General features: G+C 44.0%; 5 protein-coding genes and 1 pseudogene across 6 annotated transcripts; 2 read left to right on the top strand and 4 right to left on the bottom strand.

The window, feature by feature from the left end:
* Positions 1-2,651: 2,651 nt before the first annotated feature.
* On the bottom strand, positions 2,652-4,923 carry LOC136540872 (dof zinc finger protein DOF3.6-like). 2 transcript variants are annotated; one of them, XM_066532905.1, is made up of 2 exons: positions 4,614-4,923; positions 2,652-4,022 (listed from the first exon to the last, which is right to left on the bottom strand). In XM_066532905.1, exons 1-2 carry the CDS (start codon positions 4,677-4,679, stop codon positions 2,919-2,921), a joined length of 1,170 nt encoding a protein of 389 aa, XP_066389002.1. In that variant the 5' UTR covers positions 4,680-4,923; the 3' UTR covers positions 2,652-2,918. The 2 variants fall into 2 exon arrangements, with proteins under 2 accessions (XP_066389002.1, XP_066389003.1); XM_066532906.1 differs by having other exon boundaries at positions 2,652-4,019.
* A 17,874-nt stretch (positions 4,924-22,797) lies between these two features.
* Positions 22,798-25,310, bottom strand: LOC136537535 (protein FAR1-RELATED SEQUENCE 5-like). The gene is made up of 8 exons (XM_066529470.1): positions 25,246-25,310; positions 25,136-25,145; positions 24,948-25,033; positions 24,453-24,856; positions 24,169-24,370; positions 23,918-24,011; positions 23,547-23,834; positions 22,798-23,229 (listed from the first exon to the last, which is right to left on the bottom strand). Exons 1-8 carry the CDS (start codon positions 25,308-25,310, stop codon positions 22,798-22,800), a joined length of 1,581 nt encoding a protein of 526 aa, XP_066385567.1.
* Positions 25,311-31,902: 6,592 nt separating this feature from the next.
* LOC136535928 (U1 small nuclear ribonucleoprotein 70 kDa-like) lies at positions 31,903-37,546 on the top strand. Its single transcript, XM_066528373.1, has 10 exons — positions 31,903-32,079; positions 32,174-32,288; positions 32,377-32,456; positions 33,410-33,485; positions 33,575-33,639; positions 33,751-33,813; positions 35,770-35,851; positions 35,949-36,111; positions 36,400-36,465; positions 36,561-37,546. Exons 1-10 carry the CDS (start codon positions 31,981-31,983, stop codon positions 37,210-37,212), a joined length of 1,461 nt encoding a protein of 486 aa, XP_066384470.1. The 5' UTR covers positions 31,903-31,980; the 3' UTR covers positions 37,213-37,546.
* Positions 37,547-37,698: 152 nt separating this feature from the next.
* Positions 37,699-39,355, bottom strand: LOC136535929 (transcription factor VOZ1-like; annotated as a pseudogene).
* A 154-nt stretch (positions 39,356-39,509) lies between these two features.
* LOC136535927 (heat shock cognate 70 kDa protein 2-like) lies at positions 39,510-41,858 on the top strand. The gene is made up of 2 exons (XM_066528372.1): positions 39,510-39,839; positions 39,960-41,858. The coding sequence occupies exons 1-2, from the start codon at positions 39,626-39,628 to the stop codon at positions 41,693-41,695; spliced, it is 1,950 nt and encodes a 649-aa protein (XP_066384469.1). The 5' UTR covers positions 39,510-39,625; the 3' UTR covers positions 41,696-41,858.
* Positions 41,859-42,251: 393 nt separating this feature from the next.
* LOC136540871 (uncharacterized) lies at positions 42,252-44,656 on the bottom strand. Its single transcript, XM_066532903.1, has 9 exons — positions 44,365-44,656; positions 44,209-44,270; positions 43,985-44,075; positions 43,783-43,869; positions 43,628-43,681; positions 43,344-43,528; positions 43,166-43,248; positions 42,851-42,951; positions 42,252-42,700 (listed from the first exon to the last, which is right to left on the bottom strand). The coding sequence occupies exons 1-9, from the start codon at positions 44,416-44,418 to the stop codon at positions 42,482-42,484; spliced, it is 936 nt and encodes a 311-aa protein (XP_066389000.1). The 5' UTR covers positions 44,419-44,656; the 3' UTR covers positions 42,252-42,481.
* Positions 44,657-70,607: the final 25,951 nt, after the last annotated feature.

The following is a 70,607-nucleotide window of genomic DNA, read 5'->3' as shown; positions in this document are numbered from 1 at the left end:
TCCGCACGTTCTAGCGTTGTGGTTGTGGCCGCCTTTTGCTCCAACAGGAGGCATTAGTTTGCTCGTGTTCTGCCTGAAGTAGATATAGCGGATTCTTATGCTAAAGCAATAATTTTGTTCATTTGGGTGAACTATGTTCATGCGACAAGTGATGGATTAACCCCATTCGATTGCTTGGAAACTTTCACAGACCGAAGAGAGCGAATAAGCACAAATCATTTAGTAGAGAACACTTACCACACACTTAATTGGTTTGCTTAAGCGTGCCTCGCTATGTATCTGTAGTTTAGTTTTCACATAGGTTCAATAAGGAAAACGAATGATACCCAATCATAACGCAATCATGCTACGGCGCTAGATAGTGACCGCCTGACCGGACCAGGGGTTGTTATCATGTTGTACACTGACAATAATACTGCCAAACCGGCTTTACGTACATGTTTCAGTGAACTGATTTGATAGCGGAATATTTGTAGAATACACGTTAGATTCATTAGACAAGGACATGATGACCCCGGAGTAGACTTACCATGTTTGGATGATATGATGATCTCTCTAGGGAATTTTAGGATTTACTAAATTCCAGGATTTGATAAAAATAACAATATGAAAACAATTTTTCTCCTATTTATGTAAAGCTCTTGTTCTTTTTTAAATGTACGTATGTCAAACAGCAACCCGTCTTTTTTTTTACTAAAATATGAAAACACCGCTCATTTGAAATGGTTGATTAGTCTACCTGTGTTCCCTCAAATACAATTTGTGCTCATATAATTGATCAACCAATGCAACAAAACACGCATATATATAGCATATAGGGGTATGAAGAGATGGCGCTTTTAGAAAATTCTGGAGACCACACCTAAAGTGAATGGTCAAAAGTATTGCAAAAGAAATTTCTCAGACAAGAGTTCTTTCTAGTAGAAAAAAGGTTCTTAACTATTTTTTCCATGTCTATTTTTCCACATCCTCCAGTGGTTCTCTAAAGTCAATTAGATGCCACTTTACCGTCGAGGTCAGTTTCATGTGTATCTGATCTATTAAAAAATGTTTAATTATGAAAGATTTGTTTACGGCAAGTTTGGTTAGTTGTGTTATTTTCTTTTTTTTCTCGAATACGCAAAAGATTTGCGTATCATTCTAATTAAGAAGAAAAGGGGTTTAACCATACACACGACACGCTTCTAATAAGTGTCCTAGGAGGTCTTACAGTTTAACTGGACCTTCCTAGTAGACTGTTTCAAACTTGGATATTACATAAAAGTAAACAACCGAACTACGAGCCGCGCAGTAACCAACGGAGCTGTGCGTCTCCGCTAATGGTCGCGCGACTCTGCTCCGTCATCCGAGAAGAGCCTTGTACCAATCGTAGCAGTGGCCGACGGGAACAGCTCGTCTAGTTGTGTTATTTTCATATATCAAACTACATACATATCTTACAAATCAGCTTTCATTAGAATATAATACGGTTTAGGGTCCACGTATCATTGCAGGGTGCGCAATTGTTATTCTTTTATTACTAGAGGAAGTAGTTATGTGCAGGTAACTAGTGAGGAGAGTGTTCTTTTAGCCAAAAAGTATACAAACATATAATCGCCTTTGCACCAATGATTCAGAGAGAGAGCTAGTAAGTGTTATAGCACCCTAATTATTTATCTAGATCATACTAGCATTTGTGTTCTCAAAAACGTCAGCTAGCTGGCATAGAAATTAATACGGTTAAAATGTTTTATTACCCACATGGCATGTTATCAATCATATTGGGAATAAGATCAAGCAATTAAAATGCCATGTACATCATTATTCTACTTCAAACACTCTTTATTTATTGGGTTAAAGGTTAGCTCAAAACTATGTAGTTGCGGTGTTATCACTGTTTGACCAAAAAAAATCACGAAACTAGTATTTATATGAATATCACAGCACCTGCACCACAACCATACAACTTACAAATCAAAATGTAGCATGCGTGCCATGTAAATGCCGCAATAACTTGTAATGTATGACGAATACGCCTTGAGGGATACTCCCATTGCAATAATATCATATATGCATAAGATTTCGTCATACAAAATAGTAGTGGAGTAGTCCAAGACTAGGATAATTTATCGATGAAGTATTGCACTCCCTTCATTCCAAGTCGTAAGTTATATTTTAGATTTTCTAGATACATACTAAAATTGTTTACCATATTGTATCTAGCTAGGCACAATGTATGTCTAGGTGCATATATAGCAAAATCTATAACTAGAAAAGCTTTGGAATGGAGAGAGAGTACTATCAGGAGGGAGTACTCTCTTCTGATCAATACCAAGTGCATGTGATCAAGATCTTACAGCTCCTATATTTCATAAGTACGTGCTTGCAACCTTCCACTTTAACTGTACGCTGTCTTTAATCAAATGCCCTGAATACAGGATAGAATTTATCGAAGCAAAAACATATATATGGAAGTAACTTGGCAACAAACCATACATACATTCATTTCATACAAACTCCACACAAGTAGGAGTAGTGATGAAACAACTAATCAGTATCTCCATGTCAAATATACCTTATCAGATAGTATACCCCGTGCACCAATTTTGATTAATTAATCCCTGTGAACAATAGTGTGAAAAGTAGAAAAGTGGCGCTATGGACACAATGCAGGACGAACGCCTTTAAGTTTAAAACCAAATGGCAGAAAAAGGGTTAACCAAAGAGCAACTTTACTTTAAACTCCTACCTGTGACCATCATGAGCTAGCAGTGCTTCTACAGTTGCTGATGAAGAATAGCAGTTGATGAACAGACCGCCGGATTGACCATCTCCTGTTCCTCCATCGTCCTAGCTATAGCTAGCATTTGCTCAAACCCAAACATGCATCTCGAAAATATCTTCTTGATAGGACATTGGCCCAGCCGGAGTATTACCATCTACAACGAGCCACCGCCGCCATTGCCACCACTGGTGGACGAAGAATGGAATCCACGAATAATGTTCATCGGCCAACTTGAACCGCCGCCACTGCCAGTGCCACCACCGTCGCTCCCGCTGCCACCAGCATTCCCATCCCAGACACCGTGTGCTCCTGATCCCTGGCGTAGAGCCGCCATGTACTGCCTCTGTAAGCTCATGTCTTGTCCTTTACTGTCCTCCATATTCTTTGACGACCCTTCCTGCCTTGCCGTGGTAGCACTGGTCGTCGTGGGCTGCCCTAAAGTGAACACTGCCGCAGCTGAGCCGCTGCCTCCTCGGTTAGTTTCCAAACCCAGTTGGTACGTCGGCGGTTGTGGAAGGTCCAGTATTCCCCCAGTCATGAACGGGAACTGCCGCTGCTGCTGCTGCACTCTCCACTGCTCCAGAGATGCACCGATGGTGGTGCCTCCACCGCTTGCCACCGGAAACTGATCCACCGTGTCCAGGTTCTGCATGCCGAGCAGCGGCAGTCCGGTGGAGAAGGCAAGCCCTAGGTTGGGCCCCGGCGGGTGCATCGAGCCCAAGAACGGCAAGTGGTGAGAGAAAGAGCTGAGACCCGGAGTGATGATCGCACCGGTAGCGCCCGGAGTAGTGGACGGCGTAGCTGATGGACCACCGAGCAGAGTACCCGAGGATGACGTCTTCGAAGAGGAGGAAGACCCGGCGGCGGCGGAGGAGGACTTGGACGAACGCTTGTTGCGACGGCAGCCTCCGCCGACGGGGACGTTGCGGAGGGATCCGCCGCGCGTCCAGTAGCGGCGGCAGGTCTTGCAGAAGTGGCGGGGCTGGGAGAGGGAGTAGTTGTTGTAGTAGCAGAACTTGGTGTTGGTGGACTCGCAGCGCGGGCACTTGAGCGCCGGCTCCGACTGCGGCATCCGCGCCAGCCGCGCGCGCTCCGCCATCGAGTTGGGCCTCGAGTCCGCAGCCACGGCGGCACTGGCCGCCGATGAGCTTCTCGGCAAGCCACTGGGCTCCGGAGCCGCGGCTGTGGCAGCCGCCGGACCCACGGGCAGCAGCGGTGCATCGGCTCCCCCGCTCGCCCTTGGCTGCTGACCTTGCTGCTACAAATACGAACAAGTCATAATTTTTTCTATAGTTAGACATAAAAAATAGAATAACAGGTCCTCTAAACATGATTGAAACAGTGCGCGTTCAAAGAGGGATGGGAGGCCGTAGCACCCGTGTAGCGCAGCATGCCATGTCGCACGGTACGGTCACATGCAGCAGCCAGCAGCATGCCAGCATCCCCCCTCCCCCCCCCCCCCCCCCCCCCCCCCCTCTCTCTCCGGTCACATGCACAGCACAGCAGCATCCCACGTCCCCCTCTCTCTCTGTCAAGCAGCAGCAACAGGTGCTCGCTGTGATCGGACAGCAGGACGGCAGATGAACAGCAGAGAGACACCCCGCGCGTCAGATCGTGCGGCTCATAAATCGCGCGTCCACAGCAGCTCAAACAACCGAGCGTTGTTTAGCTTTAGGAAAAGGAAGCCAGAATTGCCTATGGATATTCATTGAGGTGAGAATATCTTTGTGCCAAAGTCCTTTAATTTGCCATGAAGAAGAACAAGCGTATGGACGGATCAAGATTCAAGGCTAGCTAGATGTTATTAAATAGATAGATCGGGAGATGAAGAGAGAAGCTCATGCAGTACCTGGTTATTCCAATTTGGTGGATGTGGATCTAGGTAGACCGGCTCTGAAGGTGAAGGGAACACCATGGAGGCCCTGCTGAGATATACTTCTCTCTCTCTTTCCACTCTTCTAGGCTAGCTAGTCAGCTTTCCGGCTGCTTTGAATTATGATCTTTTCTTTATAATCTGCACTTTCTTTGCTGCGGATTTGTGTTTGGAAAGAAAAGGAAGTATGCGAGGAAGAAAGAGGTGGAGAGACCTCTGGCAAGCTCGGAGGTGGTGGAGAATCACATCCCACCAAGTCGATGGAGAGTAGGCAGCAATGAGAGAGAGTGAGAGGATGAAGGAGGACTGGAGGAGAGAGAAAGGAGAAAGCTGGGAAAGAGAAAGGAAGGACAAAATCATGAATTTATCTGCTTTTTTATGAGTATATGTTGTCTTTTGTATTTCTAGTATTTACTTTCTTGTGTGGGGTCTACTTCAGAATGAATGGAGAAAGAGAGATCTGTGGGAGAGAGCTTAAAAGTTCCTTAGTTGCTAAGGCTGGCCTGATTTAGCAGGATGCTAAGCAGAAGAACCAGAAGCAATGCCAAACGATATTTTATAGAGAATCACTTTACAACGTTAGGAGGAGTTGATGTGCATTAATTATGTAGCTATGAAGCGATTCAAATATGAGAAAAAATAATAGGGCTGAAATAAATACATAATGTTCTTTTTACTCTCATGTACATCATTGTTGGATACACATAGATGATAGAGCATTACTATAAAATAAGCATGCTATCCTGATCTAGTTCCCGCATAGAATCACTTCATGCATTTAAAAAAAAACACTTTTAGCCACATAACCACTTCTTCAGAGAATTAAAAGAAGGCCCGGAGGAGCTCTAATCCAAATAGTTCTAACTTGACACATATGAGTCCCTCTATTTGAAACTACACAACTTATTGTGTTTCTTTGGGACAAGTCTTTGGCTAACAATTACTTTGTTAATATATAAGTATTTTGACACAAGATTAATGTTAGTAGATTCGTAATTAAAAAAATATTACTTGCTTAATGCTTATAGCTGTATGTTGTATTACATAAATAAAATACTAACTGAGTAATTATCAGTTAAAGCCGTGTCGATTTTTTTTACCTCCAATTAACTAGTAATCAATGTCTAATACACAGTAGATTAGAGTTGTAGCGTACGGGATACAGTACCATGTCTAGTGTGCGAGGGAAGTTTTATTGCTTATGTCTTATATGCTCGGGTCAGTTTGTAAGTAGGGGGATGCAACTATTGACTATTGGATGATATTGCTACAGATCTACCGATCAAGGGCTCCCTGCTCCTCATATCTATATCTCGGGTCAGTTGCAAGTAGGGGCTAGAGGAGGAAGAAAGAGATGAATAAGAAGACTACATGGGTATTTTTTTGTCTATACAAAACTATGTAGCGTAGATCTGTGGTCATGGGAAACATATAAAGTGGCAGATTTTAGGCATAAGTACGTAGAATTATAATGGCATATACTTCATAGTAAGAAAATTGTAGTGACGTTTCTCATACCCGCAAAAAAAATATAATGGCAACATTCTAATTAACCGATTAAAAAAAGAATGGTAGACTGCATAGTACCAGAGACCAATGCGAGTAATGGTGAAATGTCTAGCTAATCATACCTGTACCCATAAGAATCCTACTTTTTTCCATATAGGCCGGAATGACGGCATGTCATTTTCTTTCATTTTATGATAATAAAGCACGGAATATTATTCAGTTTCAGTCGTGGTCAATACTTACAGGACGAAGAGAAAGCCTAGCTATATAGCGATGTCTTCTGCGCAAAGTGGGTTTTCAGAATTATCTGAAGATTCGCATATCAATCAAAAGGAAACAACATCCACACCACTCGCCAATTTGGCTGTTTCCACCACAAATCACAAGCAAGCAGAGCTTCATAACAACGGCCGGTCACACTGGTAGTATAGAGGATAAAAAGGCGTTTGCCCCTAGCCGTTTGTCCCTAGTTATAACCAGACTAATCGAGCCAATCATCGTCATCAAACGCATTATGTCAAAACCAATGCTAAGGTGACTAGTAGCTCATCCACCTTGTACTTGTACGTCGTGGTGTTTCATCTGGATAGATGGATCACAAGCCCAGCCTAGAGTTCAGCTCTCCTCAGCTGTTGGCGCACCGGCCAGCCACGTGACCCCTGATAGATGATCGGCCGGCCACCTGGACGGGACGGCGGTCACACGGGCGGAGGCGCGGAGCTCGATGGAACCTGACCGGCCGGACTTACTGAGGCGACGTTGCTGTGGCGCCTAGCGCTGCGGCCGGGCCGGGGATGGTGCCGTGCTGTCTTGCCCAGCCTCGTGTGGTCACCGTGGCCGCAGTGAAATTTTTGCATTTTTGTCCTTTTTGAAAATATTTTTTACAAAAAGACCTATGCCAAAACATTTGCTGAAAATAGATCATTTTTTAGGCGTCTTATAACATGACGCCAAGGTATGAGGGTCGGCGTCGACTGACACGACGCCGAGGTCTTGCCACGTCACGGACGACCCCGGTCGACAGCGACACGATGGCGCATGGGGTCCGACACGTCGGCGTTGTGTCAGCCAACGCCACAGGCCCAACCTCGGCGCGGTGGGACTACACGCCAAGATATTGGCACCATCCGGCGCGCGGCCCAGGCGGTCCAACAACGCTTCGTGGCCCAATAGCTCGGCGCGGGGTCACTTAACGCTGAGCCACCAGACTCGGCGCGGCCCGACTCAACGCCGAGGTCTGGACTCTTGAAGCCGCGCCGCAGCCCCCTTCTTCTTCCTCCCTCCATTCTGAAAGCGCCGTCTCTCTGTTCGTCTCCCCCCACGGCCCCCACGAAACCCTAACCCCCAAATGCGACCCTAGGTGCCCGGATCTCGTCTCCCGAAGCTTCCTCGAGGTAATGGTCCCTCCCCTCCTCCAATCTATCCGCGTTGATGTGCTTGCATTGTCTCTAATCATGTGGAATCATGGGTGTATGGTGTTTTGGTATATGTGTATTTGTATTTGTAAAATGTATGGCTTAGGTTGATTGAGTGCATTGTTGTTTAACTGTTTTATGTGTTGAACATGTTAGGTTAGTTTGGTTTCTAGTTATTTTGGTCATTAGGGTTCTTTGTTTATTGTAGGTGTCATTAGGGTTAGTTATTTGTTGGTCATTAGGGTTAGTATGTATTTTAGTTATTTGTTGGTCATTAGATTTTAATTTTTTATGACTAGAAATGATTATGTTGTTGGGGCTGAAAATGATGAAATGATATATTTTAGTTTCTACTTATTGGATTGAAACTCACATGATATATTGATATGTGACACTACTTGTTGTGTGATGGCTGTAGATGGATAAATTAGTGAGGTTGCATCATGGAGGCCGTATTGTTAGGACAAGAGATGATAGTTTGAAATTTCTGGACATGTGTGAGGAATTGTTGATTTTTTCTGAAACACCATCTTTGACCCAGTTAGTGGAGCAAGTGAAGGTTAAGTTAGGCTGGAATGAAGGAGACGTGCATGTTCAGTTTGAAGGTGTCATAGATGTTGGGTCGTCGAAGGGTCCTCGGATCAAGCGGTTGCTCAAAATTACAAGCGAGTCTGAATGGAATGATTACAAGGCAGTTGTATTGGCCTCAGAAGTGCGATATTTGGATTTAGTAGTAAGTAAGGAGTCTGGCTTAGGAAATGATAACTTTGAAGCATGCCCATCTTCCCCCGCTCACATAGGTTATGGTCCTTTGTCTGAAGAAGAAATACTTGTCACACAACTAGGCTACGGTGGTGGTGAAGTGTTTGGATCGCTCGAGCGTGATGGAGGTTGGTTTGAGGGCGGTGGAGATGAGGAGGAGAATGCGGTTGCCAATGGTGAGGGCAATCATGATAGTGATGAAGAGGATGATGATTATGTAATTGGTGATGCAGAAGAAGGTTTGGACGACGCTAGCGGAGACTTTTCTATTGAGGATGAGCTTAGCGACGAAGATGATCTTAGTGGTGAAGAAGACTTTAGTGATGCTAGGGCTACGAACCATTTTGACATGGAGATAGCTGGAGATGATGAATCCTTCGTAGAGGAGATAGCCGAAGACTCTGATGACGATCGCCCTGTTGGTCATCTCAATTTTAGGGAAATAGAGATATTGTCTAGGGTCTTACCTTGGAGAGATCCACTAGTTGGTGATTTCGAGGACCTTAGCCATGGTCATAGGGCAGTAGCTGATGGTGGGCCAAGTGATACAATAGTGCCTGATGTTAGCGGTTGCCTCATCATACAGAAGGGCATATTGTTTGCTACCATAGATGAGTTGAAAACATGGTTGCAAGAGTACTCCATTGTACACAACCGACCTTTTAGGGTCATCAATTCATTCAAGGAGAAGAGGTACACTATTGCTTGTGAAGAACAACAGTGTGGTTGGAGAGTATGTGCTAGGAAGACAAAGGCAGACAAATGGAAGATTACCTTAATGAAGCAACCACATATTTGTGTCACTGCTGAGGCAGAAGATAACCATCTGCAGCTCAATTCTAGGTTCATTGCAAGGCAGTTATGCTCCGTGGTGAAGCATATGCCAACCATTACGGTGTCCGCATTGGTTGAGATCATCTTCCAATGGTACAATTACTATGTCAAGTATGGAAAAGCATGGAGGGCAAAGCAGCGTGCACTGAAAATAATATTTGGAAATTGGGAAGAAGCTTATGAGCGCCTCCCTGTAATGTTGAACGCAATGAGGGCTGTAAATCTTGGGATGCACTTCAAGTATTTACCTAAGGAGGGTGAAACAAGGAATGGTAGCCAGGTATTTGGAAGGGCCTTTTGGGCATTCGGGCAGAGCATCGAAGCATTCAAGCATTGCAGGCCCGTCGTCTCAATTAACAGGACCTTTCTTACAAGGAAATTTGAAGGCACAATGCTTGTTTGTATTGGGACAGATGCAGAAGACCAGCTTTTGCCATTAGCCTTTGCGATTGTTTGGAAGGAGGACACAGATAGTTGGTGTTGGTTTCTCAGGCTAGTAAGACAAGTGGTAATTGGTCTGGGACGTGATGTTTGTGTGATATCCGATAGGCATGCTGGCATTCTGAATGCCGTAGAACAAGAGATTCCTGGTTACGGCCAAATACATCACCGGTGGTGCACCAGACACCTTGCTCAGAATCTTATAAGGCGTGATCACACAAAGGACAACTTCAAATTATTTGAGGAGGTTTGCAGGCAGCAAGAGGTTCAATTATTCAAAGATAAGCTAGATGCCCTGAAGTTAGCCACAAATGTTGATGGCAGGCAATTCTTGAGCGAGTTGATGGCGTCGAAGGATAAGTGGTCACTTGCATATGACACCGGAGGTTGGAGATGGGGCTTCATGACTAGTAACATGGCAGAGATGTTCAATAGCCTTCTAAGAGGTTGTCGTGGTCTACCTATGACTGTTATTGCCTCATTCACCTTCTACAAGTTGAATGCTTGGTTCGTTTTGAGGAAGAAGCATGCGAGGTCTCTATGGACAGCAGGCAAAGCTTGGCCACTTTTAGCATCTCAGGAACTAGCTTTCTCAAAGAAAAAGTCTAAATGACAGAAGGGTTCATGTTTCGATCCGATCAACCATGGATATGAGATTCTAGAGGGTGGTGGAACTAACATTGGTGGTGAAGATTGGGGTGCTCGAAAACATAAAGTAGTGATCAATGAGAACAAGTGTACGTGTGGAAAACCGACCATATACCATAGGCCTTGCTCCCACATGATTATAGCCTATCGCCTTAGACGTGTTGACGCTGAGGTCCCTCCCCGTATGGCCATGGAGTTCTCTTTGAGAAACCTAATGAGCACCTAGAATCCTCAGTTCGAGCCATTTCTTGACGAGAGTCAATGGCCTACTTATGATGGCCCCAAGTATGTGGCTGATCTTGGTTTACTCTGGAAGAGTAGAGGACCTAGGCGGGACCACGAGTAAGGTTGGGACACATTTTGTAGAGGACACCTAAAAGAGCCATTGCTCTGGTTGCCATAAGATGGGCCACAATAAGAGAAAATGTCCTGAACTACTTAGACAACAGGTATCCACCAAGCTAGCTACTTGAATTGCTTTGTGTAATAGTGCATTGGTTTACTTTTGTTTTTTTATTATTATGTTACTTCGTACCACATATACATGCTTTAACTTATACTGATGCTTTGGCATTCCTTATGTTGTAGGATGGATCGGTTCCCCCTTCTTGATCCAAGGTTCGATGAGCACCACCGGGCTCGGAGGATCAAGAACGGAGAGGTATATTCAATAATTTGTATGAAACAGTGCATTGTTCATCTTTTGCTCTATAGTCCATGCTCTTTATAAAGTGACATGAACTAATACTTTTTCGTGCCTGTCTTTTTTTTGCAAGTTTTGAATGTGCTGAGGCCAATGACACATGAGGCCTCTACGACCATGGTCTACGACGAGAGGTACATGCCCCTCTTGAAGTTAGCGAACCTTGCTACCGTTGCTCGTGTTTGTTGTCGAGGCACGCCACCTTTCAACCTAGCAGCGCTGACGGCGTTGATAGATCAGTGGCGTCCAGAGACACACAGCTTTCGCCTACCATGCGGGGAGATGATAGTCACTCTCGAGGACGTTGCCATGATCCTTGGAGTCAAAATCCGAGGATTCCCAGTGACAGGAGACAAGGAGTTTGAAGGATGGTAGCAGTAGGTTGAGCACTTCTTGGGACGTCCCCTAGCTGCAGTTGAGGCTAGCAAGAAACAGCGCAGCAGTGGGGTGTCCCTAAGGTGGCTTCGTCAGCAGTTTCGGGAGTGCCCACCCAACGTAGACACCCAGACCGTGACATACTACTGTCGAGCCTACGTCCTGCACATGTTTGGTACGGTTCTCTTCCCTGATGGCACTAGAGACACGGCGTCCTAGATATACATCCTGTGCCTTTGGAACTAGGAGGATGCCGGTAATAGGAGTTGAGGCTCGGCTATACTTGCCTTCCTGTACCGTCAGCTTTGCGAGGCTTGCCGCCATCCTGGAGGCGCGCACGCTACAATGTCAGGGTGCATCACACTATTGCAGGTAATAAAGCAAAGTTGTACAAGTTTCCAGTACAATTCAATGTTTTTTCTTAACAAAAGTGATTAACATGCAAGTTTCCACTCTTTTTTATAGATTTGGATGTGGGAGAGGCTTCCAGTTGGGAGACCGCATCAGCTTGATCCCCCACAACCTTGGTTTCCTCAAGGAGACGTAGTTGTCACCCCTACCATGGCACACCTCTATGAGCGAGCCCACAGAACTTACCACGTGTCACGCCACGCGTACATCAGCTTCACCAATGAGCTAGACACCCTTTTGCCACAGCATGTAAGTTTCCCACCCTTTTGGCCTAATCGAGGATATGTGCACAAATTGAGCGTCGACTAGTTGATGACGACGTTGTGTACAGGTTGAATGGCGCCCATATCGGTGGAGGCAAGTCACGGATCTCAACTTGAGCTCCTTGTGCACGGCAGATAAGGACGTCTAGAAGATGAGGACCCCCTTATTTGTTTCTATGTAGTGGAGTACCATCTCCCTCACCGTGTAGCACGGCAGTTTGGTAGGCTGTAGCCTTCTTCACCCAAGGATTTCTCCACCGGTTGGTAGCTCCACAAGTACATAACATGCAATATTTTGTTCATTTCACATGAATGAATCATTGAGTAGGCCTTCATATTGCCGCTATGGTGTAAAATTTGCAGGTTCAGCAGACAAAAAAAGAAGAAGATCACCAACTGGCAGCTGGAGCACCAGCGCAACATTGATGAGTGGATGTTGATGGAGCAGAACAACATGGGCATCCATGCCGTCCATCGTGACAAGGCATTCGATGATTACCTTGTTTGGCTTGGTCAACAAACAAGGCTTCAATTGAGGCCCGCTTGGATGGAGCAAGACATTGCTAACATTACGAGCGAGGATGAGGGCAACAACCCATATGACCAAGCTATCCGAGAAGGCAGGAAAGTTGAGATCGCCCCTGAGTTAGCCAGAGCTATAAGTGATACAACTATTTCCATCTCCAAGGTCTTTACTGTGATGGAGACTTAAATTCTTGTTTTTGTTGCATAGAGCACGGAGATAATGAGGACAGTGGCCGAGCAAGGAAGGGCATTGATAATTCCTGTGGGCGATCCTAATGAGGCCTCCATGTTACGACAGCACATTCAGGTAGTCTCCTGTCATTCAGTTGATGTTACATCTTTATATAGTTTTGCGACCAACCCCTCTTACTAATAGTGCTTTCAAAATGCAGCATGCCATGCATCGCCTCCGAAAGGTAGTTGCACACCTTGGATGTAGACGTGCCCCGGATGTGGCAGTCCCACAATAGCTTGGTGCTGGACCTTCTACTGCACATATTGGAGGAACTTCATCTTCACATGGTGCACATGTTGGCGGGACTTCTTCACATGGTGCAGCAACTAGTGCAGAGGGTGGTCAAGGACATGGTCCTTATGATGATGAAGGAGAACACTAGGGAGAAGATGATGAAGGATGAGGAGAGTACTATGAGCATGAGTATGATGAGATTGGCATGTCCTAGCTTGAAGATGCACCCCAAGGAACTCAAGGCCCCTTCGGTTCTGGACGTCCACAGAGGACGCTCAGACCAGTGGATAGGTACACTCCAGGTACCTATCCATTTGGGAGGGGAAAGCGTTACGCTCGCCGTCCACGTTAAGGTACATCTTTTGATATGGTAATCATGATACTTGGCTCAGATTTTAGCAAACACCAAATAGCTATGTGAAGGTAGTCTCATTAATGGTTTCTAACTTAGCTCAATATCCGCTAAAAGTTGTGAAAATGGACTACTGTAGGAAAAAAGAGAGACAAGAAGAAAATGATGGAGCATTAGACAAGGAGCGAGCTAAAAGATCCAAAGACTTCATATGCTTCTTTTGTGCATGGACTATGTATGCATTGGACCTTATGTAATGCACTATGTATGGACCTTGTACTATGTTTGGACTATGTTGGATGATTGATGAAGCATATGTATGGACTATGTATGGATGTTGAATGTGTTGGACTATGTTGGATGTTGAATGTGTTGGACCTTATGTATGTATGGATGTTGAATGAATATGTATGTTGGTGTGGTCATTTGTTATGTGAAATTCTGTATGCTCATGTATTCTATCATGTATTCTGTGTATTATGTGTTATGTGTATGCTCAGTTCATTGTTTTTTGGTGAACCCAGGAGCTCGACGTCAATTGAACACACGCCGAGGGTGGGCACCTCGGTGTTTAGTCAATTGACGCCGACCCCTGGTGCATACTGGAATCCTTTGCCTCGAAGCGACGAGGTGCCTAAGCTCGGTGTTCCATAAATTGACGCCGAGCCGTTAATCTCGGCGTGAAAATATTAAACGTCGAGGTAGGCATGTGGGCTGACCCGACGACGCCCGTGGCCCAAATGTCAGTGTGGCTCGACTCGGCGCCTAGCTGTCCGATCTTGGCGTGGGCTGACTCAGCGCCGAGGTTTGGCCCAAACCTGGCATGGGCCGTGGTGATCAAAACCCTAGGGTTGGCGTGGACCGACTCGATGCCGAGCCTCAGCCCAACACTTCATGTAAACGGCCGAGCCAAACCCTAGGGTTGGCGTGGGCCGAATCAACGCCATGGTCATCTACCTCGGCGTCGTACGACTTGATGCCGAGCCTATAAATCATAAAAAAGAAAGAATAAAGTATTAAAGACAGAGGTCTTCTAAACCTTTGGTATAGGTTGAAATCCTATTTGCATGATTCAAATGAAAAATCTTTCTCAACGATTCCTCTTCTACTAACACGAGTTATACTAATAAGAATAGACATGCTATATTTATGTTTGTTCCTACAGGAAAAATCGAAGGTTGGTTCGATTTCAATCCCCTATTTTTAGAGAGAGTCAAATCTTTTTTTTAGTTTGGGAATCAACCATAGTACATGAAACTTAGAGATAGGTAAACTGCAATTTATGAAATAGCAAATGCACAACGATTACACTCACATCAAAACTAACAATGGCATGTCGCAAACTAAACCTAGCATGCCTTAGGGGATTGAAAGAAACAAGTGATACAGACGTTGCAAAGGTACTACGATTATGCACTCACATGAAAACTAACAATGGCATGTTGCAAACTAAACCTAGCATGCCTTAGGAGATTGAAAAGAACAACTCATACAAGCATTCCACATTCAGATTGACTAATAAAGGTTGGTCCTAATAATGCTCCCACATATTGAACTGAGTTGCGCCTTCCCCATAGTATCCTCCAGTTGACGGCGGCGGTGGCGGTGGCGGTGGCAGTGGAGAAGGAGGCCCGTGCTTCTTATGGTACGGGCATTGGCAGTACGGATTATTGCATAGTGCCTCCTCTGCATCATTGTTGTTGTCGTCATCCGACTTGTCCCTGTTATCACTTCCAGGGCCATACTCTAGGTCAAAGATGCATCCCTGTAGATATGTGATGTACTGTTGATGGGGATAGATAAGAGGAGGATCGACCCATCTAGTGAAGCCATAGTTATCTGGACAGTTTGAATCCTAAAAACCCATCTACCAATAAGTACTACTACAAACCAAATGCAAATCTAAAAAAGAATAGAGTTCAAAGGAAATACAAATCCTCGCGGGCATCTGAAGAAACGATGGCCTCCACCGTCATAGTCGTTGTACATCTGCACAACGCAATCCAAACCGTGGCAGCATTTTGGCCAATCTTCAATGCGCTTGTCGTATGATCTAAGAGGTCTCTCACGGGTGAAGTCACTCTTCCTCTCCAAAGGAAATTCCTCTATTGGTTCTTCAAAAGAATTAGGACCCAGAGAACCCTCCCACACAATCAGAGGTCCCTTCCTCACCCCCTTTCCTCTCCCTCCGCCGAAACCCTTTCCACTCAAGGAACCTCCGCTCGACATTTGCTAAAACTAAACCAGAAAACAAGTTGTGTGGATGTGGAGCAAGACATGGAGCACTATATATAGAGATGAAGGTAGGTTCACCATGAATGCTACTTGACAAAAAACTGTGCGTACTCATTTATTGAATCTACACAGGCTAGATGTTTCATCTGAAAAGCCTACAACCATGATTGGTCATTTCATCTGAAAAGGCTACACCTGTGTTTTATCACTTCATCTAAATACAGTACATCACTCTGATATTAATTTATTGCATATATGGATACAACAGTAAATGAATCTAGGCTTTTCAGTGAGTTTTCAAATAGACTTTTCATTGACTGCAACAGTACTTGTAGCCCTTTCAGTGACTGCAACAGCACAAGTAACCTTTTCAGTGATACAAACAGTAGCACTACAGTCCTAGGATAGTTAACGAAGTACAGGGCATAAGACCATCTAAAATAAAAGTATAGTGCATTACAACATAATAAAAAAAGTCTAGGGAATAAGTTCATCTGAAATAAAAGCAGAGTGCATTACAACATAGTAAAAAAAGTCTAGGGCTACACGACATCGCTCATGAATAAACCAAATACCTACTGAGTGCAACGAGGCCACTTTCTCTTCCTCTGGGCATCGAGATTCTCCTCCATCGCTGCCTTCGCTCGGCGCACACGCTCAAGCTTCTTCTCCCTCTCCGCCCTATACGCAACAACACATCTCCTTTCCTCCTCTTCCTTATGCTCCTTTTCTATAGCCTCCTGTCTACGTCTCTGCTCAAACCTCTCCTTAACCTCCGCATCCCACTCCTTCAGGCCTTCTAGATGCTGCTTGTCCGACTCTTTTATCTCAGTGTCAATCCACTGCTCAAAGTCACACAGTGGTGGAACGGTCTGCAAGAAAAATAAATTGTTACAAAATAAATAAATAAGCAATACTTAATATCACAAGAAAATTAATTAACATACAATAAAAATTCCTCACAATCGATGCACAACGCTGTTGCTTTGTAGGTTCCCATGCATAATTGGGACACATCCAGTACATCTATCTATATGTTTCCTCATCTTTAGAGATGTCTACCTTGCAAGAATCACCACAAAAGCACATGGGTCAAGAAACACCTTCAGGGAGAGGCTTTAGGTCGTAGGGATTTGTCCTCTGGCGACCATAGCTACAATTGAAAGAATTTAGTCATATTAACGGAGAACTAAACCTAAACCTAGGGTTTTCTATTTGTTGCACAAATAATGAATAAACATTGGGATTACCTTGGAATACGAGCTTTACCACGCCTTGTCATCCTAACATTATGTAGAAAAAAAATCAATCCAAAGTACCTTGCAACGAATGTAAAGCTACTAACACTAAATCACCATACCTCCCAAATAAGCTTTTCATTACAAACCCTAAGCAAATTTGAATCCCAACAAACACAAAATTTAACTCAATGATTATAAACTAGAACATATACAACAACAACAACCATATATTTGGGTCATTCAATCATTTGAACCACCATACATTGCACGAATGACATGAACATGAACCAAACCTATAATGCCAAGTTCAAAAAAAACACAAACAACCGAATCTAAATGGATGAAATGAAAGAGGGGAAAGAGGAGTACCTTGGCAAAACGTCAAAATCCTCGATCTGGCCTCCCAAGAGCTGGATTTAGGATTTAGGGTTCGTGGAAAGAGAGAGGGAGTGGGAAATGGCCACCTGTTGGTTCTGAATGCAGGGAGGAGGAAGAAGGGGGCCGCGGCGCGGCCTCAACTGACCGAACCTCGACGTTGAGTCGGGCCACGCTGAGGTTAGCGTCTCGGCGTCAGCTGATCGCACGCCGACCTCTTGACCCACGAAGCGTTGTTGGGCTGCCTGGGCCGCGCGCCGGATGGTGCCAAGAGCTCGGCGTGACTCCCCACCGCGTCGAAGTTAGGCCTGTGGCGTTGGCTGACACGACGCCGACATACTGGGCCCCATGCGCTAGCCCCGGAGTCATCGGTGACGTGGCAAGGACTCGACGTCGTGTCAGTGGACGCCGACCTTCATACCTCGGCGTGATTTATTAAGACGCTTAAAAATGGTCGGAGTCTTTTTATAAAAAATATTTTAAAAAGGAACAAAAATGCAAAAATTTCACGTGGCCGCATGCCTTGCCCAGCCGGTACTGGCTACATATCCTTTCACGTATGTAGGAGTACAATGCATGCCTTGATGCTTGGTACTACGTACAATGCATGTTGTCTTGATGCAATGTCAGAAACGATAATGGTGCGAGCTCTGTCGCGCGCGTTGTGTCTGAGTGACAGCAGCTGACACGCCGTAGCCCGTAGGCGAGGGGAGCGGGGAGCCACGCCCACGCAGGTGCTGTTGTGCCGGTCGGGAGCCCGGGAATCACGGCGAGGTAGCCTGCACGGTGTACCTGGCGGCGCTGGCCCTAGTCTTTGCCTGTCACTGCATTTGTTACAATCATTTAATATCGTCGATCCTGTGCATCGTGGGCACGCAGCACTGGTTTGGAATTGGAATGTACAGCCTTCGACTACTCCAGAGATAAGAGCTGTGCTGTGACTCTTTCGACCTGTTCGCTGGTTGGTTTTTGGGCTGATTTTAGTTGACTGATGCTAGTTTATTATGAGAGAAAAACACTATTGACTGGTTGGTTTGGGCTGGCTGAAACCAACGAGCGAACAGTACGTTTGAGTGAGGTGTGGATGTGAACCTGCAGCCATGGCTCCATCGAACGCGGAAATTTTGCTCTGCAGGGCATGAGCCCTCACACATGCAACCGTTAGATGCTCTTTGGGATGTGTGCCAGGACAGCCTGTATACGCCTCGTATTTTTCTTGGAACATTCTTTTCACGCCGTATTTGTGTCTGACAGCAGTACATCACCTGACCACTTTTTGCTTCTCTCGTCGCCTCTCACCACGCGACCCCCATCTTCCACCTTTTCTTCTCCCGAGACACGCCGCCGCCGCCGCACCATCTAGTGACTCAACCTCGCCGCGCCGCCGCTCCACCAAGGCGCGCCGCCGATCCACGTCGCTGCTCCACCTCGCCGCGCTGCGGCTCCACCGCGCCTACACCGGCGCGCCGGCGCGCTGCCGTGTCCTAGCAGCGACCAAGACAGGCGGTGCGCCGCAACGGCGACAGGAGAGGCAAGTACGACGGACCAAACATGCAGCTAGGCTCTTGCTTTTGGCTTAAACAGGACAGGTTTTGTCTTGGTCACAATCCCCTAGCTCTTAATTTCTGATTTTGTTGCAGCATTGGTATTTTTGAACTTTCTGTGTCAAATGCTAGATCTGGTTCGTGTGTCCTGGTTTCCCAGGCAAGCAGCTCATGTTCAGAGTTTTCAGATTTTCTCGAATGAATTTTCAATAATCAAATCTACCACTACCACTATGTTATCATCACATTGGTAGTCGTCATGTCAAATTTCTTGATACTATTTCCTTAAATGTTCAATTCTCCTGTTTTTATTTACTGCTACCTGCTACCGAATCTCAACCTGCTACCTGCTGTTTAATCTCCTTATTAGCCCTCTGTCCCAAAAAAAAAAAATCTCCTTATTTGGTTACTCCCTCCATCCCAAAGAAATTGATGTTGCAGGATGTTTCCTTACCATGTGGAGTTCTGTTCTAAAATACCAATCTGCCTTTATCGCCTGTAAGATTTTGCTTCATAATATAACATACCAATTAAGAATCAATGGTTTTATGATTGGCCGGTCTGTCAGCAAATTGAAATACCACACTTTAAAAGTTTACTAGATGAGTGCGTTGCAACGGATGCAACATAAATTGAAAGAGATGTTTGTTAGCCAAGTCAAAATCAAGAATATACCAATTCAATTTTTCACGTGTATTATACCATGATAATGTCCAAAAACACATTCATTATCGTAATGAATCTGAAATAAAAGCTAGGCTTGCTTGTTATCTGAAAGTTACGGCAAACATCAGTTGCCTCAAAGACTGAAAATTTATTGCTAGGCATTGAATTAAATTTATCCATGCTCTGCCTTGCCAAAACATGTATAGTCGGACTTACAATATCCTAGCCCGCATGAGGCATGGCAATAATTTATTTTTTGGGAAAAAATATATTTGTTGTCAACACGCAACGTGAAGGATGACGAACGAGATTTGGATCACGATCATGATCATTGCGTGGTGATATTCCAATAAATTCCTTTCTCTTTCCATAATTCTCTTTCCGTTTTATTCCATTTTATTTACTTGTCTTCAAGTGTCTCCATGCGCTGATTATTTGTCTGCCGGTGATTCCGTGAGTTTTATTCCATTTTATTTACTTGCCTTCCAGGTGATTATTTGTCTGCCGGATATGGATCGCATGAGTGTTTTGGTCCTGCCGGGTAGATGTTGACAATCCGTATATTTTAGTTGTAGAGATAGAGAAATGCCGGACTAGACTCACCAAAGAGGTGTTTTTGTTTACAACATTTGAAAGTTGCACCTTTCTATACATTGTTGAAGCCCGTATTTTCTTCCCTACAAAATTAGTTTCATGACTTAATGGATAATGCATCTTGACTGCACATACAGATCCATTTTAACTGATAGCTGCTGCTGCTATCCAACAGAGATCAGTAGTTTGGGTAACTGCAGTGAGCGCCTCTGTTTCAGCTTTCTGCAAGTTGTATCTTCTATCCTTTTTTTTCCTTATAATATATTTTGCTACTCACTCTTTGATACTCCAGGATCCACCACTTCTAGCCATATAATACTCTGCCTTTTCCGTTGTCTGGTCCTCTTCTTTTTCACTTCCTCTTTCTTTTGCTGCTACTTATGGTCCTGTTCGGCTTACCCCATATTCGGCTTGTTCAGCTTGTTTTTTCAGCCGAAACAGTGTTTTTCTCTCACAACAATTCAGCCAGAACAGTATTTTTCTCTCACAACAATTCCTACACTGCTCGTTACCATTTCTATTTATTTTATTTAGAGTGCACACCGTCCCCAGAATTTTTACTCCCTTAACAGACTTAGCATTGTCGTTCCATCCTACCTATGATAACAAACCTTTTGCTGCTGCTATAACAAATTTAATATGTATATGCTGTACTCCCTTTGATACTAGACCCAGAAGCACCATATCTGTTTGTTACAGCTTCTAGACCATCAGAGTCATAGCCATCTTGGTCCACATTCTGTGTGCAATCCACGCAGGCAACAGAGAAAAGCATTGTGTCACTAATCTAGGATTAAGTACAACTATAATCATGCTATCCAGCTGACAGGTTTCAGAATTGCCTATTTAGCATTCTGAAAGCCAAACACCTAGTTTCAGAGTGTCTCCTTGGAACCACAACAGCTTCAATTGGCTCATATAATCCCCCTTGTTGTGTACTAAAATACAGGTTGAATAATAAAAAATCAGAACGTGACTCTATGAGCTCATATCATTCCATATATATATATATATATATATATATATATATATATATATATATATATATATATATATATATATAGAGAGAGAGAGAGAGAGAGAGAGAACTACTACCATGTAGCTGGCTACAAAATAACTTATTCTGTAGCCACTTTGAATTACGATAATTACTATGTTAATTTACGAGATTATAGTAACTCCTTGCTAAGTGGTTTACTATAACATTATGGTAAATATTCTCATATGTTATAGTAACCTAACTATCGTAAATTAGTATATAAAATTATCGTAAATGAAGGTGGCTACAGAATAACTTAGGCCCCGTTTGGCAGGGCTTCTCCACCGGCTTCATGAGCCGTTTTCTACCAAACGGGGTAAAGTAAAATAGCTTCACTTGTGAAGCCCCTAAAAACATGCTCTCACAGTGATTTGGGGTGGGATGGAGCCAAAAAAAAGTGGCTTCTCCCAGCTCCTCCTCCAGGCCCCTAAAAACATGCTCTCACAGGGAAGCCATTTTGCCAAACGGTTTACCAAAACCGCTTCAGCTCCACCGGTGGAACTGTTTGTAGAGCTGAAGCCAAAAAAAAATGGCTTCACTAGTGAAGTGAAGTCCTGCCAAACGGGGCCTTATTTTGTAGTTGGCTACTGAATATACTCTCCCTATATATATATATATAAGCTAATTATTAATTTCATTTTTTGCATGCACCAGGAACTCATAAAAATGGTAGTGGAAAGACATTATCAAATAAACAAAACATGTTCCAGAAAGTGACTGAATAAAAAATTGAGTCACTTCTTGATCCACCAGGGTACCAAAAGGTCCAAAATACAGCAGTCCACAGATTTGGAGCGAACTTCTCTTCACTTTCCACCAGGGTACCAAAAGGTCCAAAATCCCGCAGCCCACTGCAAAGATTCAAATGACCAAAAAGGAGAAAATTTCTAGTGAACTTCTCTTCATTGAAATATGAAAAATATATGTCAAGAACTGAACAGAAGTGTTCGAAATTTCATATCTCATACAGTCATAGTCTACCTGCAGACTGAAGAAGATGATGCAATGAATAACAAATAGATACCATTATGAAAAAAAAAGTTCAATCCAACATAACAATTACATCTTAGGTAGATTAGTGCAGCACTTCACTAAAAAGTTACAAAAACAAACAATATTTTCTTTTACAATTTATAAATCTAGTTTCACTCCAACCTAACTTTGGGAGATGTAACTTTTTTTAACACAAATTTACATGCCATTTTCTGTAGTCAAAATGTGCGCACCTCCTTCATTATGTCAGACAAAATAGCTACATCAGGTAGTATTAAGTAACTTTGATGCAATGTATTTTTTTCTGATGATCAGCCAACAAATTATTTGAGAACCAGATGAGCAGCTAAGTAGTGTACACCTTAGTAACAAGCACAAAAAAAATCAACACACCTACAGGTACTAGTGTTTAGAAACAACAAAAAATTGAAACAACAATTGCATAACTAATTAATGAATTTTTAAATGGAAAATCTCATTGCATAGGCTAAGCACATGGAAAAATTCCGAGTGGTCCAGTCAACAAAAGAAATCTGAAACAACGATTCTGGTAGTAAAGCAGTACACCATTTCCAAGTGACTTTAGCATTACAAAAATATGTTGCGAATATAATTGACAAAGCAATTAGCCAATCGAGTGTTTTGTAGTTCAGTTATAACTAAGGCAATAGGACATTACCTGAACAATACCTAGAGATGACTTACAAGCATAGTTTGCTGTAAAAAAGGTTGAAGAACTTGATAACAGTACTAGGTTACCTCATTCTCACTCCATATCATTTTTTTCACCAACAGGACTCAATGAATTGTTTCCTGGGCAGCGCCTAGCATCATGGTTATTGCTGCGACACTTTTTGCAGTGCCGTGATTGTTTCACGGCTCCTGAAGCTTGATATCTGGTGCGCTTCTTACGAATCTTCGCACTTTTAATCCTGACTTCTGCTTCGCCCTTGGGACGCACATTAGAAGGCCTGCCCATGGTACGGTTCAAGAGTGGAGGCTTGATTGAATTTAAATTGATAGCAACACCGCTTCTGCTATCAACTATCTGTAAAGGTCTCCCCTCACTATCGGAGAAGACGTCACTCCTAGATTTTCCTGCTCTGAAACCTTCTGATCCACTAGATTCATACCCAACCTGGCAGGTAGTCCTAACAGCATCCCTTTTTTCTTGCAGTTTTTGCAAGATACTCGTGGCCTGTTTCATTGCAAAGTCAAAGCTCTCCGAATCTGAATCAGCTAGTTTCGCTACTTATCTGAGAGTGCTATCTAGCATATTACGCTTGAGAACCTTTGACTGTACTGGACCACTGGGTTTCTCAGCTGGCAAGAGATGAGTTGGCTTCCTTGAAACGTGCAGATTTTGTCTATCTATTCATGATGTGTATGGCAGGGATCTCACGAACTCCTTTCTGAACCATAACCCTGCAACCAAAAGAACGTATCAAATAAACCATAGCCAAAGTAATGAAAATGTGGATGTGCTAGCAACAATGTGAAAATTGTGATACTTACAAGCAATGCATGGCAACAAAGAATGCCAAAATGGTTATAAAGACCACATTCGCAGTCATATACACCAGATTCTTCATCAACTGAAACCTTGAAATTAACTTTTGACCACTTTTCCCTACATTCACTCTCACCATGGACAACTTTGTAAACACTTGCTTCCTTACTGTCCACAACTATGTATGCAGTACTTCTACCTAGTCCTTCAAGGAATAGATGATATGCTGCCCTAGTGCACAACTTAGCTGCATGACGCTCAATAGGCCAACCAAACTTCAGTCGAATTTCGCACTGCATAAATAAACATATAAGGGATTAACCTTAGCTTCAACATAAAAAACAAAACTGAAAATTGAAAGCCTTCAAGTAGTAACCTGTTTGGTGTTCTTCTCTTCCTCATGATCTGCTTTCTCTTGCTCAGTGACAAGCTTGTTATATTGTTGCACAAATAAATTCAGTGGGGAGTTCCTTGGGACAAAATGCTTAAGAACATTATTTGTAGATTCACTGTGTTGTGTGCTAGTCATTCTTGCACAGAAAATATCTTTGAACCAAGCTTTGGCCCACATGGACCTTGATTCAAAGGCCCTAGTAATTTCTGGATTTCCAGAAAGACCATATTTACATAGCTGCCCATGAATCATCAAATTCTTGCTCTGACAGCATATGGTTCACCACCTTGTTGAAGTCGTCCGAAAATTCTTTGTGGTTATTGAACATGTGTCCCAGCATCTCAACAAGCTTCTTAAGGACATGCCACTTGCACCAACAGTGTTTTGTGTTTTTGAGCACTTGTCGTAGCGCTGCTTCCATAGCTGCAGCTTGGTCTGAACATTATGTTCATACATATGTCAAAGAATGCAATAAATAACATATTGAGAGTAATTCAAAAGTAAAAAAGGTACATACCAGTCAACATTGTAACCGGTGCTTTTCCTCCCATCATTTCAACAAATGTCTTGAAAGCCCAAGCAAAGCTTTCAGTTGTTTCACGTGTCAACAGAACTCCAGCATATATAACACTCTGAAAATGGTTGTTGACCCCAACAAACATTCCAAAAGGCATATTATATATATTAGTCTTATATGTGGTGTCAAATGTAACAACATCCCCAAAATGACTATACATCCTCCTGCTATTTCCATTGCTCCACATCAAGGAAGTGATCCTACAGTCCTTGTCCATGTGGAAAGAATATACAAAGTTTGGATCCTCATCGCGCATCTTCATGAAAGATAACATAGTCTTCTGAATATCATCAGCAATTAGGTCTGCAGCAATTTCTGAGCACACAGTTTTCAGATGCTTCTTGCTAAAGTAAGGTTATTCATAGACCCAGACATGCTACCCATGATGCAGTTTACTTTGCTCAGACTGACGTTGCTCTCACGCAGATAACGCACCATGTCCTTGGTAGCCTGATCAATGCTCTGATGTGACTTAAGATGTTGTTTCTCTCCACAACTCTCAACCAATTCATGGTTGTGCTCTGCAACAAATATGGAAACATAATATTCATTATTCTTGTTCCGAAGCAACCTAAGACGAGCCGGGCAACCACACATTGTTGTTGAAAATTTCGTTCCAGAACCTGGTTTCCCCTAAAAAAGAATGTGGAAAGAGTAATTTCAGTTCCATATGACATGTGAAGCAATTATCTACATCTCTCTTATCTAGATGGGAGCAAAAGAAATCTCTTACCGCTCTTTGGCATCTGTACTCCTGCATACTCCTATCCTTTGTCCCATCAGCTTTTTTGTTTCCATTTTGGTTTGTACCTTTCCGTATGCTGAAACCTACTTCCTATGAGTAAAGATTGTAGAACTGGTATGCATCTCCTAGTAATGGGAAGACAGCACCAACTTTGGGCAGGAACATATGTTCTTTTGTGCCATCGTTTGACTTCCTCATTGCTTCTTCTACAGCACCCATAATCCTTTCATTATGTGCTAATGGACTTGTCGTCCCCCACCTAGCTATCCTACATTTTGTAAAACAGACCATATATGAAACAAAAAATAACATCTAATGCTAAAGAAATCAATAAATTGTTCACTTCAGTAAATGATTGTGTGAGCTCAAGGTAAATATGCTTAGATTTCAAGGGATATAACCAAATAAGAATAGACTTTTATAAATATGCTTAGATTCCAAGACACTTTCATGCAACAAATCTATATTGACTAACAATCATCCAAAAGAGATGTAATTCTAAAAGTGTACAGTTCCATTTATCTTCACATGGTTTACAAAAAGATAAATCAATAACAAAAAATGCATTAAACAAATCAATTCAGTAGAGGCATCAAGGTAAAATACTACTATTACATAATAGTGCCAAGTACTTACGGTTTACACGGTCCATCTTCAGCAGAGGAGTATCCAACCACCACATCAAGCTCATTGTGCTGTATTGGTTGGTTCAAACACACAGTATCCGATTTATTGCCGTAATATTGATTGTTGTTATCCTCTTCCAAACCAGCAACTAACATATCCCCGTGGATTCTGTGAAAGCTTTGTTTTAAATATTAGTACTTTTTATTTGTGGATCCATCAAGTTATAAACACTTTTTAAATATTAGTTCTTTTTATTTGAGATATGGAACACAATGCCACTGAGGCACTGACAGTGAGATAACAGATTGTTTGCAACCTCATTTTTTAACAATTTAATCCAAAGAACTACAAATGGAAAAAATCTAAGCCTCAGGAAGCATACATCCAGAATATTTTCACATGATATTGTGCAATAAAGTAAACTAATCAATGTCAAAATCAAAGTTGCAGGACCAAGTATTCCATGAAATATTTTTAAAACACTAACCTTGGACATGCATCATCTTCACAAGAAGAGTATTCGCTGCTATTTGATGCTCAAATGACTGGTTCTCAGGAACAGCATCAGATTCATCGCCGAAGTAGTCCTCGGCAAAACTGGTGAATATAAATATATACTGCTGATAAATTTACTGCTAAATATATATTATTAACACAATCGAATTAAATACAGTAAGTAGTGCATAAATTGCATGTTAGTAAACCATTGGCCGGATAGGTTTTACTATCCCATTTGAATGGGACATCTCAAAATACATTCATTTTTATTAAAAAAAATGCATGGCTGGGAGCTCAATGCCTTGTCTGTTATAATCTAGTTCAATTCAAATTCACAAGGAACGTTTGCCTATTAGCTTGCCTGGCCAGTTGTCTCCACATTGGAACTGAGGTACTAAGCTCTGTCTGAACTGAATTTTAATTAGAGCTCTGTCTCTCCAGCACCAGGAAAACATTGTTACTTGTATAGTTAGTACTAAGCTCTAGTTGCGTCTCACTTTAACGATCTTTCCGGAAAATTAGTATAGTGAGGTACACGTTTACCCTCAACTGATACATATGTTTTGATTGAAGCCTTCTTTTTTTCTGACAGAGAGAGGCTCTAGTTTTCTGACAGAGAGAGGCTCTGGACACACATTAAGTTTTGTATTTCAGTATCGTCCGATCGCACTTAAAAAAGGCTCTAGTTTAGGCAACATTAACTGCATTAATGAATTGCAGAAAAAAGAATTGAAAGTCGTTAGAAAACTAACCTTTCACGCTGGTCATCCTCACTTGAAGAGTAACCACTTGCTATTTGTTGCTCGAAGTGCTGCATTGGCAGCTTTTCAAGATGAGTATCAGACTCATTAGCAGGTCGTACCTCTTCATATTTTCTGCAACAGTTTGTTTAAGCATAAAATTTAGTTAATCACTTAATCTGTGACACTACTGGCATTAAGCAGTGAAAAATTGAGAACAATAATTACCTACTGCAGTCCATGGAAATTGACTGGTCAACATTAGAATTGGTAGATGGGGTAAAATACTGATATTGATTGCTAGAAGAGACGTGGTTGTACCAAGATGCCAAAGAACTGCAAATTGATTCAAACAGCATGATCAAAGAAAAAGATGGAATAACCAGAGAGTTATAGATGTAAGCATGCTACAAACTAGTTATAGAATAAAGGGAAAAACATGATGTAAAACTAAAAATTAAACAAAACAAAAATACCTGAAAATAGAAAGCTGCATTATGTGCTCAGAAAGATTCAAACCTGTTTTGGGTAAGTCCATCTGGTGGAACAACACTCGCCATCAGAGCTAGGCACGAGGATGACGCGCCATGGATTATTACTGCTGACTGGTTTGGTGTGAGAGAAAAATACTGTTCTGACTGGAAATTTATAATCATTTACGACCAAGTGAACAGGCTGATACTGGTGGCAGCTAGGTCGAAGTAAAGGAAATAAAAAAACAAGTTGTGTATACGGATGTACAGATACAGACGGTATAGGTCTTGTTTAGTTGGGTGAAATTTAGTAATTTGGTTACTGTAGCACTTCGTTTTTATTTGGCAATTAGTATTCAATCATGGACTAATTAGGCTCAAAACGTTCGTCTCGCGATTTCCAACCAAATTATGCAATTAGTTTTTTTTCGTCTACATTTAATGCTCCATGCACGTATCGCAAGATTCGATGTGATGGCTACTGTATCACTTTTTGGGAAAACTTTTTGGAACTAAATAAGGCCATAGTATGTCGCAGGGTATTCGATGTTAAATTCATTTGTATTGAAGTTGAAGTAAAGGTGGCACGAATCACGAGATTCTTCATCTGACGTCTGCATGTGTGAGGGCATATGCCCTGCCGAGCAAATTTAACTTTCTCTGGCTCCATCTATGCCTGAAGAACTACTCATTATGAAAACCCTAGAATAATTGTATACTGATGAAGGTTTTTGAGTAGTTCGGCCGTGCATGTCTAACACAATCGTCTAGTGGTGCATGCATGCTGTGAACAGGAGACATCGTAGCATGGTGGGAGTATGATCCAGCTAGCTAAGGTAGGCCCCTTCCGTGCATTACTTATTAACTAATTAATCTCCATGGGCTGAGATCCCTGCACTGATTTCCCGTAGCTTTCCCTGGACCCTACACGTATGTGCAGGCAAAGCTTAACACCCGTTCGCTTTACTGTATCAACCTTGCTTATCAGCTATGATACAGTATTTTCTTTCTCATAACAAAACAGTATCAGCCGGCTTATAAGCCAACGAAACGATGAAGAGAACATGGTGTAAAGTCGACGGACGAGCTAAAGTTGCAGGGAATATCCATGGGGATGGGGCTCATTCACTGTTGCCACACAGGGGGAATATAACAGAAGATTTGTGGGTGCGATCAGGATGCGTGGGGCAGATTATGCCTGAGGTATGGTAGGGTTAGTTCCATCAGGATATTGCTTGCATGCCTGCACAGAATAAAGGGGCGTCCCTTCGTATTTCCACGTACGTAGTCAGAGACGGTTCTCCAAAGTCCAAACTGGCAGCTACTGAGAACGCGGGAATCATTTAACCTTACCCGCAGTATATAAGGAGACCTAGAGATGGATGATTATTTCAATACATAGACATAGATGGGTAATGTGCCGGCTTGGCATGTAATTTATCCAAGTTCACGGCTTGTCTTTTTTACCTCATGTACTCCTAAACTTTAGAAACATTGGACATCATATCTAGGGCAGTTTGGTTGGAACCCTAAGCCAGGCATCCATCTTAGCCTTAGGCATGCAAAAAAAAAAACAATGTCTGCGAGTGATGTCTAGGCCAGGTAGCTCCGGTCAATCCTCAACAAAACAAACCCTCAGTCAAGTTTGTTATTGTGTTTTTATAACTAAGAAAATATTCAATATGCACTTCCCTGACACCCCCACCCTACCCCACCTGACGCCCACGATTGAAATGGAGCATGCCATCGTCTTGGGTACCTCACGGACATGGATGATGTGCACCGCCATGGTCAAGGACAGGAACTGTGAGTTCTCTAGGGAGTGATTGGTTGAGTGTATTTAGCACAAACAAACTGCCGAGACATCAGAATAAGTTGTTTGGTTGCTTAGTCCATGAGCTGAGCTGTTGCCTGAGCAGGCGCAACGCGCGTCTAGGACTAGCTCATGGGAACGGGGATGAGTTTCCATTTCTTTCGAGGCAGGTAAGTGTGGTGCAACACACACGCAGTCAGTGGAGTGGAAAGCCATTGTGGTATGGGCGAATAGGGCAACTGATCATCTTTTAGCAATAGTCAGGCAAGAAAAAATACATGAACCAATTAGCTTTCTTGTGCATGAAATGAACCTAGCCAGCAACAGCCTGGCTCCACCAATCACACCCTAAGTTTGTTTTGGCAGAACCATGCTCCCCCAAAGGCTTGTTTCTTTGGCTGGCTGCTAGTCTAAGAATGGATCCAATGTAAGAGCAACCTCAACGAGAGGATGATGACCGACTCTGATACCGATGTCTTTTACAACCATGCTCTTGAGGACCTGGACCACACTGTCTTGACTCGCCCCATTACTTAGAGCTTATGGGCTCATTTGGGTTGGGACCCTGTGCAATTCCTCGAGTCCAGGTACGTACTTTATTTGTCAAGGTCGCCCCCTCACACTCCATTGGCCAAGTTCTCAAACTTGTTCCTCTGTTGATGGGAACTATGGAAACATCTCAATGGTGTCATCTTCTATCCTATGATTTCAAACCTCTCCCACCTTAGAAATGCAAGGTTGAAGCTCGCCCTTGGGGACATTGTATGCATCAGCATGAAGGGCTCATCGTTCATCATTGTGGCATGTCTGGTTAGGACAATTAATAACATGGAATGTGAGTTTGGAGGTAGCAATTTAGAATTTTGTTTGTTTGTTTTGTAGAAGTGGGACTTTTGGTAGAAAGAAGAATGAGAGGTTAGAGATCCAACTGACACCAATCACTAGAGGATAGAGGTGGTATGTGGAAATTGTACTGTTAGTGGAAGATGACTGCATCATCATAATGCCCATCATGAGCTATCGTATAATTTTCTACTAAAAAACCCACACACCAAACAGGGGATATGAATTCCTTGTTCAACTCTCTCTCGTATTTCTTTCCATTAACCAAATAAGGATTAGGACTAAAAATTAAATTCATACCTTAATTTTCTATATCAACTCCTGCCGCTAATTTCCATACCCGTTCCCACGTAATTGCCGAACACATAATATGTTTTGCATGTAATTGACAATTCTCACCCGTATTGTAATTCCTGTAGCCTCGTGGTTGCGTGTAACCGGTATCCACACCACCCATTTCTAGCCTAACCCCAGTCAGTGATAATCCACCCAAGTGGGAACCCTTATCACCTAATGTTTAATAAAAAATAAAATATTACTAATTTATTTAGAAATTAGCTATAAAGAATAGATAAAAATTACACCTTCAGATTTGGGTCATTTTCAGGGCTACCTACTTTATTCGCTTTTGGACAAAAAAATCGACGCTTGGCTAGAAAGAAGCTTTGACAAGCCTCATGTCCTCATCATCCGAACTATTCCTCCTTCCAGCGGGCAAAAGCGAGAGCCGCACTCTGATCTCTTAACACCGGCTAGCGGTCATCAGGAGACGAGCAGGATGGATGCCGAGCTCCTACAATGAATTGGCGCCTCACCCAGCTTATCTCGTTCCTTCCTGCACTGCATGGTGGTCAGAGTCATGTTCCGTCTCTCTCTCGCTTAGTATCACACCTTGGCACTCCTCCACCTCAGAATTATTTCTTTTATGCTATCTTGTTCTCCCTGGGATGTGTAGTTTAATTTGGTGCGAGAATATTTGACCGCAAACCGCGACGATGGCATAGGTTACGGGCTGCGAATCTGATGAAGGGCCCAACGAGCGTCCGCATCACTGCACGCACGGAATAGGTTCGCCTCCAGATCGCCGGAAAGCAAAGACGGCGAGATGGCACCGCCGTTCCTTTCGCGTGGCAGTGTGGGTGTTGCACCACACACCACCGACTGCTAACTGAAACCGCAGAACCGAAGCGTGTGTGGGACGATGAACAGATGATGTGACAACGGCAATGTGCCCGATATTTGATTGATTACAGTATAAACCAAATCTAGGCCTTATCTTTTAGGAAATCTAGGCCCCTTTCTATTGGATAATAATGATGATAAACTGTCACTGGGCCGTGTCACATGCTTGGGACTCTTAAATAGGCCTGGATTACACAGATGGCCTTAATGTAGGCCAGCACTTCCTCCTCCTACTGGGCTTCCAAATTTCTAAGAAATTCAGGAATCAGATAGCCTGACGTCGCCCTCCACGACCGCTCCCGGCAGTCGCTCCATCTGGGCTTCCAAAAGAGAAACGGCGCTGCTTTTACGCCTTAACAGGCCGTGTTGTTGGGCCGACACAACGTGCGGAGGAGGTGGACCACCTGGGCTCAGCTGCTCCATTGGATGGTAGGGAACGGCACGTCAGGCGATCTGATTTCCCAACAAAACATACAAGAGGGACGCATCTCTCCCCACCTCGCTTCGCACCTCTCTCGAGCCGCCGGCTCCTTCGCCGGCGTTGACGATGGGCGACTATGGCCACGGCGGGGGGCAGATGCGGGGCAACCCGGACTCCCGCCCCAGGGGACAGGGCCAGCGCCCTAACGTCCAGCAGCTCAAGCTCGTAAGTTACCGATCCCCTCCTCTCCCCCCACTAAACCCTAAACCTAGCTGCCTGATTCGTCTCTTATCTGAGGTTTGTTTCTCTTCGCTCGCAGATGGGGCAGATCCACCCGACGGGACTCACTCCCAACCTGCTCAAGCTCTTTGAGCCGCGGCCGCCGCTCGAGTACAAGCCCCCACTGGAGAAGCGCAAATTGCCGGCTTACACCGGTGAGTCGACGGATCTTGGGAATGTCTATTAGATGTTTTCAAGGGTTTGCTCACTGACTGACTGATGTGGCTACTGATTTGGATGCAGGGATGGCACAGTTTGTGTCGCACTTTGCTGAGAGCAACGATCCACAGTATGCAACGCCGGTGCCTAAGTGTGAGACCAGGGTATGTTTTTGTCTAATAATTTTAAGGTTTTGATCAATATTGGAGAACTAAAAAAAAGTCAGACACATACTTCTTTTTTTAGCTAAAATCAAGCACCTCCTATTTTTCTTGCACAAAATATTTAAGGCTACAGTGCAGACAAGGCTGTGCCTTGAAACTGAACATATAAAATCAATCAAAAGCTCAATAGGTTATAGTGCCAAAAAGATCAAAGTGGCTGCATTAGGGTTGGCACATCCAAAAACCATGCATCCTAGCATATACTTAGTTTGATATTACAGTTTGCATCGGTTTACCAAAGGTAATCAAAGGAATATGATGCAGCAGAGCAATAGAAATATGCTGATGGCTGGTGGTATCACAGCTACTTGGGTTGGCTGTTAATGCTGATGACAAAATGAGAATTTGAGAGAGAGAAGTAAATATATATATATATATATATATATATATGCTGAGTGTCCTAGGTGTGCCTGATATCATGTTTGTACAGTTTTCTCTAATCTGACTTTGCGATTGGGTTTCTGAGGTAGCTGAGTTATGCTGTAGTGCAAGTGCCCAACTGGATGGTGTATTATGTATTTGTTATAAAGAATTGCATCTTGTTGAAAGTAGCTTCCGAAATCTGCTTGTAGCACATGATATTTAGGGTATTACCGGTCAACTTTGGTAGTTGCTTCTGCTACAAAAGCATGCATGGTTTGAGTATGTTCCAGATATTTTAATGTTTTGACTTTTGAGATGAAAATCATGCATCCAACTGTGTGAAGGCATTGTCAAACTTCTTTCAGCTGAGATCACATGGGCCTAAATCATTCTTCAACTGCACAAATTCTGGCTTAATAATGCATTGGATTATGTCTTTCTCCATTTTGGGGCATATCATAACATTGTTCCACCCTTTTACTATTTTATTTTATCTTGTACCTGATTATATATATATGCTCTGTATACAGGCTGAGAAAAAGGCTAGGATTCGCAATAATAAGCTCGAGCAAGGTGCAGCTAAGGTTGCTGAAGAGCTTGAGAAGTGTAAGTTCTTACTTAAGGCATGGTGTCACCCCAATTCTTTTAAAATGATGGATGTATTAACATCATTGTTCTGATTTGGTTTTATGCAGATGACCCACAAAGTGACACCAATGCTACTGGAGACCCATACAAAACACTCTTTGTTGCTAGACTTGTAAGTAATTTTGCTTGAAATCATTGGCACATTCCTTAGTCCGTACTCATGAAAAATAGATGGCAAGTTATCTTTGTAACACCAAGCTAATTGGCTTTGCCATTGTTGCAGAACTATGAGACATCTGAGCAGAGGATCAAACGGGAGTTTGAAGGTTATGGTCCTATTAAAAGGGTAAGTAATGTGGTGAATTCCTGTGCAGGTGAAGTTATTGCACTTTGGTAAGGTTTTTTCAGTTCTAAAATGCAAACAATCATTGGCCAAAACTGTGGAAAGGTTGCCTCATTAGTTTATGGCTTCCTTCTAAGCTCCTCCGACAAGTGTTTGCGACACCAAGGGTCCTTATAATCACTCTGTTGCTCCATTTCATATCTGGAATCAAAAGTTGCACTTCTTCATTTTCTTTCTGGTTTCTGAAAACTTCCTTCGAAATGCTTTCATAGAAACTGGGAACTCTTTCAATTTTCGTAGTCATGGTAAACTTAGCATCAATGTTTTAATTGAACTTTAGTTTTTGGAGCCAACAACTTATTTGCCCTGTTTCATGCACAGGTATTTAGTGTTTGCTCTTGAATGTATTCCGTGACAACTATTTATGGTTTTTGAGCTGTGAATTCGATGATTTCTCTGTACTTCATTTTACTTGAATGCTTAATTATGAAATTAGTTCCAGAATAAAATATTTTCAGTAGTTTTATACAGTTCCAACACAATGATATAAAATGTTAGCTAGTTAAGTGTATTTAAACATCAGACAAGAAAATTTTCATGGGAGGGGTGTGTGGAGTAACTCTTGTCAGTTTTGTTGTGCTAAACTAAGGAAACATCAATCATCTCTGTGAGCACAGAAGGTCTACAACTCAACAGTCTCTCTTTTTAAGCATTTTTTGTACTATTTGGGGCTTAGTGGAATACATTTCAAATGAAAAATTATATAGGGTTCAGTCATGTATGCTCGCTGGTAATTTAGTTAGTCTGTTGCTTTGAATCATTGGAAAGCCATTTTAATATGTGCATGGTTGGTACAACCAATTAATGGCAAGGCATCTCTGGGAACACAAATATGCGTAAACAGGTAACTATGGCTGCACCTATCCGTGGCACAGGTTCTCTATTTCCTAGTACCTTTTTGTTGTCATCGAGAAAATTTCATGAGAAGAGCAAATTGCTAGTAATGGTTGAGTTGTTCTCTCATTCCACAAATTTGCATCTACCATATTGGTCAACTTGGGTAAACAAGCTTGAAAAATGCTGACAGTGGCACAAAATTGCATAGATCACTTTGTATTTTTCAAAAAGCAGTTTGTAGACAGGGATTTTCTACGTTATGTGGGCTTAATTGGGTAGGTTTGCTGGTGAGTATGGTATTTATAGTTCCTTCAGTTTAGCTATTAAAACTAGCACTGCTACCAAATTCTGGTTTTGTGGAGCAATCGACAACCTGACACAGCACTAATTGCATCTCTGAACTCCTAGAGTTGAAGATCCATCGATTTGTCCATAAGGGGTATACATCACTCACTTGGTATTTATCACCTTTCTGTTAACTTTGTTATCATTCTGTTCGTTTGGTAAACGAAGGCTGAACAAATTTCACCGATGGAGGGCGACTTGGTATAGTATTTAGTTCTATCGTGCAATGTTTTCAAGTCGCCCGATTAATCGTGATTAATCGCGATTAATCGTCCTAATCGGTTCCTGCTTACTGATTAGGGGTACCGTCGACTTGTACAAGTCGTCCGATTAATCGTGATTAATCATCCTAGTCAGTCCCGTGGCGACTAGGTTCGACTGGACGACTTGAAAACATTGCTATCGTGCACCCTTTTTGTTTAGTAAAATTCCCTGGTAAGGGGATATCCAATTTATTTCCCAACGTATGCCAATCGGCCAGACAGCGCTTTCCTCCAACTGTGTTGATCTGTGCTGGATTTCACTCCTCGTGGAAGCTCTACATGTGCAAGGTTAGCACGGCTGTTTTAGGCTTTATGCCTGTCTGTCGTGCAGCATAAAATATGCTAAATATTAAAAGAACAGCAAACACAATTAGAACTAATAATATATCTATTCTTAAGTTCAGTGGAACTTTCTTATTGAATATTATTTGATTACTATATTTGATCTTTGCAGGTTCGTCTTGTAACTGAGAAAGATACAAGTAAACCTAGAGGATATGCATTCATAGAGTATGTGCACACACGTGACATGAAAAGTAAGGTTCTCTTTTTTTTGTTGCAATTTCCCATTTGGTTTATTTTTTGACTCTCCTAATAACTTACATTTTCTCTGCTAACTTGGGTTCTCACCAGATGCTTACAAGCAAGCAGATGGGAGAAAAGTGGACAACAGGAGGGTATTAGTTGATGTTGAGCGTGGTAGAACTGTTCCAAATTGGCGTCCCAGGAGATTGGGTGGTGGGTTGGGATCAAGCAGGATGGGTGGTGCTGATACTGACAAAAAGGATTCCACTAGGTACATCTGTTTTCTCATTTTGACCACCTGTAAAAATAGAAAGAGGCACTGGAGTCAAACTTGTCACTAATGCTTATACTGGTCATATGTGTTTGCTTTGCTTCTACATGTTTGTGTTCCTTTTGAATTTTACATGCTTTTCTGTATGAGGCCTTCTGTACCATCTGATACATTGACACGTCATTGTTGTTGAAAGTTGTGATGACCTTAGTGTATTACTTGTGCTACATTTATGTTGGCATTACGATATCTAGTTGTTGTTAACACTTGTGCATATCTTATTATCAGGGAGCAACAGCATGGTGGGCGCCCTAGATCAGAAGAGCCTAGGAGGGATGATCGTCGTGCCGATAGGTAAGCCATGCCGAATTAAAGGGATTGTTGCATTGATGTCATACTTTTGATGCTTTATATTAATTGCTTCTTTCTGTAATTATTTTCACTCAAAGGGATCGTGAAAAATCTCGTGAAAGGGTACGGGAAAGAGACCGTGAGGAGAGGACCCGTGAACGTTCGCATGACCGGACTCGTGATAGAGATTCACGAGATGAGAAGCATCACCATAGAGACCGTGAGAGGACTCAGGACAGGGAGAGAGGAAAGGACCGTGAAAGAGAGCATGGCCGTGACCGTGACCGTGACCGTGATCGTCGTGACAGGGACAGGGATCGTGGTCGGGACTATGATAGAGAAAGGGATCGTGCTCGCTCTCATGATCGCCATCGTGAGAGAGGCAGGGACCGTGGTGAAAGAGATTATGAGCGCACCAGTCATGAACGTGACCGTGGTCACATGCATGAGAGGGATGCAGACTATGGCAATGGTGGGACAAAGCATGACAAAAATCTGTCAAGTTATGGGCAGGATTATGGCTATGGTCAGTATGAGCAACACAAAGGTCATGACGCATATGGTTATGGTCAAGATGGACGTGCGCATGAAACTGAACACTCAAAGCGGCATGAGCACGAGTATTATCGTGAAGCCAACTATCAGATGCAGCCAAACAATGCTGAACCAGAAGGCCCCGAGGAAGGCGAGGCATATGAGGAAGGCGACTACCAGTATCACCGGGCTGGTGAACACATGAATGAAGCTTGATTGCAGTGGTGAGATTTGCCTGCAGCTTTGTACCGATATACAATGATAATTCCAAAGTTTGTTCTTTGTATGAATTTGTTTCAGCTGCATAGTGCCTGTCAGTTATGTTCATCCATGTTGGGAAATTCTCAAAAGGAAGCAAAAGCATGCCCAACTGCGTGGATTTTGGAATTTGAAGCCTGTTGCTGCCAATGCCTTGTGGAATAAGATGTTTGTGTAATCTGGTTGTGGAGATCCATATGATTTGCCCTCATCCTTGTACTCTTCTGTTAAAAAGTTTTGTATGACAGATCCTTCAAATTATTTGTTCCAAGTTTTTGCATAACTTTAGAAATGTTGTTCCATTTTGTCTTCTAACAAAATGACTTTCAATCACTAGGATCATGCCTGTGTGTTGCTACGGGGAAAAAATAATATCATGACAATTTAAATTCAAGAGTGTGTTGTACAGTTACTATAATAAAAAAACAATATTTTGAGTGCGATGTTCACATCATTCTATTGGGTTAGCCTTTGTCCTCTGGGTTGCCCGTTTGGTGTCTACAGGATTGTCTGCACTGAGTCTAAGCGTTTGCTGCTGACTTTCATTCAGTGGATTACAAGCTAATTTTGATTTAGCGATCTTCTTTGCATCTGAAGATTTGAATTTCAAGCCGATATAAGGCAAAAGCATCATAGTCAATGATCTCATATTCATAGATGTGACATTCATAACTGTTAGATGGCTGTGGATCCATGTAATAGGACCTCTTCAGAACCCAAAAGTCCATCACCTGCTTCCTAGATTCATGCCAACCACGGCCGTTGTAATCTAGCAAGGACCACTGCTCCCGATTTCCACTGTCAAATGCCCTCCTTAGTTTGTCAAAGAAAACCATTCTATGATATATTCACCTTCAAAGATGTAAAGATCAAAAAGTTCTGCAATAATAGAGGATGGCTAAGGATTAGTAAAAACGTTCATCAGTACCATGTATAGGCACAAGTCATGAATGAAAACCTTACCAGGTGCATTCCACGGAGACTTTGCAGTAGCAGCTCCTTCATAGATAGGGACCCCAACATTTTTCCTTGGATTTTTGCACTGACACAAACAGCAGATTAATGCCTCTTGGACGAATCACAGTTATTTTGCCTGGAGCGCCCTCTTCCTGCACAGCCAAATCAACATGATACATGCTACAATAATCATGCCAACTTTCTGATCCAATAGCAGGCCTGGGGCAGTCCCAGAGAGCGCATTTTGGCTTCAAATGTAGAAGGTGCAGAAGTCACTGTTTTGAGCAAATCTGTCATGTGCAAGAAAATACCCCCAGCACTCTGTCCACATATACTCATGCCAAGGTATGGCTAACTCTTGTGGCAAATTGAACTGTGGATATTCCAGCTGAACAATCCCTTCTAGGTTATTAAGGACATCCAGATTAGACCCAGAAAGGTCAACTATCAAAGTTAAGTTATCATAATCCAAGTTCATGAATTTCTTTTTTTTTTTTCAAGATGGTTCAATTCCTAATCCCTGGAATGTGTAGCTTTGGTGCGAGAATATTTGACCGCAAACCGCGACGATGGAATAGGTGATGGGCTGCGAATCTGATGAAGGGCCCAACGAGCGTCTGCATCACTGCACGGAGTAGGCTCTCCTCCAGATCGCCGGAAAGCAAAGACGGCGAGATGGCACCGCGATTCCTTTTGCGTGGCAGTGTGGGACTGTGGGTGTTGCACCACACACCACCGACTGCTAACCGAAACCGCAGAATCGAAGCGTGTGTGGGACGCGTCTTGATGATTATCTTTTAGGAAATCTAGGCCCCTTTCTATTGGATGATGGTGATAAAATGTCACCAGGCCGTGGCACATGCTTGGGACTCTTGAAACAGGCCTGGCTTACACAGACGGCCTCTTGGGCTTCCAAATTTCGAAGAAATTCGTGGCCTGCTGTGCCAAAAATAAGCAAGAACCTTCCTCGGTCAAACACTCAAACTCGGCGGCCTCCGAAACGGGATCGAACCCAACACGGCAACACGCCGAAGCAACGCATCAACCGCCAGTCACCCACGACGCGAGAGGGAACGTCTCCATCTCCAGAACCTTCCGGTACAGTCTAGAATCCCCCACCCTCACAGTTGGCTGCCGGAATTAGCCTCCACGAACGGGTCCAAGTTCCCCACGACGCGCCCGTTTCGACGGCACCACTGTCCAGATCGCATCCGACGCCCGGGACGCGCCGGAACTTTCTAGAACCCCTCCCCGGCCACACAAACCTTTAAATCCAGCCCCCCTCGCCTCCCTCCTCGTCCACCGGTTCCTCCGTTCCTCCTCAATTCCTCCACCACGTACGCGCTGACCCGGCGAGTCCAGTAGATATATTTTTTTCCCTTCTCCCCGATACTCTCGACGAGAGCGTCTCTCCATGGCCGGAAAGGGAGACGGGCCGGCGATCGGCATCGACCTCGGCACGACCTACTCGTGCGTCGGGGTGTGGCAGCATGACCGTGTCGAGATCATCGCCAACGACCAGGGCAACCGCACAACGCCGTCGTATGTCGCGTTCACCGACTCCGAGAGGCTCGTCGGCGACGCGGCCAAGAACCAGGTCGCCATGAACCCCATCAACACCGTCTTCGGTAAGTCCAGCAGCATCGATCTTTCTTTTGTTATGTGAACGCTGTTTATCTGTTTGCTTGATCCGTTCATACGCGGGGTGTGGATCTAATACGCTGCGTGGTTTGTTGATCCGTTTGCAGACGCGAAGCGGCTCATCGGGCGGCGCTTCTCTGACGCGTCGGTGCAGAGTGACGTAAAGCTGTGGCCTTTCAAGGTGATCCCGGGCTCCGGCGACAAGCCCATGATCGGGGTGCAGTTCAGGGGCGAGGAGAAGCAGTTCTCGGCCGAGGAGATCAGCTCCATGATCCTGAACAAGATGAAGGACACGGCCGAGGCCTACCTCGGCACCACCATCAAGAATGCCGTCGTCACCGTCCCGGCCTACTTCAACGACTCCCAGCGCCAGGCCACCAAGGACGCCGGCGTCATCTCCGGCCTCAACGTCATGCGCATCATCAACGAGCCCACGGCCGCGGCCATCGCCTATGGACTCGACAAGAAGTCGAGCAGCGACGGCGAGAAGAACGTCCTCATCTTCGACCTCGGCGGCGGTACCTTCGACGTCTCGCTCCTCACCATCGAGGAGGGCATCTTCGAGGTCAAGGCCACCGCTGGCGACACCCACCTGGGAGGCGAGGACTTCGACAACCGGCTCGTGAACCACTTCGTGCAGGAGTTCAAGAGGAAGAACAAGAAGGACATCACCGGCAACCCCAGGGCGCTCCGGCGGCTGAGGACCGCCTGCGAGAGGGCCAAGAGGACGCTCTCCTCCACCGCCCAGACCACCATCGAGATCGACTCGCTCTACGAGGGCATCGACTTCTACACCACCATCACCCGCGCCCGGTTCGAGGAGCTCAACATGGACCTCTTCCGCAAGTGCATGGAGCCCGTGGAGAAGTGCCTCCGCGACGCCAAGATGGACAAGAGCAGCGTGCACGACGTCGTGCTCGTGGGCGGCTCCACCCGCATCCCCCGAGTGCAGCAGCTGCTCCAGGACTTCTTCAACGGCAAGGAGCTGTGCAAGAGCATCAACCCAGACGAGGCTGTCGCATACGGCGCCGCCGTCCAGGCCGCCATCCTCACCGGCGAGGGCAACGAGAAGGTGCAGGACCTGCTCCTGCTCGACGTCTCGCCGCTCTCGCTCGGCCTGGAGACGGCCGGAGGTGTCATGACGGTGCTCATCCCCAGGAACACCACCATCCCGACGAAGAAGGAGCAGGTCTTTTCCACGTACTCCGACAACCAGCCCGGCGTGCTCATCCAGGTGTACGAGGGTGAGAGGGCCAGGACCAAAGACAACAACCTGCTCGGCAAGTTCGAGCTCTCTGGCATCCCTCCGGCGCCCAGGGGTGTCCCCCAGATCACCGTGTGCTTCGACATGGATGCCAACGGCATCCTCAACGTGTCGGCGGAGGACAAGACCACCGGCCAGAAGAACAAGATCACGATCACCAACGACAAGGGCCGGCTGAGCAAAGAGGAGATCGAGAAGATGGTGCAGGAGGCAGAGAAGTACAAGGCCGAGGACGAGGAGCACAAGAAGAAGGTGGACGCCAAGAACTCGCTCGAGAACTACGCCTACAACATGCGCAACACCATCAGGGACGACAAGATCGCCTCCAAACTCCCGGAGGCCGACAAGAAAAAGATTGATGACGCCATCGAGGGGGCCATTAATTGGCTCGACAACAACCAGCTCGCCGAGGTCGACGAGTTTGAGGACAAGATGAAGGAGCTGGAGGGCATCTGCAACCCCATCATCGCGAAGATGTACCAGGGCGCCGCTGGTCCTGACATGGCCGGTGGCATGGATCAGGATGCTCCGCCGGCTGGTGGCAGCGATGCAGGCCCCAAGATCGAAGAAGTCGACTAAATGAGGACATTTTGATATATATAGTTTTGCTTAAATAATTACAAAGTGGATCCTAGTACTCTTTTTATGCAATTTCTTTTTTGGCCATATACAGGGCCCCTAGTTCATGTTATTATTACCCTGGCTAGTGATTGATTAGTATACTATACTTTTCATTCCTGCATGTATTTGTCTTCGAAAGGGCGGGCCTGATACAAGCGGTAGAGTCTTACCGCCTTTGACCGAAAGGTCCCGGGTTCGAGAAAATCAGTTCGAGTCGCGATCTCCTCGCATTGCACAAGCGAGGGTAAAGCTTGCCACTAATACCCTTCCCCAGACCCCGCACAGGGCAAAAGCTCTCTACACTGGATACGTCATTTTTTTATGTATTCGTCTTCAAAATCTATTTTAGATGGCTAAAAACCTTTATTAACCTACGCAATACAATGATGAATAACTAAGATTTCAGAAAAAGCCTGAAGCTTAACAACAGGAGCACTAGGCTAACAAATAATAATAACAAGATGCACGCAAAAATCAATCATGCAGGCTATAAAAATCTAAATATATAAATTTTGGGTTTGCAATTCAGGGTTTCACTGTCAACACTGAATATCATTCAATCAGAATTAGTAGTCTGCGCTCCATGTTCAAACATCATCTACTCTACAAACTTCAAGAAACCATATTGTCCAATAACACAGCAACATGAAACCATACTTCAAACTTCCAACCATAAAAGATGAGTACCAGAATCCGAATATCAGATATAGTTCCTCACTGATTCAGATTCTGCTAAGTGGGCTGTCACCCTAAACCACTATAGCTCTTCACGCTCTTCAAAACCTCTTCCTCCAACCCAACCAACATGCGGCAGAAGTCCTCAGCATCCTTGGCTGGTTCCTTGAATGTGAACCTGAACTCCTTGCAGTGGTATTGTCGAGGGACATCAGTAAGGATGGCTCTTTCAGGCACTTTGGCGAGAACATCAAAACCGTGGTGGTCAATGGAAAGCATGACAGCGCTCTTCAAGCAAAGATAGATATGATAGTTAATTGTACTGAACTAACAGAAAGGCCATAATTCAGACAACAAGAAAGAAGCCGCACATATCAGAAACAACAAGAGCATCCTATGCAACATTGCAATGTGTGCAGATACAAGAGAATAACTTACTCTTGCTATCACATTAAAATACTCAAAACAGAAAATCATCAGTGCCCTCCTCCTCGAGTCATTTCGGTTGATACCATCCACAAGCTTTGCAGAGAATGGCACTAGGAAGTTGAATACATATTTAGAAAATTAACATCGTAGTGCAAATAGGCGTGGAAACATATAATTGTTGAAAGCAACTGACTAGTAGTATCCTGGAGTTATATATCTAGCTTAACATTTGGTCTGCATATAGCTGTCATCAAAAGAATAAAGGTGAAGATGCAGGGCAGCAGGGTTGAAAGAGCTTGTAAGAATAATAAAAAAAAGACTTACTTAGCAGATCTGCTTTTGGTGGTTCAAAGCTGTCCAATTCAATATTATGGCTGCTCCCATTGGAGTCTATGTAGACACATGAACTGCAAGAATAGCAATGATGAAAATTCAGCTGTGCTGAATTAAGTAATAAGAAAAGATACCTAACATCAGAAAATAAACAAGCCATGTTACAGACCCTATGTCAAATTTTAAGATGCTGTAAGAGCTCTCCTCACTGAGTAGACTGAGGAGGCCTTCACTCCGTGACCTGCAGGTAGCACCCGCCGAAGACAGTATTGCTGACACTCCATAACTAGCTCCACTAGCAGCTTCGTGTTCCTTCAGAATATCTTTCTTCAGGCTATCAGCAATAATTGGAACCTTCAGCACAGTACACAAAGATTAGCGGGCATCACCTTACCACCTATAGTAAGCAATGAAGCATGTTTATGCATGCTGGGGACTGGAGAACAAGTTTACCTTTGAGTCTTTCAGGCGCAGAACATCACCAGTCATAGCAACACGAGGAGGCGTCTGTGTTCAGCAACAAGATTAAGGTGCTCGTACAAGCAATACGAGAAAAGCAAACGAGCAACAATTTCAATGCCATCAAGTTGAAATTCATAGAGAACCACCTTCTTCAGTGACTTCAATAAGCTCGCAACTCGGCCACGGATCGGACTGCATACTGCAAGAGACCCCCGCTCGTCGATTATAATGTTCTATCCAACACAAGATTCCACACAAGCAACATATTTTAATAAAATTTAACTATGACAGCAACTACAATTGATCGAACATCATAAGTACACGAACAACAGGAATTGAGAGTTTTACAATGTTGTGCATGTCGTTTTCAGGGACAATCAGGTAGGGCGTCCCCTTCTGGATCATGTAGTGCATCCTCGACGTGTAAACCTCATCCTTGCTGCCCAAGAGCAACCCCAACAAAAACCAATCAAGACAAACAGCTCATACTGTTCCAGACCTTATTCGCACAAATACACAGATAATACGACACGAGCGTATGAATCCAGAGAGTAGCAATGGGGCGCACGCACCTTCCCTTGGCGTCGGCCTTCACCGTGTTGAGGTGGGCTTCCCAACCGGCGGCCAAGATGTTCTGCGAAACCAGGGGCGAGGGAAGTAAGAACAAGAACACCAGTAGCGAACAAGAGAGGAGCGGAGCCGTAGCTGATGTTGCTGGCGAGCAGTACCCGGCACTTGTGAGTGACGGAGAGGGCGGCCGATTTGACCTTCGCCGCCGCCATGGCCTCCGCTCCACGCACGCGCACCTATGAAATGTTTCCGCGGTGCGGGCTCCGTAGGGCAGAGTGGCAGAGAGCACCGGCAATTGGAAGCGGCGACGTTGTCTGCTTGATTAACCTGTGAAGTGACAACCCTCTAGAAATCGGCACCAATTTCGCCGCCGTCGATGGATGGATGTCTTGTTGAGTTGGAGTTGGACGCGCCAGCGCCGTGTGGGGCGGCCGGGCGAGGGAGGGAGTGGGCGGCTGGGAAGGAGGGAGGATGCGCACTCGCAGAGTCGCAGACGCAGTGGTGCAATCCGGCAGGACGAGGAGACGCTCGTGCACGGGCCGATGGACTCCTTTTTTTTTCTTGAGTGGAGCCGATGGGCTGCTGCTTGCACGCCAGGGCCCAGTTGCCTGTTGGTTTGGACTGCAATCTACTAGTCAGGTTCACATTTGCAGCCCGTCCGACCGCGAAACGCTTGTGAACGCGTAAATGCGACTGTTCAAGCGTGCCGTGCGTCTCGGTGGCTCGGCGCCGTGACCGTGACTCCGTGGGCATGGGCGTGTGAGACTCTGAGTACGGGCTGTTTGGAACACTGCTATGCTCTTGTACCTTAATAAAAGTTAAAAAAACGTGCAGATGTACTAGATGCTTTGACCAAAGTTAAAATCTTTTTTTCTTGATCGAGGAAACGGCTTCCCTTGGAGTAGGAGCCTTTTACCTATATACCATTATAAAAGATCAGAATTATTTGTGTGCCATCGAAATTTTCAAAAGTTCTTCACTACCCTCAAATGAAATTTCTTTTCCCTTAGTGCCACTCCCGTCACTCTACCATTTAATTTTAACAGAGCTGGGTGCCAACTAGATGCCAAATGACTCTTTTGCCCATCACTATTTCTAGTCAATCCACGTCTTCGTGGCTTCTGATTCATTTCGAGCTTTTCGTTCACCACCTGAAGGGAAACCCTAGAGCTCGTGGAACAGGGAGGCGCAGGCGGCCGAGCGTGCGCGGAAGGAGGCGCGGCCGTGAGCGCGAGGGAGCATCCGCTCGGGCCTCGGAGCGTCGCGCGCGGGGCGCCAGGGCGGGCGCAGGAGATACGCGCCGGGGCAGCTTCTACCGCCCCCCTCGGCTGTCGTGGACAGGCCGCCACGTGCCAAGGCTGGTCGGACCAGGGCAAGGCGCGGGTGAGGCCCGCCGCCGCCAAGCTCTCGCGCCCATTCCCTGCCACCGGTGACCTCCAAGCCGCCGCAATCGACGATTCCCGCCGCCTCCTCTGTTTCCTGCGTCGAGAGGAAGAAGGTTCCTCTTTGCTAACTCACATTTTAATAGATCACTTTGTTATTCTTGATACTTCTGCAGGCAAGAAGCTTGCTCTGAACAACATACTCATGCAGCTGAGAAAATGCTGCGACCATCCAGTAGGTTTTCCTTCCTTTCTAGTTGATTAATTAATCATTTACAACCACCCAGTTGGTACATATACACTTGATTACTTGAATGTAATCAGGTGTCCTTTGTTTTTGTTTTGTGCTATTTGAAAGTATTCCAGTGGTAATATCTTATTTTGATAATGATTTGTACGGGGTATGTTATCAGAGTGCATATGTTGCAGAGGAAAAGCCTAAGCTGCTGTTCATATATATGCCCTTTGCCCTTGAGTATATCTATGATTTACTACCTCTGTCCTTGAATATAATGGATTTTGTTATGTCCTATGTCAAACTGTCATAAGTTTGACATAGCTTATATAAAAGAATAATTGTATTACAATATCAAATGAGCATCATTGGATAAATTATGAAATATATATTTTTATAATTACCTCTTTGTTTTTTTAAATACTAATTCTCTTCTATACACTTGGCCTAAGTTAGGATGGTTTGACTTAGGGACATTCAGATCCATTATATTTCAGGACAGAGGTTGTACTTGCTACTGTGATTCATGGATTGCAGAGAGCTCTTTTTTTCTGGTGCAGATGTGCCGTTTACCCTATAAAATTGTTATAATGCTTATAAACTAATAATTTCTTGAACTTGACTTTCAGTATTTTTTTCAAGGACTGGACACTATACAGCAACCAGAAGATGATTTTCTTTCACTTGTTGCTGCATCAGGCAAGCTCCAACTGCTTCAAAACGTTAAATTTTCAAATCAGGGGGGAGAGGGGGGAGTGTAATAATTCTTTATTTCTGATGTGCAGTTGCTTCCAAGACTGAAAGAAAGAGGGAGTGGGAAAAGAAATAGAAACTTTAGCTGGGTCCAGATGCAAAACTTGTGACTCGTATGAACAGGTGTGAACAATGCTAGTTGACTACGGGTTGATTAGTGAAAGGTCCACGGTGCCTAGTGCAAAGTGCCTGTTTCTGGTTTTTCTTTTTCTTTTATTTATTACATATAATAATCGGCTGAAATTTAGAAAATCCATAGCAAAGAGTAGAAAAATGCTAAAATGGAAAATCTAGTTTTGTTGAAAAATGGAAATCTAGTTTTGCTAAAATGAAAAATGCATATCGATGATAAATTTGGACCTCTTTTATGTCTGAATTACTTAATTTAAATACTTATTTTGGCTGTCGCAATTGTCAAATTTTTTGGATGTATCACAAATTTATTGTATTTATTAGAATTTTTATGTGCACATATACAAGTTATTACAGTGAATTTTTTATAGCGGTATAGAGGAAAAAGTGAAGTTTTTTTGCAACACATACGGTTACAGTGGCACCAGGGGAAAAATCAAAATTTTGATGCATTCTACCACTAAGGGCAAAATCGTCTTTTCGGTTGGTCGTTAGCTGTTGTTACCGGCAAAATAGACGGAAGTGGCATGTAGGGAAAAGAAATTTCGTGCAAGGGTACAGGAGAACTTTTGAAAATTTCAATGGTACACAGGTAATTTCAATCTTTTATAATGGCATACAGGTAAAAGGCTCTTGGAGTATTTGCGAATCCTGATGCAAGCTTTTATGGCCGTCAAACTAGTCCTAGTACTAGCGCGTAGGTATAGATGGGCAAAGGGCCGACCCGGCCCGAAGGGGGTCGGGCCGACACGGCATAGGCCGTGCCGAGCCAGGCATCATGCCTGACCGACGGCCCAAGCACGGTCTGCCAAGGAGGCTAGGCCAGCCCGAAGCCTACTTCAGCTAGGGAAGAGAGGAGGACGGTGGCGCTCGAAACCGTGGAGGAAGCCAGGCTACTGGCCCGTGGAGGCAGTGGAAAGGCGCGGGAGTCGTTGCTCAAGCCACCTGAAAGTCCTAGTTTAGTTTTGAATGATTGATGAAATCTATTGGACTAATCCTTGATCTAAGTGTGTAAACCAGAGATAGGATGGTCCAAGACCAAGTGTTGGAGCAAGATGAAGTCCATGGTAATGATGGTGGAATGTGACAATGATCAAGCTCTAAACTTGGAAAAGAAGAAAGAGAAAAACAAAATAGTCTCAAGACAAAGGTATATTTGATAGGGTTATTTTGTTTTGCCACTCAAGACACCAAGTGGGTATGAGTGAGTTTAGGATATATAGCCGTACTATTAAGAGTGGAGAATCTTGGTTAAAACGGTTATCGAGTGCGACTAGGTGAAGTCATTATTGCATATGCATTTGGACCTAGTGTGCTAACTTAACACCCTTGGAATTGCTTTGAAAATATGCTAACACACGTGCACAAAGGTGAGACACATTGTGGTTAGCACTTGGGAGCAAAGGTAAAGAAGTTAAAGTTGAAAAGGAGATGAAATGAGCAACCAGACTCTGGCCTCGGGATGGACCGGACCCTGGCTAGCGGGTTCGGTGCCAAACCCTAAGCCTCGGGCGTTGTTGTGGCTATGACCGGACTCATGCAGGCCACGTCCGGGCCCTGGCCGCAGCATCGGGTTGTTTGGTGCAGAGAAGCACGGTTCCGGAGGACTCGATCGGACTCAGGCACGGGGGGGGGGGGGGGCACCGATGAAAGCCCTAGTTTTGTTTTAGATAATTGATAAAACCTAAGTACTAACCTTTGTCATGAGTGTTGATTTGAGCAAGGTTGGTACATGTCAAGCGATGGAGCAATGAGAGATCCATGGAGATGAAGATGGACATGTGATGATGGTGATCAAGCTCCAACTTGGAAAAGAAGAAAGAGAAAAACAAAAATCAAGTGTTGATCGAGGCAAAGGTATCAAATAGTTTTTTGTTTTGATAATCAAGACATTATAGAGAGTATGATCACATTTAGAATCGATAGTCGTACTATAAAGAGAAGAAATCTTTGGCTAAGCGATTATCAAGTGCCACTAGGTAAAGTCATTCATGCATATGCATTTAGGGACCTAGTGTGCTAACAATTGACCCTTGAAAAATGCTTTGAAAAATGCTAACACATGGGCACATGAGTTGTACACTTTGTGGTTAGCAACTTGGAAACAAGGGAGAAGTGTTTGAGGAGATAAAAAAGAGAAGGGGTCACTTACACGTGATCGGATGTTAGTCTCGGCTTGATCGGACGCATCCGGTGCATGATCCTAGGTGGCGCGGGTTGTGGCTAAGAGGGCCAAGTCCTCATCGGATGCTGGACCTAACTCGAGCGAGGCCAAGTCACGGCACACTGAGAGGGCGAGGCTCAGCCTTGTGACCGGACGTAGGTGGCAACGCGTGATCGGACACCGGGTGAACACTGTTCACACATCTAGTCTTGGTGCTGAGGCGCGCGTGCGGCTAAGAGGGAAGGACTAGAAGCTGGGCACATTAGGTCATCACTGACCGGACACGTCTGATCTTCAAAAACGCACTCTGGACCCTTACTGGAAATGACTGGACTCCGCTTCGTGGCGCGTTAGGTCACTGGAGCGGCGCGTCCAGTCACATGTTAACTCACGTGAACGATTGGCTAGTGATCGTTGGAGATGAATGGGTGATGTTCAAAGGGGATGCGTGGCGCCCATTGGGCGATCAAACTCTGGCCGACCAAACGCTGGGGTGCGTCCGGTCAGTGCGTCCGATCATGCCCTGACTTCTCGATGGCTCTAAGCCTTAGGGGCTCTATAAATAGAAGTGGTCCACCTTAGGCTCACTCTCTTGCACATTTTCATTAGTGATACATCCTTGTAAGCCTAAGAAAACACCTCCTACTCATCTCCATCATTGATTCATCATCAAAGTGAGATCGGGAGTGATTCCTAGTGCATTTGCTTGAGTGATTGCATCTAGTGGCACTTGGGGATCGTTGTGGCTGCGGATTTCTTATTACTCCTGGTGTTTGCCAACACTTAGATGGTTTGGAGTAGTGAAGGAGCTTTAGCACGAGTTGGTGATTGTTCATGGCCATCTTCTGGTGATTGTGAGGGGTCTTGTACCTTTCCCGGTAGAGAGCCAAAAGGTAACTCTAATGGATTGCTCGTGTCATTAAGTTACCTCACTTATGGGTAGGTTCTTACAATGCCCAAGTGTTGGGCTAGGTTTGTGGTACCTATTAGCTATCGAACCACCAAGTGTTGGTCAACACAACGAGGACTAGCATGCCGATAAGCGCGTGAATCTTAGGAGAAAAATCTTATGTCAATTGTGATTGAAATTCTTCCAGTGATTCTTTTGGTATTCATTGATTGGTTCATCATCTCTTGCCACGATGATATAATCACCTTACTCACTCTCTTGTATTTACTTTTGATATATAGTTGTCTAGCAAGCTCTTTGTAACACCTCTAGTGTTACAAACTTGCTTAGCACCTCGGTTAAGGCCTCGGGGGATTTAGCAAAATGTGTTTTCAAATTTTAACAAGTTAAAACACACATGAAACAAAAAGCAATTTTGGTAAACAAAAACAAAATATAACATATGTATAGTGCTTATGTAAAAGGATGAGCAAATAGTGTAGTTAAGAGTGCAACTTTAGATTTGGGAAGTGAATAGTGTTAACCAGAGTTTTGGGAGCTCAAACATCGAATCTGAGCTCTGGACCTTCTAAGACTAAAAAGAAGAAGACAATGTCATCATGGCGTTTACGTTTTAACTAAAATACTTAAGCACTAGTTCCACAGTTTCATTTTGTTGGTTGCCTCTAGGTGAGTGCTTTAGCAGGGTGTAGCCTACGGATGAGTTGGGGTTGTCGTGGCATTGCAATAATTGCCCTAACTTTGTTAGAACACATTGTCGGTTTTCTTTCAGGCTTTGGTTGTGAACGGGCATTCAGCGCGATGAGATCATGTTGGCATCCTTCCATTCCCCTCTCTGGTCGTACTCTAAGAGTGTGGTTTGCTTTGCTAGCTAGGTGTTAATATCGGCCCTAGGTTGGTAACTTTGGTTGAACCTCCACCGAGCTGGGTTTGAAGTTTGGCACGCTCCAAAAATTGTGCAAGCACATGGTTTGGTCGTTCGGGCTCGGGGACGTGGTCATCGCATCCGGTGTCATGCCTTCGTGGGCTACCTACACTACTATCGGCCACTACTACCACGCGCAGCGCCACACGTTGGCTGGCTTACCCTGTGGCCGTGACCGCTATCCTGCTGGCTAGCCGTGTGGCCGTCGGCTGCCCGCCGGGCCAGGCATGGTCGTAGCCGCTCTCCACCATGCGTGGGATGCTACCGACCGTAGCACTGTCCGAGCACACATGCAGGGCTATGCCTTGCCCTCTTGTTGTTTTGGTCACTGCAGTGCTCACCCTCCGCCACTCAACCCACCTACCCAGCTCTGATATTGGCGCCGTGGCATAACTTCCCATGTCGTGAGGTCACGCTGCCGTGTGCACATAGTGAAAGCTCTAGTTTGGTTTTGGTCAATTGATGAAATCCTAAGTGCTAACCTATTTTATCAAAGTGATTATGAAATAGGTGGCACATTCCAAGTGGTGAAACAAATGAAGATCATAACATGATGATGGCGATGCCATGATGATGATCACATGTTTGGACTTGGAATAGAAGAAAGAAAAACAAAAAGCTCAAGGTAAAGGTGAAATTGATAGGAGCTTTTTGGTTTAGTGATCGACACACTTAGAGAGTGTGATCACATTTAAGATCAATAGCTATACTATTAAGAGGGGTGAAACTCGTATCAAAATGCGGTTATCAAAGTGCCACTAGATGCTCTAACTCATTTGCATATGCATTTAGGATATAGTGGAGTGCTAACACCCTTGAAAACATTTGTGAAAATATGCTAACATATGTGCACGAGGTGATACACTTAGTGGTTGGCACATTTGAGTAAGGGTAAAGAAGATAGAGTTGAAAAGGAGTTGGTCGTGCTAGTCACTGAGTGACCGGACGCGTCTAGTATGGAGACCGGACGTGTCCGGTACTAACGGACGGACTCTGGCTCAGTGGAGTGACCGGACGCTGAAGAGTTGCTATATTAGCATCTGGTAAAAGTGACTTAGCTCAGTTCAGGTTTGTAGAGAAGCAACCGAACACGTCCGGTTGCCATACCAGATGTGTCCAGTATGAACTAGCTAGTCGGGTTTCAGAACTGAATTTGATCGGACTCTGGGAGCGTCTGGTCCCATGTGACCGGACACGTTCGGTCAGCCTAGAGTGGCTCTAGGAGCTCTCTAGACTCGACCAGATGCTGAGTCTCCTGTGTTTGGTCTAGTGTGACCGGACGCGTCCGGTCGGCCCAGAGTGGCTCTAGGAGCTCTCTAGACTCGACCGGACGCTGCCCATCCTACGTCCAGTCGTCCACACTGAACGCATCCTATCACATGGGACTCATGGCAACAATGGCTACTTCATTTAAAATAGGACATATGGCAGTCAGACAGCGATCAGACTCGTCCAGTCGCCACACCGGACGCATCTGGTATACACGATCGGTGTGTCCGGTGCACACGACCTGCGCGTCCAGTCAATGCAAAGTGAGCACAATAATTAAGCCAACGACTCTATTGTTTGGGGATGTCTATAAATACTATTTGGCCGGCTCTAGCTCACTCTCCTAGCCATTTGCATTGACATAGTAACCTTGTGAACTTAGCCAAAGCCCTCCCACTCATCTCCATCATTGATTCATCATCTTTGTGAGATTGCGGGAGAATCCAAGTGCATTGCTTGAGTGATTGCATCTAGCGGCACTTGGTGTTCATGTTTCGCTGTGGTATTTGCTTGTTGCTCTTGGTGGTTATCACCACCTAGATGGCTTGGAGTAGTGGAGGAGGATTGGTACGAGTTAGTGATTGTTCGTGGCCATCTTCGGTGATTGTGATGGGACTTGTACCTTCCCCGGTGGAGCACCAAAAGGTAACTCTAGTGGATTGCTCATGTCATTGAGTTATCTCACTTGTGGGTAGCTTCTTGCAGTGTCCAATTATGTGGATGAGGTTTGTGCAACACCTCTTAGCCACCGAACCACCTAGTGTTGGTCGACACAATGAGGACATAGCGTGTTGGCAAGCACGTGAACCTCAGGAGAAAAATGGTTATCTCTTGCCCTTTGGTATTCTCTTGGTGATTTATTTAGTGTTCATCTTGTGATTGGTTCACTCTATATGGTGGTATAATCACCCTACTCACTCATTTATATTCTCGCAAACTAGTTATAGCAAGCTCTTTAGTGTAATTAGAATTGAGAGCTTGCTTTGTAGTTTGAGTTCATCTAGTGGAGCTCTTTAGTGTAGCAAGTGTGAGAGCTCAGTGAGTAGTGACTTAGCAAATTGTGTGTCTAGTGATCATAGTAACTAGAATTATTGAATAGGTGGCTTGCAACCCTTGTAGAGCTAGAGCAAGTTTGCATTTTGCTTTTTGTTATACTAATCAAATTGCTCTAGTTGATTTATAGATTTTTAAATAGGCTATTCACCCCCCCTCTAGTCATATTAGGACCTTTTACATGGCCGCACAGGCACCCCCTAAAGGCTCCACACAAGCATTAAACAATGTGACCCTTGCCATCGCTCGTGCGGTTGTGTCCTCGTGCTGCCATGCCTTGTCGGGTCTTGGTCGGGTCACCTCTATCGGGGCCGCTCCCTATGACATGGCGGTGGCAGTGCGCCACTCTCCTTTTCCCTTCATAATCACAAACTCAAAGCTTCCCAACCCAATTCCTTATGTTAGTGAGAAGCAGAGGAGGTTAGCTAGGCGCTCCATTCTTGTCGGGTCTAGCAGTGGTCCGTTGGTGGCCAATTTTGGGTTTTGCTCGCCGCCGGCCACGAGCATCGCCATAGCCAGTGGGTTGGGGGTTAGTCCCAACCCATGGGGAAAGGATTCAATTGGTCATGTTTTTGGACTCATCTTGATCCCCTCTAGCTGGTGTTTGCGTCAGGTTGGTTTGGGTTTCCGTCATGGGCGTGGGCGCACGTGGCCAGACCACCTCAACACTCCTTGGGTTCAATCGTCACCGCAAAATAGTCCACAGTGAGTTTCTAATGCTTCCCCACCGTCTCCACCCCTCCGTTAGGGCCGTAGCTTGTCGGAATAGCCGTGTCGCCGCCATAGGCAACCACTCGCTGCTACAACTCACGTTAGTGTGTCCCTGAGTCCCTAACCGCCACCCAACCTTGCGTGTTTAGCCATAGATGGTGGTCGACCCCTTACTCCCGTCGTAGCGAGCCTAGGTTGCCTGACGTAGCTGCCTTATGTCATCGGCCTCTGTGCCGGCAAGCACGGGGATTCCAAGGACCTCTCCATGGTGAGGATGAAAATGTTCGAGGGCTTGATCGCAAAACCACTATCGATAGGAATAGTGCACATAGCATTTGCATTAATCTCTAGAAGCTCAGAGGCTTTTCTGCAAAATAGCCAACACGCGCGGGCACCCTCAGCCTTGTGCCATACAAGGCCACCACGACGCACGCGCCGCCGCGCCTACGTGGGGCTACTGGGCCAAATCGATGTCCACCGGCCCTTCTCTTTTTCTAAAGCATTTTCTAATTTAGTTTTTAAGGTAAACTTATAAATTCAATATAAATTTATGTATTTAACCAAAAATTATGAAACTAAATTTTTTAGTGTTGATATAAAAATATGGCGATATGATCAACACACAGCAAGCCAGATGATCTGAGTAGAATGAGACCAGGGATCTGCTTAGCTTCAACACAGAACTAGCCAATTCTGAAAACCCAACGACGTGCTAGTCAATTTGATCTGCAATTGACAAGGAGAGAAAAATCTTATCAGTAATTTAAGGTGGAACATGTCGGTGTTGCACCAAACAGTTCCAAATATATGGCTAGATAGCTGATTCAATAAGGCTATCGACTAAATAGTCGATATCCAGCGTATCCATGAAATAAAGATCTTCAAATCAAGGATTATCGGCTAATATTAAATGATAATGATATGAATTAAAATAACTGATACTCATAGAACATTAGAAAGTATCATCGGCTAAATGAAACATGATCGATATAAAGCGTCGAGACAATAAGTTTGATGAAAAGAGTATAACATGCGAACAAATCGATTGTCTAATATAAATAAATCTACAAATAGTTTGAATCTAATATATTATCATCAATAGTGAGGTTCGATCGGATCGATACAGCTATGATAATGATAACAAACTAAAGCTAAAGAATCTATAAACCCATCTATATATTGATAGATTCACGAAAACATGCTATATGCGTGAGAGTATAGGCAAATTGGCTAAAATAGCCGATGCAGTCATAGCAAACAAATAAAGTACATATCTTGATCATGAACAAGACTACTAATCGATAATTTCTAATCTAACGTCTTACCAGTGAGGTTCGACCAGATCGATGCAACTATGGTGGTGTCATTAGATTGGATCTCATTAACTAGTGAGTTTATTCAAGATTGAAACATGTCTTTGGATGCATACTATGTTTGATTGGAATAGAGATAAAACAACCGTTCTAGTATAATTAAGCCATCAATTATAAGATTTAAAGCATGACCAGATCAAAGGACGACCAATTAAGATGATATGATGTCGATCTATCTCTATCTCAATTGGGTGATTTATTATAATTAATAAAACATAAATTATAACAAGATCGATAACTAGTGAATCAACCAAAAATAGTAAGGAAAATCTTACTAATCTTAGCAGATTCGATAACTGGTGATATTGTATTAACAATAGTTATTTAACACAAGATCGATAACTTTGATCTATATTACAATTCGTACGAGATCAATCAGCTGATGCAGCCTTGTATTAAACAAGTTATTAAACAACAAGTTATTTAACACAAGATCGATAACTATGATCTATCTACTAGTATAATTGGTTCACATAGCTTCATAAGTATTTTCAAGAGTGATCTAATTAATTTTAGGTGTTTAATATGGTTAAAATATAAACTTGTAGGAATTGTTGTGATAAATTGGTGATAGTGTTGACTCTAAAACTTTCACAGTAAATTCCTAAAATTATTAGGTGTTCACTGTAATTTTTGTAGCTCCATAATAACCAGTTTGCTAAGGTAGCTAAATGAGTTCGAGTTCAAATATATATATATATATATATATATATATATATATATATATATATTATATATGTTTAATCGAATAAAAATGCCAAAACACCCTAGAGCATTTTTTGAGAAACGACGCCTTACTCCGATAACGTGGATACGTAGCCTAGTACGTTAGTCGTTAGAGCTAGCTCGTTAGCTTGGGAGGCGTCAACGTATTTTAAGAGTTACGGTTGCCGTTGGTTAATTACGTTTTCTGCGTTGCATCCACATATATCATAATAGGAACAACGATGGATCACAACGTCATCTGGAGTAGTAGAAAAGATGGTGCCTTGATGATCGTGTCACCACAATGGAGTGCTAACCTTTGGCTATATCTTACCCAGACAAGCCCCAGTGCATAACATCTAATATTCTACACTTTATTTTAAGCTTGTGCATTAAGTTTTGAGGAGTTAAATGAAAACCACTTGCACATATATATATCCTTATCCTATGAGTCCTACTAGTATGTCAGGATCATGTAGATTGCTATATTATAGGATCCGGTAGAAGTCAAAGTGATTACCTATCACTCACGAGAGACATGAAAGATATTATTGTTGTTATTATATTACTATCACATGGAATATATATGGAGGATAATTGGAGACCGGGCAGAATGGTACTTTGGGTCTGGACTTGGTTAGGCATTCGAGCGAGGCTCAAATTGCACTAGTTCCGCCTGTGTCGATTAAGGACCGTCTGTTGCTGTGGATAATAGTTAGGTCATAGACTTATTATTCTGAGCACATACTTGCTTATGGGAGCGAGAAGGCTTGTTGCGCTCTTGTCATGGGTTCTGGCTCTTTCTGGACCGACTGATTGAAGGCAGGGAAAGATGGAGGTCTAAGCACCAAGCTGAGACCGGATCTTTAAGTGTAGTGGCTTGAAGTCCAAGTTAGGACGAGGACCTAGACCCCTCGATAGCAGTGAAATGGGTTGGTCGTGTTTGTGCCTGGGGTACAAACGATCCGTGTGTTTTGGGGTACCCAACTGGGATACATTGATTCATGAATTGCCATTTCTGTGAGATGGTATCAACTTGGCTATGGTCTAGCACCATAGTAAGAACTAGAACATGAAAGGTGATAAAAATGTTCTGATTGCTTACCATATGCTTGAAAGTAGCATAGGTGCTTATCTAGAATGGTTAGTTAATTAACTAAAAATAACTACTAAAACTTTGAATATAAGGATGCACTATTAGTAATGCTTCCTACAAATGTAATAAATCATCAAGCCAAATAAGCCTTACATATCCTTGGAGTCTTTTACTTTCCTCTAGGTGGGTAAGTCTTGCTGAGTACAATCGAGTACTCAGGATTTTATTCCCCCTGTTGCAGGTGATCGATTGATGGTAGATGGATTTTTAGTGTGAAAACCTCCTGGTGGCTCAGAGAGGATTCATTTCACGCTACGACCATAGTGTTTATTTATAACCCTCACTAAAAGTTTTTATAAGAAAAGTTTTATGATTCACCATTAATCTTTATTTCTGTTGTAACTCTCATCATATGTTGTTCTCCGCTGCAAGATAAAAATGTGAACCTAAAATGTATAAACTCTTTTATAAGTAAAACTGTCTTAATTCCACTATTGCATTCAACTTGTTTAAGTACTCTAATGTTGTAATAAAGTGATGTAAGAAATGGTTAAGAATGTTGTAAGCTTTATTCTCTTATTTATGATCCTGATAGAAAAATGTGGATTTTCGAGTTCTCCCTTGGGGTGTGCTCGACAGAACATCACGATTTAGTGCACTCTATTGGGTACTTAGTGTCTAATGGAAGATAAGTACTCTTGGGAGGGCATTAGATTAGGTGGTGTCAGCATGAAATTTTGTCTCATGCCAGGGCACACGAGCAAGCCAGAAGGGTCCACTCGATGAAGCTAGAGATCCACCTGGCTTCAACACAGAGATTATCGATCCTGCGTACTCCTCCTGAGATGTGCTAGTCAATTTGACACTGTAATTGGTAAGGAGAGAAAGCTAATCAGTAATTTAAGGTGGAACATGCCGGTGTTGCCAGACAGTCCCGAATGTGTGGCTCTGAGAGCCGATGTGGAAGGTAGTCGATTTCAACATACTCATAAGAATGAATCAATTAAAGCTCATGGGGTTGTGGAAGAAAAATCGGTTATCATTCAGGTTGAATATCGTTATTTAAACAAATATTAGTCAATGGCAATAGGATGTTAACAATAATTAGTTTATGCTAAGCCAATGACTGCAAGTAATTGAATTCCTTTTTATATAAAAGAAGTAGTTCATCATCATTTAACCATTTAATAGAGATAAATCTAATAAACATATTAGATTTCATCTATCATTATGACCAGTGGGGCATGAGGTAGAATCATGCAGGCCATAGAAACAGCGATAAATTCGACGACCCTAACTTATTACTAATATCAGTGGGGCATGAGACAGAATTATGCAGGCCATAATACAATAAGAAGATCATGGGGCTAACACATCTTTCAACATATCTTTACTTCAATGGTCTCGTGATGTGAACTGCGTATGTGAAAGCACTCGATATCGGCTAAAATAGCTGATTTAGACATAGCGCACAATTAAGGTCACACCCTATCAGGAATATATCTACCAAATAACGGTCTCCACTCCACGGTGCTAATAGTGGGGTGTGAGGTAGAATCACACATGCCATGATAACGGGTCATGGAACAATTTTCGTTAGAGAATAGATCTATTCAAGACCAAACATGTCTTAACCGCACACTATGAACGATCAAGATTGACATAAAATAATTGATAAAACATAACTCATCATTTAAGATGTAGATTGGATCAATTTTAGATTAATAAACGATGGGTTAAACAGGATATAAGGCCGATCTAGATCAATCCCAATCGGGCGAAGTGATATTGCTGTAATTAAATAAATAATGAAAGCAATAAGCAATATCGATAACTTAATGAATCTATCCAAAGGACACCACCCTTAGATAGAGCCGATAACTTGACCTTAATCTAGTTCGAGCAGTGAAGGTCAACCGGATCGATGTAGCCGTACTTGAACTAAACAAGAGTCGATAATTAGCTTATACCAGAGTCGTAGTGGAGGTTGTCCAGATCGATGTAGCCATACAAACAGAAGTATAAGACATTATGGTACTTACAGACAAGTTGGAGGTCGGCCGAACTGATGCAGCCCTGCTCACTGAAGAACTCACCAAGATCTACTCTACTCCTACTCCTAAGGGGTGGCCAGAGCCAAAAAAAGTAAGTAACTTATTTGATTGATTGTGTGTCCTTTACAATAGCTAGGGTCCGATATTTATACTCGGAACCCACGCATGAATTCTACTTAAGCATGACTCATCACAATATTTGGTCTAAGTGAAAATATTCCTAATTTAAGATAACTTGGACCCTAATCTTTCCCTTTTTATAGAGTCAAACATGATTTTTTCGGTGCCGGTCGAGCTTTTGTCGTTATCTGCTGGCGCTATCTGAAGAAAGTCAATTCTAGTGCTGCATTCGAATCAGCTGATACCAACCTTCGTACAATCAATTCCTTGATGACATGATCTTAGGAGCTTTTGAGTCCTTGCAATTCTTCTTCCAAATTTTGGTGTAAACAGGCGGTTCTGCCACACTCTTTAGTGTAGCTAGTTTGAGAGCTTGCTTGTTAGTTGAGTAGCTCATCTAGTGAAGCTATTTAGTGTAGCTTGTTTGAGAGCTTTTAGTTTGTAGTGACATAACTATTGCTTGTACCTAGAGATCATAGCAACTAGAATTATTGGTATAGGTGGCTTGCAACTCTTGTAGAGCTAGAGCAAAATTGCATTTTGCCATTTAGGTTTCTAACCCTTTGCTTTAGTGAATTTGTAGAGAATTTTTATAGCTATTCACCCCCTCTAGCCATTTAGGACCTTTCAGCCGGCACAACACATAGAGGGTGACCGGACTGGCAGCAAGTCCGGTCACCATTGATAGGACATGTCTGGTCATGTTTTTCATGATCTGGACCTCTCTGGATCACGATTGGATGTGTGGCCTGGTGAGTCCGATCATCCGAGAGGTGAGTCCGATCATAACTTAACTGAGCGCGCGAAAGCGAAGTAGCCATTAGAGATGAACGATCGACATTGAATGATAGGGACACGTGGCATCCATCCAGTGACTGGACCCTACTTGGGTGCATTCGGTCGTTATTGATAGGCAGGTCCGGTCGACCTGCAGTGAGCCCAACAAAGGGGTATAACTGCTCTATTTCTTTTGGGGCTCTATAAATAGTTGTTGGATGAAACTAGCTCACTCTATTGGACATTTTTATCATCAATATATTGCTTTGAGCTGCATCTCAAGTGAGTTGGAAGTGATCCAAAGTGAATTTACTTGAGTGATTGCATCTAGTGGCACTTGTGGATTATTTTGTTGTGGTTTTCTTGTTACTCTTGGCATTTGCCAATGCCTAGATGGCTTGGAGCAGCTTGAGGAGGATTGGCAAGAGATGGTGATTATTCTTGGCCATCTTTCGATGATTTGTGAGGGGTTCTTGACCTTTCCCCGACAGAAAGCCAAAAGGTACTCTAGTGGATTGCTCGTAGCTTGTGGATCCTCATCTTGTGTTGGTTGTGTGGCACCCTATTGAGGGTTTGGTGTCTGATGCCAATTAGCGTATGAACCTTGGTAAAAATCTTAGTGTCATCTCTTGGCTATCTTGTTGATTGATTGTTGCCACTACGGTAAAATCACCTTTACTTCCCTCTTGTATTTACTCTTATTCATACTTGTGTAGTGCTAGTTGTGGTAGTTAGTGAAGTAACTAGTTAGTGATAGCTAGAAGCAGTTAGCTCTTTATCTTGTTCTAGCAAGCTCACTAGTTTAGCTTAGTAGAGACATAACCATTGTGTGCATAGAGACTTTACTTGACTAGAATTGGGGATAGGTGGCTTGTGACTGTTGATGTTTCACCACCAATAGCCTGCCACGGGGGTACCTAGGGCAGTTTGTTTGGGCTTCGGCATATGCAGAACTCGACGGTAAACGTAAGAGACAGTCGATTTATCCTGGTTCGGGCCCTCGACCGTGATCGAGTAATAGCCCTACGTCCAGTCGGCGTTAGCCTTTGCGTTAGATTGATTGTAAAGTGTTGTCTCTAACTCCCTTCTCTAGGAACTCCGTCCTCCTTTATATAGTCAAGAGGCCAGAGTCCTAGTCGGTTTACAATGAGAGTTCCTAGTAGGATTATAAAATACTACTACTACTAAGATTACATAGAAAGAATCCTAGTTAGACTAGATCTTCTCCCTTCCTTGAGGGGTAGCCCATGGGTCCCGCATTAACAAGCCCCCGAGCACTTCATGGTTGAGCTCTGGAAGCCTCGTCTTGTTCCTTCAGGTCTTGCTGAGTAGGAACAAGCGTCATCCGAGTGCTTTCTTGAGCGAACCCGTGTAGCGCTTTGTGAGATCTTCGGGTGGTGTGTACCTTTTTTTAAAAGAAAAAGTACTCCCATCTGGGTGTAGCCCCCGAGCCTCTTGCTATTTGGAACAAGGTGCTGGAGGGTCTTGTCTTGAAATTGCTCTAATTCTTCATCGAAGGGCTCCTGAGCATATACATGGGTTCTTTATCAAAAAGAACTTGGATATAGCTCGATCCGGGTTCTTTTTATCTTGAGGCCTTAAAGTGGTCTGTCTTAAAGAAGTTTTCTTGGTGATGTGCATTTTTTCGAAGAAAAAAGTGTACTCACTGAGTATAGCCCCTGAGCCTCTTGCTATTTGGAACAAAAAGTTGGAGGGTCTTTGAAAGCATCTAGGCCCCTAGTTGGATTTCGGTGATTAATGATAATACAAGATTACTATGACTAACGTGTGTTTTGTAGAGGCAAATAAAGTTAGGTCATGGTAATGGAGATCGATGGGGCAATCGAGGTTGTCATGCCCCTACGATGGAAATCATTTTGGTTTTCAAAGGATGAATGACAAGGTTAAGGATGACTAGTTCTAAGTGTCGATTGGAGTTGGAGAGACACTTAGAGTAGTTTAGGACTTTGTTTTTCCTTTGGCCATACTATTAAGGGGGGTATGGATGGGTAGCTTGACCTAGTTGAGTCTAGTGAGTTAGGTGTGGTGCACACTTGTTAAAACTAGCTCTAGGTAGCTCCTACGAATGCCTAAGATCCTTTGGAGCAAACTTCATTCACATATGATCAAGAGTTGGAAGTGAATGGAGGGTCAAATACTGACCAGACGCTAGCTCTGGTGCGACCGGACGCTGGCCGCAGGGTCCGGTCAGTTCATTTGACCGAGGAGAACAAGTCTGGTGTGACCGGACGCTAGAAGGTCAATGTGACTGGACGCTGGCCCTAGAAGGTCAATGTGACCAGACGCTGAGGGCCAGCGTCCGGTCGACTCTAGTAAGGGTCCAGACTTGAGAAAGTGTGACCGGATGCGTCCGGTCAGTGGTGACCGGACCCTAAGTATCCAGCGTCTGGTCATTTACAGTAAGCATCCAAGAGCGACCGGACATGTTCGGTCAGTACTGACTGGACCCTGACTGCGTCCGGTCATCACTTGAAAACTGTTGCGCGGGTGGAACTGACCGGAGCGTCCGGTTAAAACGATCGGAGCATCCGGTCATCCCGCAGAAGCTCGTAACGGTTCGTTTTTCAGGCTGCCTTATAAATAGAAGCTCCACTCGTGTGTGGAGTTACTTTTGCTCATTCCAACAGCTGAGAAACACGTTTGTGAGTGCCAAGAAGAGCAAGGTCCTAGTGAGGCGTTTGTGATTTGAGAATCCAAGAGTGAAACCTCATTAGTGAATCAAGAGTAGCAAAGTGTGCATCCATCTTCTCATTAGGCTTTGCGTGGTCAAGTGAGAGTTCGTGCTTGTTACTCTTGGTGATGGCCATCACCTAGATGGCTTGGTGGTGATTGGGAGCTTGGTGATCACCTGGCGGAGCTTGTGGGTGACCCAACTCAAGTTGTGAGCGGCTTTGGGTGATTCGCCGCGACGGAGTGTCGAAGAATCAACCCATAGAGAGCACTTGATCCTTGCGCGAATCAAGGGGGAGCTACACCCTTGCACGGGTGCTCCAACGAGGACTAGTGGAGAGTGGCGACTCTCTGATACCTCGGCAAAACATCGCTGCGTTCCTCTCTCCATTTACTTTGAGCATTTACTTTGAGTATTTACTTTGAGCAAATTCAATACTTGTCTTTACATTCATAGAATTGCTATGCTAAAGTAAGTTTGGAACATAGGTTGTAAGTCTTTGTGCGTAAATTTGATAGAAACACTTTTCTAGGCACAAGGGGTTAATTGGGCTATCCGTAGGATTTGATTATTGCAAGAAAATTTAGAATTAGCCCAATTCACCCCCTCCCTCTTGGGCATCTTGATCCTTTCAATTGGTATCAGAGCCTCGTGCTCACATTTTTAAGCCTAACCGCTTAGAGCAAGATGTCTCACGGGGATGGACCTCCTCCTATCTTCGAGGGGGATGATTTTCCATATTGGAAAATTCGCATGGAGGCTTACCTAGAAGCTCTAGATGTTGGAATTCTTAGAGCCGCCTCTCAAGGGTTCCCAACACCTAAGAATGCCACACAACTTCAAGGCGATGAAGTAAACTATGAAAAATGGAATGCAAAGGCTCGCAACACCATCTTTAGAGGCCTTTGCAAAGATGTGTTCAATCGTGTAAGGAACCACAAAGACGCCCATGCACTATGGTCGGACATTTGTGCGCTCCATGAGGGAACCAAGAGTGAGCGTGAGGAACGCTATCATCTTGTGATTAAAAAGCTAAATTCTTTTGAGATGCTTCCCAAAGAAAGTGCTAATGAAATGTATTCTCGTTTAAATATTCTTGTAGAGGAAGTCAATGGGCTTGGACTTACTCAAATGTCACCATCCGACATTGTGAGAAAGATCTTGAGTGTCCTCCCCATTGACAAATATGGGCACATTATGACCGTGCTACATCAAGGTGATCTTTGCATTGCTATACCGACACAAATCTTGAGAAAGATCAATGCTCATGAGATGTACATGCACATCACGCCACAAGATGGCTCATCCTCTACAAAGAAGAAAGAGAAGGACTTAGCATTCAAAGCTAGCCAAGATAAGGGCAAGGCAAGACTTGAGTATGAGAGCTCAAGTGATGAAGATGATTAAGAAAGTCTTGCTCTCATGGTGAAGAAGACCGCCAAGATGCTAAAGAAGCTAAACAAGAGTGGCATCAAGTTTGACGGCAAGAAGAAGAAGTTCTTCACTAGCTCAAGAAGAAAGCCAATCTCTAAGATGGATTGCTACAATTGTGGCGAACTTGGCCACCTAGCTCATCAATGCACAAAGCCCAAGAAAGACAAGTTCAAGAACAAGGGCAAGAAAGATGATTCAAGTGATGAAGATGAAAAGAAAAAGAACAAGCCATACAAGAAGAGAGATGGCAAAAAGAGAGACTTCTACAAGAAGAAGAAGAGTGGCAAGGCCTATATTGTCGGTGATTGGCTCACGGACATTGATTCATCAAGTGGATCATCCGATGATGAGAGTGACAATGAGAAGGTGGCCGCCATTGCTATTGATCTTGCATCCTCACCACCACCATCGCCATCATCCTCTACACACCTATGCCTTATGGCCAAGGGTAAACACAAGGTGAACTACAAGACCAGTGGAAGTCATTGGGTTATTGATAGTGGTTGCACTCAACATATGACCGGTGATCCTTGTATGTTCACCTCACTAGATGAAGAGGTAGATGGACAAGAAAAAATAACATTTGGAGATAATTCAAAGGGCAAGGTTAAAGGATTAGGCAAAGTGGCAATATCAAATGATCATTCCATCTCTAATGTGCTCTATGTTGCCTCATTGAGTTTTAACTTGCTATCCATTGGGCAATTATGTGATCTTGGCTTCCAATGCTTATTCACCGAGAAAGAGGTTGTTGTATCCAAAGTAGATGACAAACAAGTGATATTCAATGGATTTAGATACAACAACTTATATCTAGTTGACTTCACCTCTGAAGATGCAAACTTGAAGACTTGCCTATTCACCAAAACAACACTTGGGTGGCTATGGCATAGAAGACTTGCTCATGTTGGGATGAGCTCACTCAAGAAGCTTATGAAGAATGATTTGGTGAGAGGGTTGAAGGATGTGAAGTTTGAGAAGGACAAGCTTTATAGTGCATGTCAAGCAGGCAAGCAAGTTACAAACACTCATCCAACCAAAGCTTTCATGTCAACCACAAGAGTGCTAGAACTCCTACACATGGATTTATTTGGACCAACAACATATAAGAGTTTGGGAGGAAATCTCTATTGTCTTGTGATTGTGGATGACTATTCAAGGTATACATGGGTGTTCTTCCTTCATGATAAATCCGAAGTTGCATCTTGTTTCAAGAAGTTTGCCAAGAGAGCTCAAAATGAATTTGAAGTGAAGCTCAAGAAGATAAAAAGTGACAATGGCAAAGAGTTTGACAACGCAAACATAGAAGCTTATTGTGATGAAGTTGGAATCAAACATGAGGTCTCCGCAACCTATACTCCTCAACAAAATGGTGTAGTTGAGAGGAAGAACCGGACTTTGATCACTCTTGCAAGGACAATGCTAGATGAGTACAACACCCCCAAAGCTCTATGGGCGGAAGCAATCAACACCGCATGTTATGCATCCAACTGCCTATTTCTTCAAAAGTTCCTTGTCAAGACACCATATGAGTTGCTCAATGGGAAGAAGCCAGACGTCTCCTTCTTTAGGATGTTTGGTTGCAAGTGCTACATCTACAAGAAGCGGCAACACCTAGGGAAGTTTTAAAGACGTTGTGATATAGGTTTTCTTGTTGGTTACTCATTGAAGTCCAAAGCATATAGAGCATTGGGAAACTTGGTTCCGTAGCACCGAAAGATCATGAGAATCATAAAATACCATCGAAAGAACTCTATCATGTAAAATACCACCGAAAGATAGATCTGTTACATAAAAGTAGCATTCCGTCACATTTCCATCACGTTAGGAAATAACGCTGTCAACTCCATCCATCTCCACACAACTTGAAAAGGCAAAAACAAAACAAAACAAAACAAAAACGCCAAAGTATCATGTGCACGAATGCCATCGACAGCGCCGAGATGACCGTGAACGCGTACAGGTGCACGAACGCCATCGACAGCACCGAGACGACCGTGAACGCGATGAACATGCCCGTGATGGTCACAGCGCGGTAGATAGAGAGGAACGACATGGTCGCGGGCATGGCTGGCCATCCGGTATAGGGCGAAGCAGGTTGCCATCATTGCATGTGCGTAGCGGCAATAGGTAGATCTTCGAGCTCAACACCATTTTGATCGGGCCGATCCCCATCGAGAAGAAGGCCACGAAACCGCACAAGGTGAGCTTGATGATGGCGATGCCGCTCGGCAGTGCACCGCGCGTGAGCAGGGATTACAATGCGGCTAGCACGGCAAGGCACGCCGTGATGCCGATCGTGCTGATGTATAGCAACAACTTCCGGCAGACACGGTCGACGAGGACGATGACGACCATGACAAACTACAATATGGCAACGCCCACCGTGATGGTGGTGCACAGGAGCTAGCACCGTTGTGATGCTAGATTCATGGAATATGTTCGGTTGTAGTACCGGTGGCCTACTGGAAGAACTACCCAGTTACCAGCATCTGACGGATCACTGGCGATGGCCTCAGCAGCTCCCGCAATGTCGCCTTGCCGGAGGCAGTGACGCATGCGGTGTGGCCTCCTCGATCTCACTCCAAACTCCTCGATCGCGTGCTAGAAGCTGAGGAGGTTCTGCCAGGCAGTCTAACGTGGCCCAAGAGCTGTGTGTGCTGACAGGCGGTGGCCAACGTTGGGCATTGTGTGCACGTGACTGAATGGAATCGCGTTAGTGGCATGCGGGTCAAGTATAGACATCTCGCCGGAGTTCATCATTTCTACAGGCAGTCCTAGCGAGCGGCAGATGGATGGAGGAAGAAGGAGCCTATCGTGTGCTCATGTGGGTGGAAGATGGAATGGCTGTTAGCCCCGAATGTCACGCAACGTGATGGAATGCTATTCTCAGTTAACGTTTCCATATTTTGATGGTATTTCACGTAATGGAACTCTTTTGGTGGTATTTTATGATTCTCGTGATCTTTTAGTGCTATAGAACCAATTTTCCCTAGAGCATTTAATCATGCCACCGGCTTGGTTGAAGAAACATATGATGTGGAATTTGATGAATCTAACGGCTCCCAAGGAGCACATGAGAATCTTGATGATGTAGGTGATGAACCATTGAGGGAGGCTATGAAGAACATTCCAGTGGGAGACATCAAGCCAAAAGATGATGAAGATGATGTACAAGTCATTAACCAACCTTCTTCATCAAATGTACCACAAGATGATGAAAAAGATGGGAGAGTGGAAAATGAAGATACTCATATCTCTCATGAGCAAATGGTGGTACAAGCACAAGATGTTGATGCTCCACAACCTCCTCCTCAATTGGTCAATAGAATAAACACACCTCTCCTACAAGATCATCCACAAGATCTCATCATAGGGAGTCCATCAAAGGGTGTGATGACTTGATCTCAAAAACTTACTTCATTTATTGCTCATCACTCTTTTGTCTCTTGCTATGAGCCTACCAAGGTAGAAGAAGCTCTTAAAGATCCGGATTGGATCAATGCCATGCATGAAGAGTTGAACAACCTCACTCGCAATGAAGTTTGGACTCTTGAAGAGCGACCAAAAGGTGCAAGAGTCATTGGAATGAAGTGGGTGTTCTGCAACAAGCAAGATGATCAAGGTGTTGTTGTGAGAAACAAGGCAAGACTAGTTGCAAAGGGGTTCTCTCAAGTTGAAGGTTTGGATTTTGGAGAGACCTTTGCACCGGTTGCAAGATTAGAAGCCATCCGTATCCTTCTTGCATATGCATCACATCATAAAATGAAACTATATCAAATGGATGTGAAAAGTGCATTTTTAAATGGCTTTATTAATGAGCTAGTCTATGTTGATCAACCTCCTGGGTTTAAAGACCCTAGATATCCTAATCATGTTTATAGGTTGTCCAAGGCACTATATGGGCTTAAGCAAGCCCCAAGAGCTTGGTATGAGCGCCTTCGGGACTTCCTCATTGAGAAGGGCTTCACTATTAGGAAGGTTGACACCACACTATTCACCAAGAAGCTTGATGGGCATATCTTCATTTGTCAAGTATATGTTAATGATATCATCTTTGGATCATCAAATGAAGACTCATGCAAATAATTTGGTGAATTGATGTCGAAGGAGTTTGAGATGTCAATGATTGGTGAGCTTACATTCTTTCTTGGTTTTCAAGTCAAGCAAATGAAAGAAGGCATCTTCATCTCTCAAGAGAAATATACAAAAGATCTTCTCAAGAGATTCAAGATGGATGAATGTAAGCCAATCAAGACACCAATGCCTACAAATGGATATCTCGACCTAGATGAGGGAGGCAACCCGGTTGATCAAACTCTCTACCGTTCTATGATTGGTAGCTTGTTATATTTAACCGCATCAAGGCCCGACATCATGTTTAGTGTGTGTATGTGTGCTAGATTTCAAGCTAGTCCTAAGGAAATACATTTAATTACCGTAAAAAGAATCCTTAGGTATCTTAAGCACACACCAAGCATTGGCCTTTGGTATCCCAAAGGAGCTTTATTTGAATTAATTGGCTATTCCGATTCGGATTACGCCGGATGCAAAGTTGATAGAAAGAGCACATCCGGAGGGTGCCATTTGCTTGGTAGATCACTTGTGTCTTGGTCCTCCAAGAAACAAAATAGTGTGGCTTTGTCCACCGCCGAAGCGGAATACATTGCCGCGGGTGCTTGTTGTGCACAAATATTATACATGAAACAAACTTTGCTAGACTATGGAGTAGTTCTAGAGAAAGTACCTCTTTTGTGCGACAATGAAAGTGCAGTAAAACTAGCAAATAATCTGGTTCAACACTCTCGCACCAAGCATATAGATATCCGCCATCACTTTCTAAGAGATCATGTGGCTAAAAATGATATATCACTAGAAGGTGTAAGATCCGAAGATCAATTAGCGGATATCTTCACAAAACCGCTAGATGAGGCTACATTTTGTAGATTGCAGAATGAGCTCAATGTACTTGATTTTAGTAACTTCACTAAAAATTGAGCTTGTGTTGTCCCTTGCATTCGTTGTAATATACAACATGTTTAAATTGTGGCAATGCATATAGGGCTTGTCTAACATGGTTAAGATAACCGCCGAAAAGCGTGTGAAGAAGCTTAACCTTGGATCAAACTTGACAAGCAACTAGTTTTACTTACAAGTATTGCATATGCATGAATGTTGTTTTGTCGTTTTGTTCCATTTGCCCTCTTGTTGCCTATTTTCTTAAAAAGAATTATAGCCTAAGGTAAAATATCTTGAAAAATATGAGGGTTTGAGAGAGGTCACTCACATCAGTCCCAATTGGTGTTTATTTGGATCTTATTCAAGTTGGGACTTGATTGGGAACAGGCAGCGTGAAGGAAGTTTGAAGATTTGTTGAAAAAGGTGCACCGGACACTGCACCAGACGCTGCTGTCCAGTGTCCGGTCAGTTCACAGGAGGTGAACTGCTGGTGAAGGAGTGACTAGACGCTGCGTCTGTGCGTCTGGTCAGGAAGGGTTCAGCGTCCGGTTGATCTAAGGGTGCACATGTTGTACTGACCGGACCCTGGCTGTGTCTGGTCATGGACCACCGGACACGTCTAGTCCCGATTCTAAAGGTTTTGGACCTCTCTGGAATCGACCGGATGCTGGGTGGTAGCGTTCGGTCGCTACCACCGGAGCGTTCGGTCAGTGGATCTCGCGTGGCTTCAGGACTCCTTTCTCCGTTTCCTTTTCTATCGCGTTTGGGGGACTACTTAACCATACCACCACATCCTTTTTCCGTATCCCGCCGTGACCTATTCTCTGAGACCTAGCCTACGCCGCCGCCAACTCGCCGCCGTAGCCTAGCCTGCCGCCGTGCTCCTGCCTCGCCACGCCACCATGACCCTGCGCCGGCCACCTCACGCCCACGCCGCCGTGCTCCAGCCTCACCGCGCCACTGCGCCCAAGCCTTCCCATGCGCCACCACGCCAGCATAGCCCATGCCGCCACAGCTCGCGCACCACCGCGCTCGCCCGGTCATCTCGCCACCGCGCCGCCTGAGAGCCCGCTGCCAAGTCTCACCGCATCATCTCTCGCCGTGTGCTCTAGCCCTATCACCTCCTTGATTGGTAAGGCAATTTTTTTTCTTTCAATCTTGATCTATACAATTGTGACCTAGATCAAATTTTCAATGCACTGATTTCCCATTGCATTTAGGGCTGTTTGACCTAACCCTAGCTGGTTCCGAGTTTCCCCGCGCAACAACTTATATTTTCTCGGTTCGCGAATCATCAGGTAGAAAGCCATTCGATTCAAGTTCGCATCTACATTGCTTTCTCTATTAGGGTTTCGCATCTATTAGACATATTGTATTTATCTGTATATCCATCTATTCTATCGTGTAGCGAGTTGGTTCTGTTGTGGTTCTTCTGGCAGTTGGCAGTCAACTCGGAGCCAAGCTCATGAGTAAGGATCGAGGCCAAGCCTCGAAAGCGGCAGTTTGATAGTTGATCTTCATTAGCGGCAGTTCATCATCTTGTCAGTTCAGATGGCTCGCACCAAGAACGTTGGTGGTGGCCTAGGTGATGATGATCGGAGGCCCCCGCTTTGCCAGCCAGCAGGATCGAAGGGCAAGTCAACCAAGCAGGTGACAT

This window comes from Miscanthus floridulus, chromosome 2 (genome assembly GCF_019320115.1).
Source record: "Miscanthus floridulus cultivar M001 chromosome 2, ASM1932011v1, whole genome shotgun sequence".
In the NCBI taxonomy this organism is placed as follows: domain Eukaryota; kingdom Viridiplantae; phylum Streptophyta; class Magnoliopsida; order Poales; family Poaceae; genus Miscanthus; species Miscanthus floridulus.
This window is presented reverse-complemented; position numbering and strand designations above follow the sequence as displayed.

What these genes read in the sequence shown, in the direction of transcription:
- LOC136540872 (XM_066532905.1), bottom strand. Translation starts at nt 4,679, where the DNA reads ATGGTGTTCCCTTCACCTTCAGAGCCGGTCTACCTAGATCCACATCCA. An exon ending in CACCAAATTGGAATAACCAG is followed by an intron (nt 4,023 to 4,613) that starts GTACTGCATGAG and finishes TCGTATTTGTAG; the next exon opens with CAGCAAGGTCAGCAGCCAAG.
- LOC136535927 (XM_066528372.1), top strand. Translation starts at nt 39,626, where the DNA reads ATGGCCGGAAAGGGAGACGGGCCGGCGATCGGCATCGACCTCGGCACG. An exon ending in CCCCATCAACACCGTCTTCG is followed by an intron (nt 39,840 to 39,959) that starts GTAAGTCCAGCA and finishes ATCCGTTTGCAG; the next exon opens with ACGCGAAGCGGCTCATCGGG.
- LOC136537535 (XM_066529470.1), bottom strand. Translation starts at nt 25,310, where the DNA reads ATGGAAACAAAAAAGCTGATGGGACAAAGGATAGGAGTATGCAGGAGT. An exon ending in GATGATTCATGGGCAGCTAT is followed by an intron (nt 24,012 to 24,168) that starts GTAAATATGGTC and finishes TTTTGTCCCAAG; the next exon opens with GAACTCCCCACTGAATTTAT. An exon ending in TTTGTTGCCATGCATTGCTT is followed by an intron (nt 23,230 to 23,546) that starts GTAAGTATCACA and finishes GCAATGAAACAG; the next exon opens with GCCACGAGTATCTTGCAAAA.
- LOC136540871 (XM_066532903.1), bottom strand. Translation starts at nt 44,418, where the DNA reads ATGGCGGCGGCGAAGGTCAAATCGGCCGCCCTCTCCGTCACTCACAAG. An exon ending in AAAACGACATGCACAACATT is followed by an intron (nt 43,870 to 43,984) that starts GTAAAACTCTCA and finishes TGTGTTGGATAG; the next exon opens with AACATTATAATCGACGAGCG. An exon ending in ATTTTAATGTGATAGCAAGA is followed by an intron (nt 42,701 to 42,850) that starts GTAAGTTATTCT and finishes CTTTGCTTGAAG; the next exon opens with AGCGCTGTCATGCTTTCCAT.
- LOC136535928 (XM_066528373.1), top strand. Translation starts at nt 31,981, where the DNA reads ATGGGCGACTATGGCCACGGCGGGGGGCAGATGCGGGGCAACCCGGAC. An exon ending in TGCTGAAGAGCTTGAGAAGT is followed by an intron (nt 33,486 to 33,574) that starts GTAAGTTCTTAC and finishes GGTTTTATGCAG; the next exon opens with ATGACCCACAAAGTGACACC. An exon ending in GTTATGGTCCTATTAAAAGG is followed by an intron (nt 33,814 to 35,769) that starts GTAAGTAATGTG and finishes TGATCTTTGCAG; the next exon opens with GTTCGTCTTGTAACTGAGAA.